Source organism: Prionailurus viverrinus, chromosome C1 (assembly GCF_022837055.1).
Source record: "Prionailurus viverrinus isolate Anna chromosome C1, UM_Priviv_1.0, whole genome shotgun sequence".
Classification (NCBI taxonomy): Eukaryota; Metazoa; Chordata; class Mammalia; order Carnivora; family Felidae; genus Prionailurus; species Prionailurus viverrinus.
In genome coordinates, this window is record NC_062568.1 from 189757454 (window position 1) to 189816755 (window position 59302).

Here is a 59302-nt window from a genome sequence, read left to right on the forward strand (position 1 = left end):
CGCGCTGGGGTGCCGGGTCCCTCTCAGTCCCCCCACCTCAACCCTCTGCCCCGACCCCAGGCAGGGGAAGTGCTCTTCTGGGGCTGCAGAGCCGCCCTCCTCCCCTGCACCCCCCCCGCCCCCCCCCCCCCCCCCCCCCGCAGCTGGGACCCTTGGAAGGAATGAGTGGAGAGAAAGAAGGTTCGGGAAGATCTCAGGGCCCGCGGGTTTGGGAGACGCCGATCGGCCACCCCCCACCTCCGCCCCCGGCCGCGCGGCCCGCTCCCTCCTCCCGCGGGCGGGAGCTGGGGCCAAGTGGGCGCGCCCGGCCCGGGGCGGGCGGGATCCGGTGTCGGCGGCAGCTGCCAGTACGGCGGGCGCGGGCGCGGAGCGAGCGGCCGGCGGGGCCGGCTATTAATAACGCGGCCGCCCAGCCCGGGGTCGCGCAGCCATGGCCAGCCCGGAGCCCCGGCTCGAGGGGGACGGCGCCGCCCAGGCCGCGAGGTAGGACCGCGCAGGGCCCGAGTCGCCGCGCTGGGGGGAGGGGGCGCTGGACGAACCCCCCGCGATCACCTTTCGCCTGGCTGGGGGTGGTGGGCCAGCCGGGGTGCGGCGCGGGCACTGGGCGGAGCCACCGGCCAAGGGAGATGGGGGAGGCCCGGGGTCCCGGCACCTCCGTTTGTCTGTGGCTTTTTATAGCGCACCCCCCCCTCGCCTCCGGGGCTGGGTGACGATTAACCCTTTCAGACTGGTGGGCATCCACCGGCATATGACACTGGGCCAGAGTGGCCAAGGACGCTACTAGCTTTCTTTCATTCCTCACCCCAAATGCGACTGGAGATGGAGGCCTCCAGTTGCTGAATTCGCTGTGTGGAAGGGACTTGGTGCAAGGTTGGGCAGCTGCCAGCTTGGAGTTAAGAGCCTGTTCGGGCAGCTTGCTCTCTCCGGTCTGAGGCCTGGAATGGGGGGTGGGGAGGGTCTTAGGAGGGCCTTGGTCTTTGCCCCCCCCCCCCCCCCCCCCAGAGAGAAGGCCCGCCCCCAACCATCCACTCTGTCAGCTTACCACTGGTGATGGGGAAAGGGCTGTGGCTCAGGGATTTGGGGCCAGTAGGGAGTATTTCTGCCCCAGGTCAGACCATAGCCCCGAAGAGGTGAAGGTGCAAACACACACACCCCACACCCCTCACTGTCACACACAGCACAAAGCTGAGTACAGTTTTGCACATACAGTCACCTGTGCTGCCATATGCATATACAGATACACACGAGTCAGACACACACCAACGCATGCCTGCAGCATGTCACAGACACTCCTTGCCACAGCCTCGATGTGCAGAGTGGGAGCTGCTGGAGTCCTCTAGGGCCAGTGTCAGAGTGGCAGAGGGAGGCTGCTTGGAGTCCAAGGAAGCCTGAGGTCAGGGGCCCCATCTGAGCCGGCTCCCTTGCCCCTCGACCTCCCATACCCTATTTTCCTCAGCCCCTTAAAGAGAGGCAGCTGTGTGAGGGCAGCACCGAGCAGAGGCCTGGCACTGTGGGGGGCAACAGGCAACAACAGTGTGTGATAAGGGCGCTGCCTGGGAGTCAGGTGGCCGGGGTTCTACTTCCAGCTCTGCCACTTGACTTTGGGCAAAGTTTCCTCCTTGGATCTGAGTCAGTTTCTTGCCTTCCTTCTACAGAGCCAGAGCCCCACCCTGGGATACACAGAGAATGAGAACTGTACTTGTCCTTAGGAAATGGACTCTCAGGGGACACGGACACGCTCACTGGTGTAATAGCACTAAGTGCAAAGATGAGCTACACACAAAGTACCTTGAGAACGCAATAATGGGTTTGTCTGCGAAATGCTTCACAGGGGAGATGAGTGGGGCTTGAAAGACGAATAGAAATTTACGAGTAGATAAATAAGTATATATATATTTTAACTTTTTATAATTAAAAATTTTTAATGTTTATTTTTGAGAGAGAGAGAGACAGAGTGTGAGCCGGGAAGGGGCAGAGAGAGAGGGAGACCCAGAATCCGAAGCAGGCTGCAGGCTCCTAGCGGTCAGCACAGAGCCCAATGCGGGGCTCAAACCCACAAACTGAGATCATGACCTGAGCTGAAGTCAGATGCTTAACCAACTGAGCCACCCAGGCACCTCCCCCCCTTTTTTAAGTTTATTTTATTTTTACAGAGAGAAAGAGAGTAGGGAAGGGGCAGAGAAAGAGGGAGACACAGAATCTGAAACAGGCTCCAGGCTCTGAGCTGGCAGCACAGAGCCCGACGCGGGGCTCGAACTCAGGAACCGTGAGGTCATGACCTGAGCCAAAGTCGGATGCCTAACCAACTGGGGCTTCACCAACCCAGGCACCTCTAAATAAGTATATTTTGAATGCTATGTGCCAAGCTCTGTTGGACCTGCTGTAGCTTTGTACCTGTTTTAGAACTCATGCCTGGGGCGCCTGGGTGGCTCAGACGGTTGAGCGTCCGACTTCGGCTCAGGTCACGATCTCGCGGTCCGTGAGTTCGAGCCCCGCGTCAGGCTCTGGGCTGATGGCTCGGAGCCTGGAGCCCGCTTCCGATTCTGTGTCTCCCTCTCTCTCTGCCCCTCCCCCATTCATGCTCTGTCTCTCTCTGTCTTAAAAATAAATGTTAAAAAAAAAAAAAAAAGAACTCATGCCTGTTCTGGGAACAGAGTGATAAAAGGAGCACCGTCCAGCTTTGGAGCCAGATGCCATCTTCTCCAGCCTCTACCACTTACAAGTTGTGGAACCTTGAGTGAGTTCTTTACTCAGTGCTTTGGTTTCCTCATCTACAAAACGGGGGTAACAGATGAGCATCATATACATGAGTATTCATGTAAAATACTTGGAATACTGCCTTGAACACAGTTACATCATTCCAGGGTGGAGAACTCAGCAGGAGCCTGTGAGGGCCGGCTGCTGGGAAAGCAGGGGCTGTGTTGAGGATCAAGGTGGGTCTGGCCGGCTGAGCAGGTGCATCCTTTCTGGTGCTACGAGCTCTACCTTTCCAGGTGGTGCAGGATTGTTCTCTCATCAGATGGTGTACAAGGAGCCGTATTTTCTGAGCTGCATTCTTTAGACATAGTGGGCTAGGAGTAGGAGGTGTAAAAGTGTTAACACATGCTCTGGGTGGGCGGGGGCGGGTAGTGTGAGATGAGCCTGGAAAGGTATGTTGGGGCCACATCTTTAAGGGCTTTGAGTCTATGCTAAGCAGCTGGCTATTTGTGCATGAAGTGATACGACACGGTTATGTTCTAGTGAGCTGTGGCACTGTAGGCAATAGGCTGGCATGAGAAGGAAGAATGCCCGTTATAAGGCTGGCACATGAGTGCAGGTATGCGATGACTTGGAGTAGGGCCCTGGCAAGGGGATGAGGAGGAGGTGGAGACTGGAGACTTTCTGAGATAGGTCAGTTCTCAGTGAGTTGGCTATGTGGGGGAGGAAACGAGCTGTTTAAAGATTTGCCTCAAAAATAGAACTACCCTACGATGCAGCAATTGCACTGTTAGGTATTTACCCAAAGGGGACAAAATGTAGATTCAAAGGGGTACATGTTTATTGTACAAAGATTCAAAGGGGTACATGCACCCCAATGTTTATAGCAGCATTATCAACAATAGCCAAACGATGGAGAGAGCCCAGATGTCCATCAACTGATGAATGGGTGAAGATGTGGTATATATATGCAATGGAATATTACTCAGCCTTCAAAAAGAATGAAATCTTGCCACTTGCAATGACATGGATGGAGCTAGAATGTATTATGCTAAATGAAATAAGTCCATCAGAGAAAGACAAATACCATATGATTTCACTCGTGTGGAATTAAAAAAATTTTTTTTCAACGTTTATTTATTTTTTGGGACAGAGAGAGACAGAGCATGAACGGGGGAGGGGCAGAGAGAGAGGGAGACACAGAATCGGAAACAGGCTCCAGGCTCTGAGCCATCAGCCCAGAGCCCGACGCGGGGCTCGAACTCACGGACCGCAAGATCGTGACCTGGCTGAAGTCGGACGCTTAACTGACTGCGCCACCCAGGCGCCCCTCACTCGTGTGGAATTTAAGAAACAAAACAGATGAACATATGGGAGTCAGAAAATGAAAAGAGAGGGAACAAATCATAAGAGACTCTTAATGATAGAGGACAAACTATGGGCTGATGGAGGGAGGGGGGATGGGCCAGATGGGTGATGGGTATTAAGGAGGGCGCTTGTGATGAGCACTGGCTGTTGTAGGTAAGTGATGAATCACTGAGTTCTACTCCAGAAACCAATAGTGCACTGTATGTTAACTAAAATTTAAATTAAAAAAAAGAAGGGGGGGGTAGATTATTTGCCTCATCAACCTGCTGTATGGGGATGTGCTTCTCTGAGCTGGAGAATACAGGTATAGTAAGCCCAGGGAGAAGGATAATTTGGGGGCAGTTGAGTTTGAGGTGCTAGGTGACACTAGGTGAGAGAGATCAGTCTTTGTGGTAAAGTGATGGGAACAGACAGGGTGATGGTTGAGGCTGCCTTCAGGCTTTTAGATTTCGGTGCAGGTGCTTGGGTTGCATGAAGCCAGTGATGTCTGGGGCCTGGTGAAGCCACACTTGTGGTTTCCAGAGGGCCACCACTGAGACACAGAATGGGGAGCCAGGGACTCCTGGGGTGCTAGAGAGGAAGACAGAGTGAGTACACAACGATTTAGAATAAAAGTAATCTGTAGTGGGAACTTGGAGCTGAGATCTAGAGCTTAAAACCTGGACACAAGTAGGCCTTTTCAAGACAGATGACTTCATTGATACATGGGGCTTTTCATTTATGCTCTATGTCTAAAATAAGTTTCCCGTAATCTACACTCACATTTAACGTCTTATAACTGGTGCTCATGGAGTATGAGTTTCCTTGAGCAAATTACTTAATCTCTTTTCACCTCAGTTTCCTGATCTGTAAAATGGGGATAATAAGTATGACTTACCTCATAAAAATGTTATGAGGATTAAATGAATTGGTATACGTAAATCATTCAGAACTGAGCCTGAATGATATTAGATTCAGATATTAGGACCTTTTTAAGTGTAATTTATTGTTATTATTTCCGTGGTATTTTATATTTTCAAAGAATTAATTGCCCAGAGATCCAAGGTAGGTAAGATGAATTGAAACAGGAAGGACCAAAGCCATTTGAAGGCCAGAGAAGCAGGAGAATATTCCTTAACAGAAGCTGGTTAAATTAGCAGGCAACTGGCAGCCGGGTTAAGGAACTTCTCTGTCAGAATCACAGAATCTGAATTCAAGAGCCTTTGACAGGCCAGAGGATGGGCCAATTCTAACAAGATGAATGTTTTTACAGGAACAAGAGATGTGGTTTAAAAGCACTCAGTCTGAGGGGTGCCTGAGTAGCTCAGTCGGTCAAGCATCTGACGTCAGCTCAGGTCATGATCTCGCAGTGAGTTCGAGCCCCACGTCGGGCTCTGTGCTGCCAGCTCAGAGCCTGGAGCCTGCTTTGGACTCTGTGTCTCACTCTTTCTCTGTTCCTCCCCTGTTCGTGCTCTGTCTCTCTCAAAAATAAGTAAACATTAAAAAAGTTAGGAAAATAAAAGTACTCAGTGAGAGACAGTCTTAAAGGCTTTTAGTCAAACTCAGCATTTGCCAGTATGATTGAGCTGCCCTCTATCGGCAATATTGGCCTTATCAACAGAAACGTAGTGTCCAGAGCTCAGAACATACCTGGATACTGTTTCCAATACCCACCCCCAAGAGACAGTGACAGTTTGGAGCCGAGTCAGAAAGAAGTGACCCAAACGAGGAGGGCACTGGACACTTTGGCATGCATGGAATAATCGAAAGATGTTAGTTTTCTTTAGGTGTTTAAAGAACTTGGTATGGGAAAGTAGTTAGATTTGTCTGATTCCAGAAAGAGGAACCAAGTCCAGGTAAAAAATTGCAGAGAAGGTTTTACTTCAACACTAGAATTTTCTTATGACAGTGGAACGATGTGAGCTTCCTGGCCTTAAAGGTATGTAAGCAGAGGCTAGACGCTGACGTCATGGGGATGTTGTCAGGGGATCTGAGCCATGGGTGTATAGGGGTAGGCTGACGGAGGGGGAAGGAGCAGACAAGTGCCCTCTGAGATGTGAGAGGCTGAAAAAAGCCCAATGGCTCCCGTCAGGAACCATCCCGGGATTGTGGCTGCCCTCTGACTTTAAGTCATTTCTCTTGCAGAGAAACAAGAACGGAAGCCAGTTCTTCTCTCGAAGAGAACTCTGAATCCCCGCGTGAGGTGGGGACTTTGAACCCAGAAGTTACTCTGTCTTTGGAGGGGACCTTGAACTTAGAGGACATTCTCTACCTGGGGGACACAGGTGACCTCAATGAGACACTCTACGTGGAAGAGACGGAGAAGCCTGAGGAGGCACTGTATATCGAGGAGACCAGGCAACCAGGGGAGGCCCTGGAGATGGACGAGCCTATGAAGCCAGAGGAGATACTATATGTGGACGAGCCCACGCAGCCAGAAAAGACCACAAGCCCAGAGCAGACCAGTTCCGGGGGAGAGACGGTCACGAGCGAGGAGAAACCCAGCCCTGAGGAGAGCCTCCAAGCCGGGCCTGGTCCCAGCACAGACAGCCTGAGCATAGAGGACCTGGAATTGCTAGAGGAGCGTTTCCAGCAATGTGTCCAAGCTGTGGCCCAGCTGGAAGAGGAGAGGGATCAGCTCATCCACGAGCTGGTGTTGCTCCGGGAACCAGCCCTGCAGGAGGTGCAGCAGGTCCATCAGGACATCCTGGCCGCCTACAAACTGCACGCCCAAGCAGAGCTGGAGAGGGACGGGCTGAGGGAGGAGATCCGGCTGGTCAAGCAGAAGCTGTTCAAGGTGACGAAGGAATGCGTGGCCTGCCAATACCAGCTCGAGTGCCGCCGGCAGGACGTGGCCCAGTTTGCCGATCTCCGGGAAGCGCTGACCACACGGGCAGCCCAGCTCTCGGAGGAACTGGCCCAGCTCCGGGACGCCTATCAGAAGCAGAAGGAGCAGTTACGGCAACAACTAGAAGCACCTCCCAGCCAGAGGGACGGGCACTTTCTCCAGGAGAGCCGGCGGCTCTCTGCCCAGTTTGAGAACCTCATGGCAGAGAGCCGCCAAGGCCTGGAGGAAGAGTATGAGCCTCAGCTGCTGCGGCTCCTGGAGAGGAAAGAAGCTGCGGCCAAAGCGCTGCAGAAAACCCAGGCCGAGATCCAGGGGATGAAGGAGGCTCTGAGACCCCTGCAAGCAGAGGCCCGGCAGCTCCAGCTGCAGAACAGGAACCTGGAGGACCAGATCTTGCTCGTGAGGCAGAAACGAGATGAGGAGGTGCAGCAGTACAGGGTAGGCCCCCTGGGCACGGACAGTTAGCCTGGGGCAGGAAAAGGTGACCGGAGTCACAGGTCTCGCGGCCACTTTGAAGGAGGCCCTCCTACATGCAGGAGGACCCGCTTACTCCTCGGGGCGGCCGCTCCTTTACTCCACTCTTCATCCCACCAGGTTAGGCCGGCACTCCGGGCTGAGAATGTAGGCGGCGCCCTGACACCGACCGTCACCCAGTCCTCTCGTTAAGCCTCCAAATCAAGTGTTCTCACTTTCATAGATGAGGAAACAGGCTCAGCGAGCTGGTGGTTTATGAATCCCGGCCTGGCCAATCGTGAATGTTTCCGTGCACTTTCCACGGCACAGTTTTCCAATTCTTGGTGAATCATGCTTGGGTGCGGGGAGCAAGAGGGGGATGAGGCGAGGTGGGATTTTCATTCTCTCCCTCCCTGCACATTCACCCTCAAGTCCCACCTAGCTGATCTCTGCCTTGGAGCTTCCCAGTTTTAAAACTGGGACGAGGGGCGCCTGGCTGGCTTGGTTCAGTAGAGCGTGTGACTCTTGATCTCGAGGTCATGAGTTTGAGCCCCATGTTGGGCATAGAGATTACTTAAAACAAAACAAAACAAAGCAAAAACTGGGATGAAATCTATGAAGCTCTATTCCTCATTTTCCTTCTTTGTGCATTATCACCATTTCACTTGTATTCCGGTTACTTCTGATTAAGTGTGAGCCAGTTCTAATCCCTTTATAGAACAGGGTGGGATATAAATACAAAGTAAAAACACAATTTTGTCTCTCTCCCACGGACTGTGAGCTTTCAGAAGGAAGGGAGCATTGCTTTACTGTTTTCTGCCACTCGGGCTCAGAGGACATCAGTTAAATGCTGACTGAAGGGCTGCTGGCCACTATGAGGGGACCACAATGCGGTGGTTCCTTCCAGAGCAGTATTTTCATCTTTTGAAATACATGTTCCTTTGCATAAGCTTAAAAAGTTCCAGAGATTCTGATACATCCTTCAAGGAACATATCCTCTGTTGAAAATGGCTGTATTCACTTCACTCAAAATTTTGTCAAGCTTTCTGTAGTTTGTATTATGAAAGCAATCCCCTCCCCCACTGCACATTTTTAATTGGTTCAGTCTAGTGAAAGAGGATCTTTTTATTTTTTTGGCATAAAATGTATCCTTAAGTTGTACTCAGACAGACATTACATTAATAATTGTAATCCAGGGGAAAGAGCAGCATGTGATTGAAGAGAGGTACAGGTAAGAGTGCTATAGGATAATGAAATTATTTTTAGTCATCCATTAAATCAGACAACACTCCATGGAAGAAGCGGTGTTATTTGAGCTAGGTATTAAAATATAGGCAAGATCTAGACCAGTGCTATCCCAAAGAAATATGCAAGACATAATATAATTTAAACCTTTCTAGTAGCCATACTAAAAAAATAAAAATAGGTGAGAGTAATTTTAATATGTATATTAACTCAACATCTGCAACCTGGCTGCATAGGACAGGTGAAAAATTGAAAGGTGAGTTGAACTGTAAAGGTAGGTTGGGGCAGATCATGTTGGGCTTTTTTTTTTTTTTTTTTTTTAATTAGAGAGAGTGAGTGTGTGAGCTGGGAAGGGGGGCAGAGAGAGAGAATCTTAAGCAAGCTCCACACTCAGTGTGGAGCCAGACGTGGGGCTCAATCCCACAACCCTGGGATCATGACCTGAGCCAAAATGAAGAGTTGGATACTGAATTGACTGAGCCACCCAGGCGCCCCAGGTCATGCCAGGACTCAGAAATCCAAACTAGGGAGTTTGGATTTCATTCAGTACTCAGTTGCATCAGTAAAGGTATTTAATCAAGCGAGTAACATAATTGCTTCTCTACTTTTAGAAAAAGTACAGGTGACAGTGTGTAAAATGGGCTGGAGACCTAGAAGCTAGGGGACTAATCAGGAAGCTACTATAGGTAAGAGGAACCAATGTGGGAATACAAAGAAGGGGAAGGATGCAAGAACAAATGCAGGATAATGTGGCCACTGAATGAAGGGGGCAGGGGTGAGAAGTCACAGGGTGTCAAGATTTCAGACAAGGCTAACTGGAACAGTGGTACCATCAACAGGAAATCCTCTGGAGGAGTTTTTGGACATAGTATTAGGGTTGTAGAATTGTCCCCGCCCCCCACCCGCCCGTGATTTTCATCACTGTGCTGGATTTCAGATTTGCTGATTGGTACAGCTTTCCAAAGATCATTCTATGAAAAATACTCTTGATGGATGTCTCCTATTGCTTTGTCATAAAGTAGCAATCAAGGTCCTAGTAAGCAAATTCTTTGTGAAATGGCTTCCCAGACTTGTTTGCCAAAGGTCACTTACGGCATCTGACTACTTTTCAAGGGTGCACTTCACTCTTGCAGTTGTACACTCTGCCTCTTTCATCACCATCATCTATTCACTCAACAAATATTTTCTACGCCTGCTTACCATGTGCCAGGCAGTGAACTATGTGCTGGCAGAAGAGATGAGATGAGAAATGGGGGAGAGAGGTAGTTCCTGACCTCAAATAGTTTATAGTCCAGGAAGGATACCAGATATAATGAACATATTGCGTAAAATCAAAGACACTTGATTTTAATTAATTTTTTTTTCTTTAGTTTATTTATTTTTGAGGCAGAGAGAGACAGAGCATGAACGGGGGAGGGTCAAAGAGAGAGGGAGACACAGAATCGGAAGCAGGCTCCAGGCTCTGAGCCATCAGCCCAGAGCCCGACGCGGGGCTCGAACTCACGGACCGTGAGATCGTGACCTGAGCTGAAGTCAGACGCTTAACCGACTGAGCCACCCAGGCGCCCCCAAAGACACTTGATTTTAAGATGCACCCTGATCTGAAATGTTAAAATGTGAAAGCCATAGAATCAGTGAAATCATTAATATTCTTCAAGTGATAAACACTATAACAGTAGTAGGAATAAGGCACTGTACCAATGAAGTACGTATAATTACCCCTGCCTGGGGACACGGAGGGGAAATTTCCTAAGAGTTAACAATAGCTACCATGTACTTTTAGTTTTTTACATGTATTAATACATTTAATCCTTACCTTTCTGTGAGATAGCTATAAATTACTGTCACTGTATGAAAAATGAGAAAACAGAAACCAGACAGACAAGTCAAATCATTTGTTCAGGAAGTGACAGGAGGATTCTGACCCTGTGCAATCTAGCCCAAGTTCACATTCAACTTCCACAAGGTGTTTGAACCAAGCCTTGGAGAATAAATTCGTTGGGTAGAAAAGGGAAAGAGGCATTCCAGGCAGAGGGAATGACTTACACAAAAGCATGAAAACATAAAAAGACATGTTAAGGGAAGTGCGCTCAGTGTGGCTGGATCCTAAGAATGTGACTAGATGTGGCTGTAGAGGTAGATTGGGACCAGACTGAAGGATTTTCCATAGTCTTCAAGTCAGTGGTTTTCAAAAACAAGGTTTTCTCCAAAGCCACAGACCCTTTTCCCCAAACACAACTTGATATAGAATGCCAGCATGTAAAACAGGTAAAAGTGAGCTACTTTCTAACTGAGGCAAGGGCACTTCTATATGGCTTTCTCCTGGGGTTTCATGGATAACAGTTTGAGGAGCCACTGAAGAGCTCCACAGACAAGATGGCAACAACGCAGTTGTAAAGTATGAGGTAGATTCTAAGCCAGTGGCAAATCCTGGCTTACTTCCTGTCTGGGAAACTTCGGACCAAGGACTTCACCAGTGACTCTGCTCCTTCACTGTAAAATGGGATTAGTAATAATACACATCATAAGGCTGTTGGAAAGAATGAATTAATCTTTGTAAAGTACTTGCACATAGGCACGTACTTTTAAAAATGGTGGCATGTAGGATGGATTGAAGGAGCCTGGAAAGACCACTTAAGCCTTATGAGGGAGAGATCATGTGAGATATGTGAAGTAAAATATTTAGGTAGGATTTGGGGACTGGTGCAGTGGGTGGTGTGAGGAATTTGCTGAGAATGGTCTCCAAGTTTTTAGATGAAATTGGTAGGTCGTGAATGCGGGATTATAGAATGTTTACTATCTACGTGCTTCACATCCAGCATTACGTGCAGGGTGCTGGACAGGAACCTACAAGCTGGGAGTTACACAAGAAGAAAAAAGATAAATAGTAATGTAATATAGCAGATGCTGTTTAGGTGACAGAAATGGCAGGAGTAAAGACACAGAGATCTGTGAATTTGTCAGGCTAGAGCAGCAGGCTAGAACCAAGAAACATCATGCAAGCCACAGATGTCATTTACAATTTTCTAGTAGCCACATTAAAAAAAAAAAAAAAGTAAGAAACAGGTGAAACTAGTATTTTATTTAACTCTGCATATAAAAATATTTCAACATTGAGTCAATATCAAAATTTGAGGTATTTTACATTGTTTTATATGCCAAGTCTTAAAAATCTGTGTAGCTTATACTTAGGTACATGTGGATTCAGATTAGCTGCATTTCCAGTACTTATTAGCTACATGTGACTAGTCGTGGCCTCCCTGCTACACAGTGCAGGCTAGAGGAAAATGTCCATCTGAAAGCGCAGTGGAGGTTCTAATTAGAGGTAGGGGTCAGACTAAAGGGGGTCTGAATGCCAGACTGAAGAGGTGGAGAGTCTTTGAAAGACGAACACGATAAAGCAGTTTTAGAAAGTTAATCTTGTGGTGCTACATGATTAAGACCGGAGACTGTCTTTAACGCCAGTCAGGGTAGCAATATTTGTTTCATTTTGTAACGTTGCTCCTCCTGGTCAGTTTATCATTGATGGTACAGACTGTCTTCCCAAGCGTGTACTTTTAGGTCTCACCAAAATACAGCTTTGCTAGATGTCGAAGGGAGGCTTGGGGAATTGGGGCGCAGAGGTTTGCAGGCGCTTCCCTCCAGAAGACAGGCTTAGATGGCAGGCCGCATCTCTGTGTGGCACCAAAGTATGGCTAAGGCACTAAAAAAAGGCCTTTTGACAAGGTTGACCAAAGTCGAAATTCAGCCAGAGTATCAAACGCTGCAGAATGATGTGCCATAGGTATATGAAGGATGACTTAGAGAACAAATTATTTAGATCCTTCTAATAACAGCATGTACCTAAACTGGATTCCTGGCTCATTATTCTTCAAAATCTGAGGTGAAGTCATTACCCCTTTAAAACAGGCCTTCCAGCTGCAACCTTCCCTTCCCATCTCCCTCATGCTTCCTAAGGATCCATGCCAGCTACCAACTATGCCAGAGACGGATTTGCTGATATCTTCCTTACCTCACTCCTCAGGCAGAGGAGTTAATCCTGGGCAGAGACAGTTTACAGAATATATCCTGTTTGGTTTGGGCAGAATGGGAAACAGACGATCATCTTAAGGCTCCTGAAGGCCTCTGGGGCATATAGCTTCTTCATCTTCTAACTTAGCACTTTGGAACAAATTCAGTCTTTTTGTGTAACAAGTAAACAGCATAAGGTTATAAATTAACAACTAGGATAGCCAACATCCTAATAAAGCACCTATTTGCATATGATGTTACAGAAGTACTGGGCAAAGCTATTTTGGACTTCAAGGAAGTTCAAATACAAAACTTGTGTTTAGTCTTTCCTGTAAACAACTGGACTTCCAATAGTTTTAACTCTCTTAGAACTACATTTAATAGCCAAGAATAAGTGGGGCGCCTAGGTGGCTCAGTCAGTGTCCAACTCTTGATGTTGGCTTAGGCCATGATCTCATAGGTCGTGGGTTCAAGCCCCATGTCAGGCTGTGCTGATGGTGTGAGGCCTGCTTGGGATTGTCTCACCTTCCCTCTGCCCCTCCCCTGCTTGTGCTGTATCTCTCTCAAAATTTTGGCTCAGGCCATTACCTTATGGTTTGCTGGTTTGAGCCCTGCATCAGGCTCCGTGCTGGCAGTACAGAGCCCGTTTGGGATTCTCTCTCCCCTTCTTAGTCTGCTCCTCCCACACACTCTCTCTCAAAATAAACAAACAAAAAAATAGTTAAGAATAACTGCATACAAAGACTTGATTTTTTTCCAAAGTAGGCTCCACACCCAACGTGGGGCTTGAACTCACAACCCCAAGATCAAGAGTCGCATGCTATACCGACTGAGTCAGCCAGACACCCCCAAGACTTGGTTTCTTTTAAATTGCTTTAAGTTGCAGGATGATGTAAAAACTGATTATCCTGATAGAAATAAACTTGCACAAAGCCAGAGGTCCATAAAACTCTCAGCACACCGACTAGAGGACCAAAATTCTCCCCAACACTTCTTAAAACTGCAAAACAAACAAACAAACAAAAAACCATCTGAGCACCCACCCACCCACCCTTTGTAGGATTCTATTAAGCAGTAGTCTGCCAGTATAGACAAGACTCCTTTCTGGTCACCATTTTCATAAGCAGGATTACTTTGTCCTAACATTTCTTTGAACCAGTTTCTCAAACTATACTGGCGTGAAGATTAAACAACATCTAAGAAAGTGCTTTATAGGGGCGCCTGGGTGGCTCAGTCGGTTAGGCGTCCGACTTCGGCCCGGGTCACGATCTCTCGGTCCGTGAGTTCGAGCCCCGCGTCAGGCTCTGTGCTGACTGCTCAGACCCTGGAGCCTGTTTCAGATTCTGTGTCTCCCTCTCTCTCTGCCCCTCCCCCGCTCATGCTCTCTCTCTGTCTCAAAAATAAATAAACGTTAAAAAAAAAAAAATTAAAAAAAAAAAGAAAGTGCTTTATAAACTGTAACGGGCAATGCCAGTTTTTTTATTGTTCTGTTCATTAGAGATGTTCTTGACCCTCTCACCTGCAGGAACAGCTGGAGGAAATGGAAGAACGACAAAGGCGGTTAAGGAATGGGGTACAACTCCAGCAACAGAAGAACAAAGAGATAGAGCAGCTAAGGATCAGCCTCGCCGAAGAGCTCTCAACTTATAAGTCAGTTTTTGCTGCTATTCGGATCTTAACTGACACTGGCTGAGGGGATGGTGGGGAGGGAGATGTTGCTCAGGGGAAATTTCACTTAACATGGAAAAGCAAAAAAATGACTTGGGAAATGATTTCCAAACTGTGCTCATCCAGGACAAATGGAAAATGGCTTTCTTTTTTTTAAAGGGCTATGCTATCCAAGAGCCTGGGACAGGCTAACGCTCCCACTTCTCAGACAGGTGGAATCGAGACACAGTCTCAAGGTGATCCTTGAGGGTACAAGAGTGGTGTTTGCCTTGTTGCTGCTTTCCTAACTTAACAATACTAATGCCTGAAAAAAAAAAAGTGTGTCAAATGACAAGTCAGTTAGGAATAACACATATCTCTAGATTGCCCGATTTAAGCATTCAGCAGTCACTTGGAATGTTTCTGTTTCTAGCAGGACTCAAAATATGCCCTAATTATCACTGGGAATTCTGTAAGAGGATGACACATCTAGGGGCTCTGTGCATCACTTTCCTTGGCCTATTCTACCCCATCAGCTATTCATAAAGTTTCCTTAGAATAGCAGAGAAGACAGTTATACTACCTAATTCAGACGACAAAGGAGGCCAGAAGGCTAAATATGGAAGTTAAAACAAAAACAAAAAACTCAAGTAGGTATTGTTTTAGCCTGAGGGACAGAATTTATTTTTAAAGTTTATTTTGAGTGACAGACAGCAAGCAGGGGAGGGGCAGAGAGAGAGGGAGAGACAATCCCAAGCAGACTCTGCACTGGCAGCACAGTGCTGGACACGGGGCTCAAACTCACGAACTGTTAGATCACGACCTGAGCCAAATCAAGAGTCCTATGCTTAACCGACTGAGCCACCTAGGTGCCCCACGATTATTGCTTAATATGTGAAACAAGCAACACGCCTATCCATTGATTTCTTTATATACTAATATGTTCTTATATTCCTGATAAAATCCTAGATTCTCTTGGATAAAGACATTAAGGATAAAAAAGGTCTATGTTAAGTTGTATACTAGACAGATGCCCATAAATTTAATTTTTACTTTCTAGCTAGTCTTGTGTCTTAGATACAAACTCACAAATAACAGTTATAACCAATACTTTTTGTAACTTACTAGCATTTTCTTTTACCATGTTTTACCTAGGAGTAACTGATTACGCTTATTGTTTGGGAGATTAGAGAACCTTGTAATTGAGGAAAATGGTATGTTAAACACCTTTGTGTGGATCAGATTAAAAGTACAATAGGGAAGGAAAGGGCAACGACTCATCTTAAGAAACGAGAATTTCAGTCATTGTTAACACCCATGCAAGGTTAACCTGGGCAGAGAAAATTTCTAGCTAGTCCGTCCCATCACCACCACATAGGTTACCATTCATTCAGTTTCGCAGGTAAGAGGCACCCTAATAGGCATTTGGAGGGAAATGCATTCCTAATCATATGTAAATCACACTCTAGCAATCTCTCCCCAACTTAGCCCGCACTAAGTAAACTTCGGAAGTTGTGATGAACTTCATGCTGTATTATTTCAAGTTGCACAAAATATAAACTGATTTTTTCTTTTCTCAACTTTACAGGGGCTGTTTAGAAACATATGGCCAAATCTGCAATCCAGAAACAGCAACACAAAACTTCTTAGCAAAGGATCACTAAGTACCCTCTGGACATACTTTTTTTCCAAGAGAAGGGAGTGCCAGGGACTTGGCAAGCAATTCACCCTGGGAAAGTTACAAATACTGGCTGACCTGTTTAAAAAGATTCTAAGGCTGGCTGGAGGCAGAACACCATCAGTCAAGGCTTAGGTGGAATCTATTTCATAGGCTGCTGGTACCAAGCTAAATGCACTTAGCAACGGAAAAAGAAGCCTTCTGTTCTCCAGCAGCAACCCCCACGTGCAGAGTAAAGGATGGATGTATGGACACACTTTAGTGTTGTGAAGAATGTATCTTGCCTTGTGTTGACCCAAAACAAAAACCTTTTTTGGAGCACAGGTAGGGTCAAAAAGGCAGCCGATTTTCATTATATGGGTTTACAATTTGAATTCTTTTGTGCCATGAGTATTAGACTTTAAAATGAATCCTTTTACAAAGTTTAAGTCTGTGCAGACTCATACAGTTTACTCCTAATTCTGTGAAGATAATTTTCGCTATACTCTAAAAGAACTACTGACTTGGAAAAAAGGAACCAATCCAGATTTGAACCTAAAGGTTAAGAATATTCAGATTTTCCCAAAGACTGTGTCTCATGAAAATGATTCTGGGTCAGAGTGATCTACTCAGTTAAATTGAGTGCCTGGCAAAGAACCAGGCATTTTATCTGGTTATGGTACTTGGTGATAAAGGCTTTCAAGAGCCTATTATTTCTAACCTCTAAGTACAGACCCCAGTGAAAAATATACTGGGGAGATTCAACCTCTCTATGGGAAAAGGTTCAAACACCTTTTCCAAATTTAAAATTTGCCTTAAATGCTCTCTGCCACATTGCCTTTGACAGTCTTGAAAGTCCATGTAGTTCTCTAGAGAGACTTCAAAAAGATGTGATTTTATCAAAGACTAATCCTGTGCCTCTCGGGTTCAGCGTTTTATGTCTTGCACTTTCCCTGGGAAGGAGTGAACCTCTTTTCTCTAGCTCTGGGTCTATTATATTTAATTCTGCTCTTGATAGTCAAAGACCAGAGACAATTACTGTCCTCTGAACAACCCTTCGAGAAGCCAGACTGGTGTTTGATGAATGTTATGTGCTAAATAAAACCCATCAGCATGGGGTTACGTAGAAAAGCAATTTATTCCATTATAAGCACTTACACAGTTAGTCATGGAGAGTAACAGGCCTGCTGGTGAAACAGGTCACCCAAAATAGAGATGGTACCAAACTAGTGGTCAAGGACTAACTCCTTTAAAAAAAAAAAAAAAAAAAAAAAAAGCAACTCTTATCCAGGATTAATTTAATTTTAAAAACAAATACAAGCTATCAATTCACTCTTCTCAACTCAACTGGACAGTCTACCTGTGGTATAACTGTCAGGTAAAAACATACATCTTTACAACTTGGTGGTCCCAAGTTTTTTAAAAAAACCATTTCACAGAAAGGAAAGAAATATGAAAACAGCTCAAGAAATACACTAACAAGCAAAAATATATGGGGAAAGAGGAACACATAGGTTTGACTTAACTGAAGAAACAGGGGAGACTGGTCTACATAGGAAAATGTGCATCCTGGAAAGTCAGGTGTGAAGATTTCAGAAGAGGAATTTATAGGACTTGAATCTCCCCCATTTCCTGAATAAAAATGACATCGTGTGGTATTTATACTCCATGGCTCAGACACCTACCTCACTTGGCTCTATTCCTTCCTCACTTTAGCCTTAACTTAAAGGAGTCTGAAAAACTTGGGGATACAGCCTAAGAAGAAAAATAACCACACACAATATTCCCCTTTCTAAAGTGGCTACTTTAGACCTTTGTTACTAGAAAATTCCTGAAGAAAATTTAAATAGAAGTCTGTGGTTTTACTGAATCAAGTCCCCCAGTTAATATTTAGAAAACACCCTCTGTTTGGGCTAGTAACATTGTTGATGGTACCTATCTATCATAGAGGGATAGCCAAACAAAGTCTGTGTCTCAAAACCAGTGTTAAATCAATCTCAGGGTTGAGAGGAAAAACAGGGGAGTCTAAAATCACAAGAAGTGCAGACATATCTAGGACCCTTGTCCTTCTGGATCCACGCTTCCTTCAGGGTCTTCATCATTATAAATGTTCTCTGCCTGCCCAAAAACAAGAAACAGAGAAAGGGCATTTAGTAAACATGGAAGATATTTCTTGAAGTTAAAGTTTCAAAAACAGATCAGGCCAGAGAGAGACTGAACCAGAGTCTCTGTAGCAACTATTCAGCTCTGCAGTTGCTGCATGAAAGCAACCATTGACCATCTGAAAATGAATGGGTATGGCTATGTTCCAATAAAAACAGGCAGCTGGCCCACAGGCCAAGTAGATTAGGACATTCCCACAAAACTGAAGTATGGTTACTGTTTGTCTTCACACTCAACCTTCAGGAGTCCTTTTATTGGACGTTAGTCACAAGAGTCAAAAAGTAAAAACAGGGGTGCCTGGGTGGCTCAGTTGGTTGAGCGTCAGACTTCGGCTCAGGTCATGATCTCAGTTTGTGGGTTCAAGCCCCGCATCAGGCTCTGTGCTGACAGCTCAGAGCCTGGAGCCTGCTTCAGATTCTGTGTCTCCCTCTCTCTGTCCCTCCCCTGCTCACGCTGTTTTTCTCTCTCTCAAAAAAAATATAAAACATTAAAATTTATAAAATTAAAAAAAGTAAAAACACCACAAATGCCCATCAAATGATGAATAAATAAAAAATGGTATGTGGCAATAAAAAAAAGGTAGTCACATATTATATTATTTGGTTTATAGTAAGTGTCCAGAACAGGCAAATCCGTAAAGTGGACTGGGCAATTGGAGAAAAATAGGGAGTGATGGCTAATGGGTATGCAGTTTTTCTGAGGAGTAAATTACTGTGGTGACGGTTGCATAATTCTGTGATTACAGTAAAAAATAAATAAGCGTTCATTAAGAGACTCCCCCCCCCCCCCCCCCGCAACCATGGGTTTCAAATCTCAATTTATGAATATTTTTAAAAGAAAATTGCTCTAGGGGCGCCTGTGTGGCTCAGTTAGTTGGGCGTCCAACTTCGGTTCAGGTCATGATCTTGCAGGTCGTGGGTTTGAGCCCCACATCGGGTGCTCTGCTGTCAGCATGGAGCCTGCTTCAGATCCTGTCTCCCTCTTTCTCTCTGCCCCTCCCCTGCTTGCACATGTGCTCGCTCTCTCTCAAAAAAAAAAAAGAAATGTAAAAAGAAAAAAGAAAACTGCTCTAGCATAAAATAAACTCTACTTCTATTATTTGATGAAAAACTTGCAGCCAAAGGCATAATCTTAAATACAGAAAATACTTTTATTTGGGGAAAGTTAACTGTTCTTACTTAGCATCTACTGTGCACAAATCACTAGGCTAGGTGCTGCAGAGGATGGGACAGTCTTATCTTTAAAAAGCCTGTGATCTGACTGCAACAGGAACGTATACGATTTTGTAATGTTTTCTGACAACGAATGTGTAACTGTCTTTTTCACCCAAAGGTGTCTAACAATTCAATTCAATCCTGACACTAACTACACCTAGAAGTAGTGTCAGACTCCATAGGTTTAAGGGCCTGGTCCCACAAGACGATAATCCTCACTTCAGAGGCCAGTGTCAAGCCGAGTGCCCAGACTAACCAGGTACTTCTGTCCAACTTGCCTATAAAACTTGGGGGTTTCCGCAGGCTGCCCTCCCACCCCCTGCCATCTTAGACTTGATAATTTGCTGGAATGACTCATAAAATCATGAAAACTTTTATTTAGTATCAGCAGTTTACAACTTAAAACTCAGGAATAGTCAAATGGCAGTGATGACCAGGGCACGGTGAAAAGGGAGCACAGAGCGTCCATGCCTTCCCTAGGCAGCATCGATCTATTTAACAACTTGGAAGCTCATTGCATCGAGAAGTTTTATAGAGGCTTTTCAAGAGTCTTTACAGAGCGCAATCCCCTCTGCTTGTGGGTGGGAGGGACTGAAAAGTTTTCCAATCAACTGTTCAGTCTTTTGGGAGCCCAGACCTATCCTGAGGCTATCCAGTGGCCCTAAGTTACCTCCTTAGCCTAAACTCAGGCGTGGCCAAAAGGGGCTCTTTATAAATAGGAATAGAGACTTCTACCACTCTGACAATCCCAAAGGTTTTAGGACCTCTGTGCTAGGAACGTGGACAAAGACCAAATATTTATTTTATAATTCTCCTTTTCTTTTACCACAATTCTAAAAAAAACAAGTAAAGAAAATACCTGGCCTGCCTGAAGATGATGTAGTTCAATCTACTACAACAATCCCATGGGAACAACTAAAATATTTTTAATTTAAAGGCTATCCAAGGCAGACTATTTCACTTTTCCGTCTTTAATTTTTATATTAATTTTATGTGGGTACAATACAAGGAAAAAGGTGAGCCAGATTTTCTGTTTACACATATAACACATAATTATTACTAAAAGGAATAAAGAAGAAATAAAAATACTCCCTAAATATACCAACCACATTTTGACAAATAGCCTTCTAAATAGTTACACATAATTTTTAAAAAATGTTTATCTTTGAGAATGCACGCATGCAGGCGCACCCAGGCACCCCTAATTAAACACTAGCTACAATAATTTTAACATGAGGGATTACAGCATGCTATTGTTCTACAACCTGCCCTTTTCCTACTTAAAATGTCATGGGTATCTTATAAAAACAAAGCACATTTCTTTTTGATACATAATATTCCAAAGTACAGATACACCATATAATATGTTAATCTCAGGAGCACCTGGGTGGCTCAAACATTGGACTTCCGCTCAAGTCATGATCTCATTCATGGTTTGTGAGTTCAAGCCCTGTGTCCAGCTCTATGCGAACAGCTGACAGCCTGGAGCCTGCTTTGAATTCTGTGTCTCCCTCTCCCTCTGCCCCTCCCCCACTCACGCTATTTTAAAACTAAAATAAACATTAAAAAAAATCTGTGGTAAACACATAAAATTTACCATCTTGGGGCGCCTGGATGGCTAAGGCAGTTAAATATCTGATTCTTAATTCTGACTCAGGTCATGATCCCACAGTTTGTGGGACTGAGCGTCAGGATCAGGGCTGACACCACAGAGCCCGCTTGGGATTCTCATTCTCCCCCTCTCAGCCCCTCCCCCACTTGCACACATGCTCTCTCTCCAAAAAAACTTACGAAAAATATCTTAAATTTACCATCTTAACCACTTTTTAAAAGCATTTCATTTTTGTGACAGTGTGAGTGGGGAAGGGGCAGGGGACACAGCAGATCCAAAGTGGGCTCTGCACTGATAGCAGTGAGCCTGATGCGGGACTTGAACTCACCTAACCAGGAGATCATGACCTGAGCTAAAGTCAGACACTTGACCGACTGAGTCACCCAGACAGCCCCCATCTGAATCATTATTAAGTGTACAGTTCAGAGGCATTAAGCCCATTCACCTTATGTCCAACTATCAACCACCATCCATCTCCAGAAGGCAAGTGTTTCTAACTCTGCAATATATTAGACATCATAGTTATCTTTTATTAAATTCCAAGCTCTCTGGAAATTCAAAGAATTCACCTCAATCACCTCCAACCGGGGTATAAAGGGCAGGGATGTTTTCAGCATCTACTAAAATTTCATGGAGAAATGATAGTATTTGATGCTGGGCCACTGTGGTAGGCATGTGCTGGGCATGTTCATAAGCCACTTCAAAGGAATGCCATTCTCAAAGATTCAACTGCCAGCAAAGAGGGGAAAGCAGAAGGCAAGCCAACAGCAAGGAGGTTATTATAGTCTAGAAAGTAGTAGTAAGAATCTGACAAAAACTAGGGTGTGTAGTAGAAACGGGAAAGTAGGTATGTAAGTGTGTATTCTGTAAGAGGAGTATAGATATGACCCTGCAGACAGACAATGTTAAACCTGGTAAGTGAACTAGACTTAGAAGTCTAGTGATAATAGAAAACTCTTGAGTTTTCAAGTTGGAAGAGCTGGAGAAGACACTAGAGCCATATAGGAAACAGGAAAATCAGGAGGAAAGGGGAGTAAAGTAAAGGGGGAGAGAAGTTTGGTTTGAGTCTGAAACACCACTGGGACAAGAAGATAAAGGTAACAAGCAGACACTTGAAAATGATAATGTGCAGCTAAGTGCTAAAGTCATACTCAGGAATAAACTGACCAGAGAGGCCAGTGGTATTCATTAAAGTCTATAAATATGAAGTGACACTACATCTCATTTACCTAACCTCCCCCAAATAAATGATTAACACTTACCATTTGCCAAACCTGCATGATATTATCTTCTGATACAGAACAAATCACCCAAGGTTCATTGGGATTCCAGGAGAAATCAGATATCTTGGCAGTGTGACCACCATGAATAAACTGCAAGAGGGAGAAAAACAAAGATATGAGGAACAGATAGAGGACAATAAATACAGACTATTTCAATACTACTCAGTGTGTGTAACATACCAACAATTCTGGTGGCCCATCTTCTGCATCTTCTGGGGATTGTTCCTCTCCAATTTTACTAGCACAAGGAAATTTTTATAAGTTAAAACATTTATCCTGAGTAACTAATTTGGGAAAGTATAAATAAAGTTAACTCCACAAAAAGTAACTAACACAAGATTTACCTTAAATCCCAGACGTTCAGTCTGCGATCAGTACCACTGGAAGCCAAAATAGTCTCATTGTGAGGCGACCACTGAACCTATAGTAAGAATGAAGGAAACAGAAAAGCATTTAGAAAATTCAGGGAGGGGGCACCTAGGTGGCTCAGTCAGTAAGCGTTCGACTTCAGCTCAGGTTGTGATCTCACGGTTCATGAGTTTGAGCCCCACGTTGGGCTCTGTGCTGACAGCTCAGAGCCTGGAGCCTACTTCCGATTCTGTGTCTCCTTCTCTCTGTTCCTCCCCTACTCACGTTCTGTCTCTCTCTCAAAACACAAATAAACATTAAAAAAAAATTTTTAAATTGAGGAGAAAATACCTAAATTATATTTAACAATTAAAACATTTTGTAAATAAAAGAAGAAATCAACGTATTTTAGATGTTATAAAACTTGACAGCTAGATAATATTGTTTCTTATATGGAAATAATCTATCACTAAACCTAGGAAGTCAGCTTTTGTTCTTTTTCACCTTCATGTATGTATTTTAAAGATTTTTAAACTTTAAAGTAGGCTCCACACCCAAAGTGGGGCTTGAACACACGACCCCAAGATCAAGACTTGCATGCTCCACCAACTGAGCCAGCCAGGTGCTCATCTTACATTTTTGAGGATCTGATCTTATCTATTCTTACTAATTCTGGCTTCTGGCTGAATGTAATCCAATTCTGACCTTAGAACCAAAATGCAAAACACATACACACGATATCTATTTTCTCAAATACTTACTATAAATTCAGCACTATAAAACTGATAAAAATTGACTCCTTACAATAATGACTTTATTAAAGTTAGCTACTACACACACAACAAAATCACATATTGTTACACTGTTTGATAAGAAAGTCCTAGGTTCACGGTACAGATAAGAGTGCATTAGTGACCAATACTTAGGGAGGAATTTAGATATACTCCTGGCAAGAATACCATTACAGGCAAGGACAAAAAGACAGAGTAAAGACAAAATGTTCACTGGAGAGGCTGAGAGTAGAAAATAAGGTTAAGTGAGACTAAGTGCATGGGAAAACGGCTCACCTAGAGACTAGTTCAGAGGCCACTTTCACACAACCAAAATTAAATTTGACCACTTTTAGGTTCTTAACACTTGACCATCTTTTATTATGGTGACTCTAAATGGGCCTTTCCTTGCTATAGAATTGTAAGCTCTTTGACGGCAAAGACTAGAACATATTCTTCACAGTTTTCCAGCAATAAGCTTTGAACATAGTGCAACATTTCTTGACTGAGTCAGTTTTTCCAGATTAAGAAAGGAGCTTAAACTCATGAGGCAGGAAACATGGGAGCTAGCACTTTAGGCTTCAACTACAAAATCAACAGACATGGCAAGTTCTGGAAATAAGGTAAGAGACAAGGGTCAGAGACAAGAATAAAATCAGACCCTAATTTTCCTTCTTTTTTTGTGGTTTAATTTTTTGTTTATTTATTTTGAGAGAGAGAGAGAGAAAGAGGGAGGGAGGGAAGGGCAGACAGGGAAGGAGATGGAGAATCCCAAACAGGCGTGAAGCCTGACGCAGGGCTTGAACTCACTAACTGGGAGATCATGATCTGAGCCAAAGTCGGACACCTAAACAACTGAGCCACCCAGGCGTCCCCAGGCACTAATTTTCTTAATACCTCAAGAATATAAGTGGCCAATGACCAGTTTGAGGAAGTATAGAAATAACAATCCCAATTCCTACAGAGATTAGCATAAACATGTAGAAGGTTTTTATTATTTATAGTAATGGGATAAGCCACAAGTGTGCCTACTCACACATCCAGGTTTTCCTTAAAGAAAAAAAAAAGCACATTAGTTTCTCTTACTTGGAATATTTCATCCTTATGTGATTCAAAGGAATGCAACTTAAGTTTCAGATTTCTCAGATCCCACAAAGCAACGGTCTACATACAAAAAGGAAAGCAAGAACAATCAATTTTTTTTTAATGAGAAGAAATTCCGTAACTAAAAGATCTCTGTGCATTCAAAGGAAGCCAGAGAAATTCACCCTATGTTTTTTCTTAAAATAAAACAAACTGACCTTGTCAGCTGATCCTGTGGCAAGAATGAACTCACTGTAAGGATTGAAAGATAGGCAGTTCACTTCAGCAGTGTGAGCATCAACTGAGTGGCTTGGTTTGGAAGTATTGTTTGAACGAGTATCCCAGCTTTGATAAAAAAGAAAAAACAGGAAAAAAGCTTAAAATAGGTAACAATATAAAACTTAGATAACAAAGAAAAAATTAAAACACGATTCTACTCACATCATAAGTTTCTGATCATCAGCAACTGACCCAAACAGAGACTCATGGAGCAGATGCCAGGAAACGTCTTCTACTACTGCTGTATGCCCTGTAAAGATGGTCTTCGCATCCACAACTTTTCCTTCCTTTGGAACAGCACTGATGTCCCAGAGGCAGATGGTCTTAAATGTAAAATTAACTATTATATAAATGGAAGATTCTCACTTTCCCACACACCCCAGAAAAGAAACCAACTGATAACTAGCCCAGATTTGCTTCAAAATGGGAAGGATACGCACATGGTCATCTGAAGCACTAAGTAAGTGCCCACTGAGGTTTGGGTTCCAAGAAAGCCCATAGCCTTCCTTCTGATGTCCACGGAGACGCAGGTCGGGGTTGCACTCTCCAGAAGGGTCTGCAAAGTAACCGACATATCAAGACTATCCAGAGCCCACTTCCTCCTTGGGTCTACTAAACATAATGGAATTTTGATCAAGAGTTCGAAGGCTCTTCGTATCTACAGCGATACAGACCCATTATGATCAAAGAATGCTTAAAATTAAAATGAGCATCACTCTATTCTGTGTAAAAAAGCACTTTTTCCCCCACCTGGGTAAGAAGAATGAAGAATACCCACACATACCAGTATAAATCACCAGTATAAATTATACAAAGAATAACAAGCAATTAAATTCCAATTGAGTGGAGCAATGTATTCCCACAGCGACTCATTATCTGTATTTGAACTAAAGAGGGCAGGTACCTGGTTTGGAAGGATGTTTGGTATAGTCAAAAACAAGAACATCGCTGGATGGAGTCTTTGTTGCAATGATGCAAGGGTTCTGGGGCATATAGCGTGCCCTGTTTACTTCTCCTTCATGGTTGATCTTGATCTCTATTTCAATTTTTCCACTAACTGAGCCAAAACCTCCAAATTCTGTAAATAAGAAATTGCAAATGAGGACAAAGCAAGAGATATCCTATGTCACTCAAATGATGACACAGGCCAAGTTTGCTTTTCATCAGCAAACTGATGTAAGAGAAGTAATCTAGACATTTGTCAGCAGTATAAAGTGTTTTCACACCTTTTATTGATTCTTATTGCAATACTACACAGTAGGGAACAGTTAATATCCTCAAAATTTTTACAAAGAAAAACAGAAATCTGGAGTACCTACATTAATGTGTTCCTAGTGACATGACTTTGGCAGAACCTAATGTGAATCCCCATTTTTTGATTCCCAGTCTAGTATTCTTTCAGCCATAACTACACCAACTCTGGAGAGTTGTATAATTAATAAATATATATGCCATCTAAAAGTAGGAACACTATACCAATTCCACTTCAAAAGTAGGTTCTTGGGGTGCTTTGGTGGCTCAGTTTGTTAAGCAGTCAACTTCAAGTCACGTCATGATCTCACTCACTGCTGTCAGCGCAGAGCCTGCTTCAGATTGTCTCCCCCTCTCTGTCCCTCCCCTGCTGGAGTTCTCCCTCTCCCTCTCTCAAAAATAGTAAAATAAATCAAAAAGCAGATTCTCAAGCAATGAAAAAAATTTTTTAACCTTTATTTATTATTTTTGAGAGGCAAAAAGAGACAGTGTGCGAGCAGGGGAGGGGCAGAGAGAGACAGGGAGACAGAATCCGAAGGAGGCTCCAGGCTCTCAGCACACAGCCCGACGTGGGGATCAAACCCACGAACTGTGCGATCATGACCTGTGCTGAAGTTAGACGCTTAACCGAATGAACCACCCAAGCACCTGTCAATAATCAATTTTTAAATCTCACGTAAAATACCGAAAGTGCTGAATAAACAGAACCTAAGTTACTATTTTAATGAATATTAGAGTACACGGTATGCCAGGTACTAAAGAGTTCTTCCTATACCATTTATTTTAAGACCTAGTTTGGAATGTCCTTTCTGAAATACCATCACACCATTATCTTTTCCCTATACCATTTCTTTTAGTCCAGTGACAAAACACAGAGCCCAAGAGGTAGTTTCGTTTTCCTAACCCCCACTTACATATGCCAACCATGATCCTTAGCTGAAATAAACCAGGCAAAGAATAGATAAAAACATTTCTTATTCACATTTGACTACTGTATGCACTTAGTTCTCCCAAGTGTCACCATAAAATGTGTAACAATATAATTTGTGATTATGTAAATCTTGGCAAAGCAACATATAAACAAACAAAGGTAGTTAACTATCAGTCAAAGAATTACAAAAGGCAGAATAAGATATCTAAGTAAGAGTTGGATGTTGGCCTAACTGCCACTTAGCTTAGTGATTTGGGGGAAGACCTTCAATTTCTCTTAGCCTCAAATACTTTATTCATAAAGCAAAGCTGTGAAATTAACTTGTAAATGAAAATGCCGTCAAGAGTACTGTTACTAAGTGTTACACTTTGAAGGACAAAAAAAAATTTTTTTTAAGTTTATTTGGGAGGGTGGCAGGGAGAGGGAGAATCCCCAAAAGGCTCTGTGCTGTCAGTGTTGAGCCCAACATGGGGCTTGATCTCATGAACAGTGATCACGGCCTGAGCTGAAACCAAGAGTTAGACAGTTAACCAACTGAACCACCCAGGTACCCCAGGACAAAAATCTTTTTAAAAAGCAAGGATATAGATGGGTAATATGGCTGGCAGATTAGATAACTTTCAACTTCCAAGTTAACTTTTAGGCGTTGAAATGCAAATGTTTCATACAGGCTAAAAATCTAAAAATAAAAGCTCAAAATAGACACTAAAAGAGAAAAAAAACCACGTTAAATGAATTTTCCCCCAGAACTCTAGACCATGAGCATCTATGATGTAAAAAAAGAAGGCATGATAGGATGTGATTGCAAGGAACTTTCAGTCCAAACACAGAGATAAAATGTAACTACAGATGACTATGACAAAAAAGCAGGACTACCAGAAAACAGATACCAATAACAAGGGAAGAACAACAGCTGGCACAGAGTCTGCAGAACAAGGGTATTAACTACAGAATGTGGGGTATTTTGGTGTGGGATACATACTAAACAGAGGAACTCTCTAACTGTGGATAAAGTACAGTAATAAGTCAGCTTAGAGGATTCACAGTTGACTTTTTGTGAAGATGATGATTTATCAATTTAAAAAATAATTAGGGGTTCTCAAGTTAAAGCTGGTATATGAAAGGCCAAATCTGAAATAGGAAAGATTGAGGTATCAATGTACAATAATTAAATGGCTATCAAAGTCCAGTTATATTTCTATTTTGTTTGCTTCTCTCCATATAAAATGGTATTAAAAAAACTTGAGCTATAATGTAGTATAAGTGCCTAGTTTGACAAATTTTTACAAATGTATACACTAGGAAAACCACCACCCAGATCAAAATACAGAAATTTCCAGCCTCCCAGAAGGTACTATCGTGTCCCTCCCAGCCAGTATTTTCCCCAACGAACTAGGTAACCGGCATTGACTTCTACCTCTAAGCCACTCTTTCAGCCCATAAAAACCTTTTCACTATAAAGAGTAAACTCTAGTATCCGTTAACTATCTCATCATGATTTAATAACAGTTTATTATGTATAATTCAGACAAAAGACTAAAGATATCTTAAAAAAAAAATTCCCCAAATAAGTTGCTAGAAATAAACTTGATATTGGACGATCTTGGTAACAGAGTCATTTAAATGTAAATTTTAGAGGCACCTGGGTGGCTCAGTCAGTTGTGACTTTGGCTTAGGCCATGATCTTACAGTTAGTAGGTTCAAGCCCCAAGCCCTAAATCCCACAATGGGCTTTGCGCTGACAGAGTGGTGTCTGCTTCAGATTTTGTCTCCTTCTCTTTGCCCTTCCTCTGCTTGCTTGTGTGCACTTGCTCTCTCTCAAAAATAAGTATTAATAAAAATTTTTTACATCTAATCTATTTTATAAGGGCTTAAAACGTGACTATAGCCAGGCTGAGCCTAATATAAACACAAATTATTTTAACGTCAAAACAAGACTAAGTCAGTTTTTAGTTTTCACTTTGGAAGTTCAATGATCTTTTGAAGCTATCTGACATCAATTACCTAAAACAAAATGGGGTCAAGTGGATGGTAACTCATTACAATAGTTCAATCTGAGAGTCCAGGACATTTCATCTGAGAGTGAGAGAGACTAGTAACTATCTACTTCACCACCACCTAAGAGACACTATGATATTATGTACTTCCATCATTGTTAAGACCATATGGAGAGAAGCCTATCCAGTGATCTGAAGATTGGGGGGGGGGGGGGGGGAGGGAAGGGAAGTAAAGAGAAGAGGGAGAAATGGGAGATAAGCTATGTAACCTTAGGGCAAGTTACGAAACATCTATGAGTATCAGTTTCCTTGTGAGGATTAAATAGGATGATTTATATAGTGGTACAAATATAATTACTGGTATTTTAAGTTGTTTCTCCGTAATTAAACATTAATTAAGGGGGATGAAGCAAAAATTGGCTTGACGCTGTTCAAAAAACTCAATTACCAGAAAAAGACTTGAGTATATATGTTAAAAAATGCCACTTCTAAAACCAGTGAAGAAAATAATTTGCCAGCAAATGGTTTTTAAAAAATTGCTGGGGTGCCTGGGTGGCTCAGTTGGCTAAGTTTCCAACTCTTGATTTTGGCTCAGGTCTTGATCTCACAGTGGGATTGAGCCCCTTGTGGGGCTTCGAGCTGACAGTGCAGGGTCTACTTGGGATTCTCTTTCTCCCTCTCTCTCTGTCCCTCCCCTGCTCAGGCATGGGCTCTCAAAATAAACAAACATTAAAAAAAAAATAAAACAACAGCTAAACAGTTTAAAATCTTGGAATGACGAAGGCATTCAAAGAATGACACAATATCTGAAGGACATCAGAGAAAAGTTGGACAGGTAAATCCAATGTTGCCGAGGGCATGGAGAAACATACAAATACGATTGCTATTGGTGGGATTGAATGTTTTTTGGAGGGCAGTTTTGCTCTGATCGGCCTTCCACTTAGAAAATTTATCCTATAATGGGGCGCCTGGGTGGCTTAGTTGGTTAAGCATCTGACTTCGGCTCAGGTCATGATCTCACTGTGAGTTAGAGCCCCACGTCGGGCTCTGTGCTGACAGCTCAGAGCCTGGAGCCTGCTTTGGATTCTGTGTCTCCCTCTCTCTCTGCTTCTGCCCCACTCATGCTGTCTCTCTCAAGAATGAATAAACATCAAAAAAAAAAAAAAATTAAAAAAAAAAAAAAACAAAACTTATTCTATAGTAAAACTATAAAGGACATATGGTACAAGTACTGTTTTTGAAGTCCGAAAATTGGAAACCACCTAAATGTCAAATAAGGGATAGTTAATTATGACACAGTATATAACCATCAAAAGGAAATTATGTCTAAACAAAACAAAACAAAACAAAACAAAAAGCTTTTTGAGTCTTACACAAAAAGATGTTCAAGATACATCAGGCCAGAAAAGCCTATTCTATGCTGTATCCCTAGTACCAAGGAAAAACCCTGGCATTCAGTATTTGCTTTGATTTTTAAAATAATTTATTACATTACCCATCAGAATACTGCTTTGTCACTAAACCAAAAATCCTATTTCAAAACAACTTATCTTCATTTTTTAAAAAGATTTTAATTAAATTTTTTAATGTTTAGAGAGAGAGAGAGAGAGAACACATGCAAGTGAGGGAGGGGCAGAGAGAGAGGGAGATACAGAATTCAAAGCAGCCTCCAGGCTCTGAGCTGTCAGCACAGAGCCTGATGCAGGGCTTGAACTCCCGAACCGTGAGATCATGACCTGAGCTCCAGTCACACGCTTAACCGACTGAGCCACCCAGGCGCCCCACAATTTATCTTCATTTAATAAAAAGGAAATTAATGCTCAGAGAGGCTAAATGATTTATCCAAAACCACACAGCTAGTGAGAGGCATAACAGGATCTCAAGCCAAAATCTTCGGATTCTTAGATTCAGTGCCCCCCTCCCCCCCCCCCCCGCCAACACTAATGCTTATCAAGAAAATAACTTCCCAATAATCATATCACATATACTTGGGTCAGTGACACAAAATCATGTTTGCAGATCATTACCTTAAGAACTTACTACTTTGCATTCTGTATCACCCTAAGGCAAATATGGAGTAATCAAAAGATTAACTGCACAGAACGATCCTGGCAAATAACTGGAGGGAGCTCAAAAGAACTTAGATAAAAAATGGATTCTGCTAGTCAGGAGAAATCTAAGGAAAGAAACATTAAACATCCATTTTTTTTTAAAAGATCGCAAATCTCAATGAGAGTGTATCTTTTACCTCTTGGTACTAACTTGCGTTCAAGGGTAACAACAAAGGTAACTCACCCATTTCCACCTCTACTAAAAGGGGAAAAGTATTCAGTTAAACCCTTAGGTCATCTCCTAAAAATAGGATACAATTAAATGGCTCATTTAATTTTTATATACATATCAAGTGCCATGGTTGTCATTTCTACCACTTCAATCTGAGAAAGCATAATTTAAGCCAGTGTTTCTTAGTTTTTTTTCCCCAAGAAACAAGATGTTTTATAAAACATCTTTTCTGACACTCTTGATGAAATTTTAATACCATAGATACCCTGTATATTTATGTACACCATGCACATCTGTGCTTTACACATTTAAAGAATTAAGATGGTTTTCACACATCCCACTCTCTGAGAACAAATTTTCATCCCCTTGGGGGCAATTATCTCCCAAGCTGAGAATGCATGCACAAAAACAGAAATGGTAGACTTTTGGGGCACCTGGCTGGCTCAGTCAATAGAGCATGCAACTCTTAATCTTGGGGTTTTGAGTGTGAGCCCCACGTTGGGTGTAGAGATTACTTAAATTAAAAAACAATAAAAAGGGGCACCGGGGTGGCTCAGTTGGTTAAGTGTCCGACTCTTGATTTTGGCTCAGGTCATGATCTCATGGTTCATGAGTTCGAGCCCTGCGTTGGGCTCTGTGCTGGCAGCATGGAGCCTGCTTGGCATGTACTCCATACCACCTCCCCCCCAAATAAATAAACATAAGGAAAACGACAACAACAACAAAAACCTCCTTAGTAGAGAGAGGTTTATAGAAAAGGCACAGAACCATGTTATGTGTTAAGTAGCTCTTCTGAGACTTAATATCTGTACTGCAAACCCAGGCTTTCCAAAGCTCAAAATCTTATTACTAACTTGACAGGCTAATTTATCAAACTTAACATTCGTTTCATGATACTTCAAAAATATAAAAAATATAACCCACACATTATTCCTTCTTTTGTTTTTAAGATTCCTACCTCCTTTCTCACTATCGTAGTGGGAAGCATCAAACTGAGCATCATCGTTAGGGAGCTGCACACTGGCTATCACAAGGTGGTTTTGTTCATCCGACGTGTGTGTTCCCAGGACAAGTCGATGAATGCTGAAGTCTTTCCCTTCTGGTCTGTTAACAGCAACATATGGTCACTATTCAAATTAGCAACACTGATAGAGACAATGAAGTAGTGATATACATATACACGCAAAAAGGCACAATTATAACCAGGTTTTGAGAGGACAAAGTCATTATGAGCCATATTTCTAACTTTAAAAAAAATTTTTTAACGTTTATTTACTTTTGAGAGATAGCATGAGCAAAGGAGGGGCAGAGAGAGAGGAAGACACAGAATCCAAAGCAGACTCCAGGCTCCAAGCTGTCAGCACAGAGCCTGACACGGGGCTTGAACTCACGAATTGTGAGATCATGACCTGAGCTGAAGTCGGACACTTAACCGACTGAGCCACCCAGGCACCCCTACACATTTCTGACTTTTAACGTATCTTCCATAGAGAAGACGACATAGCACTTAATAGGACTACATAGCACTTCATTTTCTTGACAAAAAATTTATAATTACTTTGGGTAAAACATCTAACAGAATAAAATGTGAATTAATTTCTCACCCTCCACAATGGGTTGGAGGTAAACAAAGTAATCGCTGGGTACACTAACACTTCAGGTTACTTCATTACTTTCATTAAAAGGTATAGGAAAGAAAATAATTATTAGATAAACTAATTGTTCAAATATTTACTAAGTGCCTAATCAGTGACACATTGTGCCAAAAACTACGAAGTACAAAAAATGATTAAGACATGATTCATGCCCTTAAACCAGGAGCAATTAATCACATATACAAATAATTAAAACACAAGTCAATAAATACATGAAACGTACATAAGAATATGAGAATTTAAAAATAAATAAATAGGGGCGCCTGGGTGGCTCAGTTGGTTAAGCAACTGACTTCGGCTCAGGTCGTGATCTCGCAGTTTGTTGAGTTCGAGCCCTGCGTCGGGCTCTGTGCTGACAGCTCAGAGCCTGGAGCCTGCTTCAGATTCTGTGTCTCCCTCTCTCTGCCCCTCCCCTACTCTCGCTCTGTGACTGTCTCCCAATAATAAATAAACGCTAAAAAAAATTTAAATAAATAAATAAGATTGCTTCTGGAATTAAAAAAGTATTCATGAAAGAGGTGATACTTAAGCAGATATCAAAATGAGAGATAAAACCTAGAAGAGACAAGGGTTTTGAAAGACAGTATTCCAAAGAAAGGGAACTGAGCAAAGGGCAGGTCTACAAAATGCCAGATATCATGTTAAACACTTACAAACCATGCAACAAAAGATGAAGATGAACTTGAGGTTTAGGAAAATTAGGCAACTTTCCTAAGATCACACAACTACTAGAGGGGCACCTGGCTGGCTCAGTTGGTAGAGCATATGGCTTTAGATCTTGGGGGTCCTGAGTTTAAACCTCACGTTGGGTGTAGAGATTACTTTAAAAATAAACAAAAGAACTCACACTTACTAGGACCAACATCCCAACTGACTTTGGACATGGCAAAATGGAAAGAGAAGGCTAGAAAGCAGATTCTAGGGTACTGAGTGCCACCTTAAGGAATTCAAGACTCTATACTATAGAGGGAACAAAGGACCATGGAAAATTTCTAAGGACACAGCACCATTTGAATTATCACAGGAGGATTAATCTGACAGTGTAAAGTAGAGGTTCTTCAAGTGTGGTATCAGGACCACCAGCATCAGCATCTAGGAACTTCATCCAGAAAGGCAAATTAAATTCTCAGATCCACTCCAGACCTACTAAATCAGAAACCTGGAATGCAGGGCACCACAATCTATTTTACAATCCCTCCAGCTGATTACAATGCATGTTAAAGTTTGAGAACCTTTGGTCTAGATAAGAGATATTATACAAATGTAATTCATTGAGGCTTATAAACGAACCATCAAGTGGAGAAAGAGAAAAACCTAGGAAATGTCAAACCAAAGTCAAGTATGATAAAGAGAAATAGGAACAATAGGAGAAAACCGATTGGGACCTCTATGGAAAGAATGAATATACTCAGTTTGGAAAATGTCATGTTGGGGAACCCAGTAAGATAGTTCAGAGAAGACACCAGTAGGCTGCTGAAAATTCAGGAAGAACTCAGAAATTGGGTCTAGAGAGAACCAACAGAAATTCCTCTGCACAGAGGCAATAGGCATCTATATGCTACATAGAAAAAGTAGAGGAAAGAAAAGAGAATTGTCAACACAAAACTGGGAATGTCTACATTTAGACGGCTAAACAAAGAACCACAGGAAGTGGGGGAAAAAGATACTACAGAACTATAGTATTTTCTTTAAAAAAGGATATGAATAAACACCATCCCCACAAGAAAAAAAAGAAAACAAGAAAATGACCAACAGACACAAAATATTAAACACTAAGCCAATAGGTATGCTTACTTCTAAGTAATCCTCGTCTTAAAAAAATTAGCTTTGGGGCTCCTGGGTGGCTCAGTCGGTTAAGTTTACGACTTCAGCTCAGGTCATCATCTCATGGTTTGTGAGTTTGAGCCCTTGCATTGGGCTCTGCACTGACCGGGCACAACTCTCTATCCCCCCTCCCCCACTCAAAATAAATAAACTTTAGCCTAATTCATTGCTTTCTAAATTGAGCTACTAACTACATTATATAGGAAGGTTTTTAAACCTTCCAGAATGATTTAGTAGGTATGCAGTGGCCAGTATTTGGGATCCACTGTTCCAATATGATGCATGCAGCTCATGATTGTGGAATCACCATTCAACTATTTTTCATCAATTACTCTGCCACCAGCTCCTAAATGGTTTGAACTACCATTGAGAACTCCTGACAGAAATGGCTCCACTTAACCTGAACTCAAGTAATTCTGATGATCAGTTAAACATGGGAATTCCTGGTCATGACAAAGCTTCTGACTCTAAATTTCTAGGTATTTTTTTAGAAGTTTGTTAAACATCATTAGGACAGATCTCCTCATTTTTAATGCCACTGTGAAGGTAGCAGCCTTGTTCTTAAGTCATTAGTAAAATTTGTATCAAATTTTATTACTTGTTGAGCTGAAACATGGCCTAATTAACCATATTCTGTAAATATCTTGAATTCTAAAGACATGAATTTTGAAGAAATGGAGTTAATACACAATGTAATTTTTAAATGTTATTCTGAAAAGTCAAACAGTTTTATAATAGAAAATCCATTATTCCAACAGGCACACTGGTTTTTATAAAACCTTGTATTATTTAAATTCACCTTCATCTTTGCATTGTTATTTCCTCCTGGGAGCCTTTCAGGATACCCTAAATTGAGGTGATTTTTTCCTTCCTCTGATAATTTTATCTGTGCCACTCTCATGATATTTTTCACTGTAATATAGTAGCCCCCCTCCTTCAGTTTGGTCAACTACAGTCCCATCCGGAAGCAGATGATCTTCCTTCTGACTTAACATCAGGTCAGTAGTAGCCTAATACTTCATCACAAGGCCCATGTCATTCACCTCACTTTATTTCATCACATGTGCATTTTATCTTCTCAACATCACAAGAAGGGTGAGTACAGTGAGAAATTTTGACAGCAAGAGACCAGCTTTTATTATGGTACATTATTCACTCAGCTTTTGTTATGGTATATTATAATCATCCTGCTTTATCATTAGTCTCTTATTGTGCCTACATTGTTTAAACTTTGTCAGTTATGCATGTATAGGAAAAAACATAACACATAGAGTTCAGAACTATCCATGGCTCCAGGCATCCACTGGGGATCTTGGGCCATATTCCCTACAAATAAGGTTTGGGGGAGGGGAAATCTACCATACCATATACACAAGGAGTCGAGGTAGGGAAGGTGACTTATCTCAATTTGCACACCCTGATATGTGGCACCTACCAGACCCTCAATAAATGTAAGCTAAATGAAATATTATTTTATCCTCTTAGAGGTAAGTTTCTCACGTGTAAGACACACAAGTGATTAATCTTTCACTATGCATAATTCCCTTATATAAAAACCATCCCATCCTCAGGTGTTAGTTCTAAATATCCTAAGTATCTCTGTAAAACTGCTCTTAGCACGTGTATCTATAATTATTAGTCTACACCAGCCTCTTCAACTAACTAGACATGTGCTCCTTGAAGGCAGGTACCATGTCATACACATCTTTGTACTAACCAGCTACTACCTATACATTCAAACGTTTTCCTGAAAGTACTAGAATGACCCATCATGGCATTTTTTGAAAGCTGACACGTTTTATATTATTTGGCCAACTATAGTTCTAACAGGCTATTCATTTCATATCAGGAAAAAAAAACAAAATTTCCCTTATCAGCTAAGTTGCAAAATTATTTTTACATTTTTATTTATTTATTTATTTTTTGGCCTAGAAAAAAACGTCACCAATAGGCTTTGATCACGTGCCCTCTCCAAGAGACTGGCGGAAAATAGGGAAAATCAATGTGAGAAATCTCCACTGAGGACACAACAAAATAACGTTCAAAAGATTCACGTCACCTGGTTACATCTGGAAGCCACTGTGCAGTTAGGCTAGGCCACTCCAGAGCATGGGTCATCACCAAATCGTAAAGAAAAGGGGTGTTCTTTTTCCATATTTTGTACTCTTCGTTGATCACACGTTCTTCTACTGCGTCATCAAAGGCTGCTAGAAAGTTAAAAACAAATTAAGTTAGCAAACACAAATGGAAACGGAGGAAACACTTCCAAAGCTACCGGCACAGCTCGATTCTGAAATGGAGATTTGCCTCAATCTCCCCCAGGCGGAGGTACCGACCCCCCTCCCTACCGTCGCGGGCCCGCAACCAGTCTCGGGCCAGTCACTCCGTTAGGCGTTGGGGCGACGGCGTCGAGCTCGGGAGCACGCTCCGGTACGCGCTAGGTCCACGGAGCCGGCGAGGAGGCCCGAGCACCGGCCTCTGGGATAGGGAACGGCGTAGGCACTCCCGGGAGAAGCGGGCCGACCGACAGGGAGCGCGGGGAGGGACCAAACAGCCTCCGCCGCCCCCCCCCTCCCCGCCACTCCGGCAGCTCCACGCCGCGGCGACAGGCCTCCGCGCCGCTGGAACAGGCGCGCCGTTAACCCGGCCCGCGGGGCGATTTCTCCTCACGCCTTCGATGGTGGAGACAACACTCAAGAGTCGGGCTTGCCTTCACTGCTAGGCCCTGTCGAGGCTGCGGCGCCAGCCCGGCACCCCCGCCCTCCTGGGGCAGCCCCAGCACCCTCACCTTCCTTGTCGGCCATGGCGGGCAGGCAAGCCGGGGGGATCCCGGGGTCGAGCGTTGCGGGAGGGGCGGGGAGGCTACGGGCGCTCGCTCGGCGCGCGCGGCCTCTATTGTTTCCTGCTGCCCCTGCGTGAGGGCCGACTCGCGCACCTTCGCGCCAACACTGGCCAATCCGAGCGCAGCGAACCGTGGGGTAGGCGGGGAAGCCGCGTTCGCAGCCTATCCAGACGCGCAAAATCGCTTTCTGCGGGGCCCAGGAGCGCGCCCCTCCCCTGCCCCCACTCGGCCGGGAGCCGACTTCCTTCGATTGCGCGCGCGCGAGCTGGTGGGAGGGCGCCCGCCGGGTCACGTGAGATGTTTAGTCCGCACTCTACAGGGGGCAGCCATTTTCTTAAAGGCTGTTCAGCTCGCGGCAATTTCAGAGCACTGACGTGAAAAATCTGGGATGCTTTCGGGTCTAGTTATCAACTCTGGGAATGAGGCAGAAAGAAAACACGTCTACCACTCAGGCATAGGAGTGTCCAGCTCAAGTGTCTTACTACTTCCAGGTCCCCCAATTTACTTGTTTCCTGGGTTCTTAGAAGTGATGAAGCAAACGCAGAGAATAGGGCCTAAGCCTATTAGAGACGTTTTTCCACCGGCGGGTCCTAGGCCAGGAGTCTTAGGGTATAAGTACATCTGGGTGAATGGAGTCCTGGTCCTTTAAGGGTGTGTGCCAAGGGGCGGAGTCTGGAGCGGAAGTTGTAAATCAGGGCTGAAGTCCGGCTAATGAAGGGCGGAAGTGGAGTGTCCAGAGTTGTAATTATGGCGCAGGAAGAGGAAGATATTCGAGATTACAATTTGACTGAAGAGCAGAAGGCAATCAAGGCCAAGTATCCTCCAGTCATTCGGAAATACGAGTGTGAGTAGGTGGCTCAGTTTTCTCATGCCCTCTTTCCTTGCCCAGGTCTTCTGGCCTCTCCGGCTTTACCCCATTAGGTGCTTCAGGCGTGATCCCATTTCGCCCTGTATTGTAGGTACGAGTCCGGGGGATGCTGGAGGAAAAACCCACCTGGTCTGAGAGTCGGGAACTGGGCTGCTGCGTCTACAGTCTTTTGAACTCTTTTTTAAAAAAAAATTTTTTTTTCAACGTTTATTTATTTTTGGGACAGAGAGAGACAGAGCACGAACGGGGGAGGGGCAGAGAGAGAGGGAGACACAGAATCGGAAACAGGCTCCAGGCTCTGAGCCATCAGCCCAGAGCCTGACGCGGGGCTCGAACTCACGGACCGCGAGATCGTGACCTGGCTTAAGTCGGACGCTTAACCGACTGCGCCACCCAGGCGCCCCTGAACTCTTTCTACATATACCTAGTCACATTTATCTTGTGGGAATTTTATCAGTGTATTCTAAAGATAACCATATTTCTAAGCATTTGCGGGGTTGTCTCCCCTACGTATCTCCCAACAGTGGGATGGTTAGAGCAGTGAATATACTTGTGCATCCTTTGTTTTGCATGTGTGCAAGTGTATCTGTAAATTTCCGATGTTACGTTGCTTTGTCAAAGGATATGTGCATTTTTAAGATTTTTATTTATTTATTTTGGAGGGAGGCAGAGAATCCCAGGCAGGCTCTGCCCTGTCAACCTCATGTTGGGGCGCAGTCCCATGAACCGCGAGATCATGACCTGCGCCAAAATCAGGAGTCCCACGCTCAATAGACTGAGCCACCCAGGCACCCCAAGATATGTGCATTTTTAACTTTAACAGTTTTTGCTAAATTGATCTCCAGTGATGTTGTAACAGTTTATACTCTCACTGTCATTATGTGAGCGTGCTTTAGTCCTCACACTTCCGCTCATTTACTGCATTACCATACTTTGTCTTTTCCAATTTAAATATTTTGTGATATTAGTTGCATTTTAATTTTTTTTAACATTTATTTTTTGAGAGACAGAATATGAGCGGTACAGGGGCAGAGAGACAGGCAAACACAGAATCCGAAGCAGGCTCCAGGCTCTGAGCTGTCAGCACAGAGCCAGACATGGGGCTCAAATTCAGGAACACAAGATCATGACCTGAGCCGAAGTCAAGATCATGACCTGAGCTGAAGTCAGATGCTTAACCGACTGAACCACCCAGGCGCCCTGGCATTTTTCTTATTATAAGTGAAGTTGAACATACTTAAGTATGTTTGGAGCTATTTGTATGTCCATTTCTGGGATGTGTATATTCACATTTTGAACCCATTTTTCTATTGGATTGTTGGTCTTATTTTACTCTGCAGAAATTTATTTTTATGTAGTGAAATTTATTAACCCTTTTTATGACTTCTGGGTAGTCATACTTAGGAAGGCTTTGTCCACTCTAAGATTGTAAAACAATTCTGTGTTTTCTTGTACATTTGGACATGAAAACTTTTTTTTTTTTTTTTAATTTAAGTAAGCTCTGTGCTCAGTGTGGAGCTTGAACTCACCACCCTGAGTTTAAGAGTGGCGTGCTCTACCAACTGAGGCAGCCAGGCGCCCTTGGAAATGCAAACTTACATTCAAGTATAATATACAGAAGAATGCACATACCATAAGTGAATGTTCACATACTGAATACACCTGTATACCTAATAACCATGTGGATAAATAATATTACAGCATCCTGTCTTATGCCCCTTTCCAATCACCACCGCCCTCCCCACTGCTCCCATTATCCTGACTTTTTTTAAAGATTTTATTTTTAAGAAATCTCTACACCCAACATAGGACTCGAATTCACAACCCTGAGATCAAGAGTTGCCCATGCCACCAATTGAGCCAGCCAGGTGCCCCCCATTAACCTAACTTTTAACGTCATAGATTAGCTTTGCCTGTTTTTTTTTTTTTTTTTTTTTTTTATGTTTATTTATTTTGAGAGAGAGATAGAGAATCCCAAGTAGGCTCTACACTGGGGCTCAAACTCACAGTGAGATCATGCTGAGGCAAAATCAAGAGTCAGACGCTTAACCGACTAAGCTGCCGAGGTGCCCCTATTCTATCTTTTAATATGTTGTAGGACACTCTCCCCTCACTATTGGCCCCTTTCCTGCCATTCTTGTTGTTTTTTTTTTTCCTGTATGTAGATAAACATCAGCTATGTGTAAATATATACAAAACTAGTATGATGACTTCCATCTGCACATCACCCAGCTTCAGCAATGATCAGTTAATGGTTTACCTTTTTTTATCTGTACCCTTATACCTCTATAAGGGAGGAAAAAAATCTTTCTCCTATACCCATCATAGGTACATTGGCTGGGGCCCTACAAATCAGTTAGAAAAAACAAACTTATAAACACATGTGTTGCACATTCACCTGGAAGTATTTTTTTTTTTTAAGTTTATTTATTTTGAGGGGTGCCTGTGTGGTTCAGTCGGTTGAGCGTCTGACTCGTGGTTTCGGCTCAGGTCATGGTCTCACGGTTCATGGGTTTGACCCTGTATCAGGCTCTGTGCTGGCAGTGCAGAGCCTGCTTCGGATTCTCTCTCTCTGCCCCCTTTGCTCTCTGTCTCTCTCAAAATAAATAAACTTAAAAAACATTTCTAGGGGCGCCTGGGTGGCGCAGTCGGTGAAGCGGCCGACTTCAGCCAGGTCACGATCTCGCGGTCCGGGAGTTCGAGCCCCGCGTCGGGCTCTGGGCTGATGGCTCAGAGCCTGGAGCCTGTTTCCGATTCTGTGTCTCCCTCTCTCTCTGCCCCTCCCCCGTTCATGCTCTGTCTCTCTCTGTCCCAAAAATAAATAAAAAACGTTGAAAAAAAATTAAAAAAAAAAAAAAACATTTCTAAAATTATTTTGAGAGAGTGTGTGAGTGAGTGGAGGAAGGACAGGGAGAGAGAAAGAATCCCAAGCAGGCTCTGCACGGTCAGCCCAGCCCAAAGTAGGGCTCAATCTCCCAAACAGCTGAAGTCAAGAGTCGGTTGCTTAACCGACTGAATCACCCAGGTGCCTCTCACATAGGAGTATTCAGTGATGAGTAACTCAAAGGGCTGGTTAGAACTTGAGCTTATATAGCATCTTAACAGGAGCAGTAATTTTGTAGAGAAATGACAAGACAAAGGAAAAGCATTTTGTACTTCTGGGGCGGCCAATTGTGGGATGATAAATATATAGAAAACTAATGGAAGGTGAGGGCTAGTTAGGAAACTTTATTATGTAGATTCCTCTGGTGCTGACTGGGTGGATAAGGGTCTAGAGTTTTCTTTAATGATTGATTTCTGTCCTTGCTGATAGGCAAAGGGGAGCACCTTTATACATTTATGTTTTAGACATATAGTGGGAGGGCAGAGAGTTTTTCTTGTATCTTCTCTCATTTGTCTTCAACTCAAAATAATCTTTATACCTGAGTGGCATATTTCTGGCTACCTTTCACCTCCTTTTCATTTATTTTAAAGTAAACTGCAGATAGGGGCACCTGGCTGGCTCAGTAAGTAGAGCATGTGACTCTTGGTCTTGGTGTTGTGAGTTCTAGCCCCACAATGGGTATAGAGATTACTTAAATAAATAAAAACTTTTAAAAATAAAATAAACCAGGGGCGCCTGGGTGGCGCAGTCGGTTAAGCGTCCGACTTCAGCCAGGTCACGATCTCGCGGTCCGTGAGTTCGAGCCCCGCGTCGGGCTCTGGGCTGATGGCTCAGAGCCTGGAGCCTGTTTCCGATTCTGTGTCTCCCTCTCTCTCTGCCCCTCCCCCGTTCATGCTCTGTCTCTCTCTGTCCCAAAAATAAATAAACGTTGAAAAAAAAAAAATTTAAAAAAAAAAATAAAAAATAAAATAAACCACAGATAAAAAATACTATTGGTATTTTCTCAATCATATTAATTATAAATTTAGGGAGAATTAAAACTTTAATATTTATATTAGGATTTTTTTGAGGAATGGTGTATGCCTTTCCATTTTTCAAATCTTGTGTATCCTGAGAAGGTTATTTTTAGGTATTTCATCTTTTTTGTTTCTTTTCCTTTTTAAAAAAATATTTATTGGGGTGCCTGGGTGGCGCAGTCGGTTAAGCGTCCGACTTCAGCCAGGTCACGATCTCGCGGTCCGTGAGTTCGAGCCCCGCATCAGGCTCTGGGCTGACGGCTCAGAGCCTGGAGCCTGCTTCCGATTCTGTGTCTCCCTCTCTCTCTGCCCCTCCCCCGTTCATGCTCTGTCTCTCTCAATAAACGTTGAAAAAAAAAAAAAATTTAAAAAAAAATATTTATTTATTATGAGAGAGAGAGTGAGTGAGTGTGGGTGGGGCAGAAAAAGGAGAGAGAGAATCCCAAGGAGGCTCCATGCTGTCAGTGCAGAGCCTGACATGGGGCTCTATCTCACAAACCAGGAGATCATGACCGGAGCCAAAGTCAAGAGTTGGATGCTTAACTGAATGAGCCACCCAGGCGCCCATCTGTTGTTATTTATTTATTTATTTTTTTACAGTAATGTCTTTGGCATTGTGGGACTCAAACTCATGACCCTGAGATCAGGAGTCACGTGCTCTACTCACTGAGTCAGCCAGGCCCCCACACCTTTTTTGTTTCTGATGTAAATGATCTTTTCTGCCCTGATACCATCTCTTGTCTATCTTGTTATTGACTATAATTGTGAAAGCTGCTGAGTTGTATAATTAATTTTTTACCCTGCTTCCTTATAGTATTCCCTTATAGTTAGTATAATTTTCAGTTGATACCCAAGAGTATCCAAATTTTTTTCATCGTACACTTTGAATTTTGTGTGTTCAACTGTATTATAATAATATATGCATTATAAAACTCTGTTTTCTTTCTTCTAATACCACTTCTGACGTCAAGTGTGTGGTTTCTCCACATCAAGCAGTTTTCCAGTTCTCTGACACCAACTTGGGTATCAGTCAATTCAATTCTGTTCTGATCCTAACTCCCTGGAATTAACACAGACCCCACAGTTTAAGGGCTGAATTGCACAAGACTGCTTCCACTTCATACGGCAGTCCCAAATGGGGTACCCAAGCTACCCACACTTCTGCCTAACCAGTTGCAAATTCTGGTGTTCCCATGCATTCTCCTCCCACTCCTCCTTGGGCTCAAGTTCAGTAATTTGCTAGAACAATTCACAGAACTCAGGTAACCATGCTTTACTTAGGTTTACCAGTTTATTATAGGGGATCCAACTGAGGAACAACCAGACGGATGCCATGCATAGAGCAAGGTATGGGGAGAGGGTCTGGAGCTTCCATGCCCCCTCTGGGCTTGTCGTCCTCCTAGCACATGGATGAGCTCACCAATGGGATGTTCTCCAAATCTCTTTAAGAGTCTATAACTCAGTCTCCTGCTCCACCCTCCACAGGCCAGGCACTCACACCTGGTGGTGAGGGGGTGGGGCTGGAAGTTCCTGCTCTTTAATCATGATCTTCCTGGTGACTGCCCCATTCTAAGGCTATCTAGGGACCTTACCCTGAGTCACCACCATAGCATAGATTCAGGTGTGGACAGAAGGTAATAATTAATGAATAACAAAACACTCATCACTCAGGAGAATCCAAGGGTTTTAGGAGCTTTGCCAGAAACCAGGGACAAAGACCAAATATATATCTTTATTACACCACAGAAACATTCAGTAAATATAGCAATTAAGAATGAGAGAAAAGGGGCTCCTAGGTGGCTCAGTTGGTTAAGCATCCGACTCTTGATTTTGGTTCAGATCATGATCTCCCCATTTGTGGGATGGAGCACTGTGTTGGGCTCTGTGCTGGGAGCCTGCTTAGGATTCTCTTTCTCTCTCTCTCTGCCCCTCCCCCTGCACACATCCTCTCTCTCTCTCTCTCTCTCTCTCTCTCAAAATAAGCATTAAAAAGAATGAGAGAAGAAAAGTAGTTTAACTTTTTAATTTGTTGTACAGAAAAAACTTTTTGCTCAAAAATCCTGTTAATATTTTTATAATATGTTTCATGATTGTATCTATGGAGAGGATCATATATGAATTAATCTATTTCCTAATAACTGAATCCATGCATTCCAGGAATAAATCCCACTTGGTCATACTGGATTCTACTTGGCAACATTTTGTACAGTCTTTGAATTGATGTCATGTGAGATTAGTCTGTATTTTCTCCCAGCTTCATTTCTTTCCATAGACCACCCCCAAATCTCTCCCCAAGCTTTTCCTGTAGCCCTGTTTTTTCCTTTAAGACTGTGTAGACAACCGTGTAGTTGTCATCTTATTGATTCATTTCAGCAATATGATTGAACACCTGTTGTGTATCATGCATTGAACAAAAATTGGAAATAAGAGAATGAGCAAACACGTACAGAGCACCCTTAGTCTTTTGGCACTTACAATGTTAAGTCTTGTTTCCTTTGGGAATTCAGTCCAAGTTAAGTTTATTTCCTAGTCTCTCCTATGTTTCAGTTCTCAAAGTGTGACCCTTGGACCCCTGGGGTTCCCCAGACCCTTTCAGAGGACCTGTGATGTCAAAAAACTTTTGCAATAATACTGAGATACTTGCTCTTTCGCTGTGTTGGTATTTGTGCTGATGGTGCAAAAGCATTGGTAGGTACACCTGCTGTCCCCTTAGCACAAATTGAGGCAACACCAAACTGTACTGGTAATCACTTTATTCCTTAACCACTATGTACCTAAGGTTAAAAGAAAAAATCATTTTCACTTAGAGATGTCCTTGATGAATCAGTAAGGACTGTCAGTTTAATTAAATCTTGACCAGTGAGTACATGCCTTTTTAATGTTCTGTGAAACAGAATGGGAAATGTGCATACAGTGTTTCTGTTGCTTGTCAAGGTATTGATGATTACCTTGAGGAAAAGAACTTGTGTAATTGAATTGTGAGCTGGTTTTTTGTTTTGGTTTTGTTTTTCATGGAAGACCCCCCCCCCCCCACCTTTGTTTTCCTCCAAAGAAGGACTGAAAGATGTAGTGTTGTTATTCAGATAGGGGTATTTGGCAGATTATTTATTTATTTATTTATTTATTTATTTAAAAAATTTTTTTTAACGTTTATTTATCTTTGAGACAGAGAGAGACAGAGCATGAACGGGGGAGGGTCAGAGAAAGGGAGACACAGAGTCAGAAGCAGGCTCCAGGCTCTGAGCTGTCAGCACAGAGCCCGAGGCGGGGCTCGAACTCAGGGACCGTGAGATCATGACCTGAGCCGAAGTCGGACGCTTAACCGACTGAGCCACCCAGGTACCCCGCAGATAATTTCTTTAAAACACTTCAAGGAAAAGAACACAATATTTGTTGGCAATGATAAAATTCAAGTATTTGAGTGAAATTTGAATTTTGGAAAACTTGTGTCTGTCATCATGAGCTTGACAGTTTCCTAGTACTAAAAGATCTTTCTGATGAGATTGGTGGTGATATTAACAAATATACGTGGGGCGCCTGGGTGGCGCAGTCGGTTAAGCGTCCGACTTCAGCCAGGTCACGATCTCGTGGTCCGTGAGTTCGAGCCCCGCGTCAGGCTCTGGGCTGATGGCTCAGAGCCTGGAGCCTGCTTCCGATTCTGTGTCTCCCTCTCTCTCTGCCCCTCCGCCGTTCATGCTCTGTCTCTGTCCCAAAAATTAATAAAAACGTTGAAAAAAAAGTTAAAAAAGTAAAAAAAAACAAATATGTGTATATATGTAATTTCACTTCATGTAATTAAATGTGTCGACATTACCTGTATAAATCAATGAACTAATATTTTTTCAAAAGACCAGTGCTTTGGTGTTATACCATCAGGCACAGATAAGATCCGTTCTAGGCACAAGATAGAGTTATGGATTTTAATGTTACAGAGTATGAAAATTCATTATAACAGCTTCAAATTCCACATTGCATGTTTCTAGTTTCGGTATAGCATCATGGAAGATTATATATAGTTTTGTGAAAAGCTATTAAGATACTCCTCCCTTTTTCTCCTACATATATGTGAGATTGATTTTATGTACGTGTTTCAACTAAATCAATACATTGCAACACATTGAAAGACATTCAAAATACTTACCTAAACGATGCCACTCTTCTCACTAAAGTTTTGGGGAAATATGGTTATTTTTTATAAAGGTATGCAATTTATGTTTAGTGAAATGGCTTTGTTTTTTATTGATTATTACTATTTTCTAAAGATTTTATTTTTAAGTAATCTCTATACCCAATGTTGGGCTAGAACTCAATCCTGAGATGAAGGGTCACATGTTCTACTGACTGAGCCAGCCATGTGCCCCAATTTTGTTGTTGTTTTTAAATGAATTAATAAGTATTTAAACGTTTTTTCGTTAAAATTTCTAGTATGGTTAACATGGACAGATACAACACATATAAATCAAACCTTTTTGGGATCTTCAATAATATTTGAGTAAAGGGTTCCTAAGACCAAAAATTAGAGAACTACTGGCCTATAGTAATCTGTCATTGTTCTTTCAAATTGTTTTTTAAAATGGAGATATAATTTACATATGGTAGAAGTGCTCAGATCTTAAGTGTAGAGTCTGATAAGTTTTGATAAACATATATATCCATTTATGATTGGAGTGTATTATACATTGGATTGTAGAACATTTCCATCATCCTAGAAAGTTCCCTTTTGCTTTTTTTCCTATAAGCCTCCCCCCCCCCCCCCCACCATGTCCTTACTTTGAGGCAGTTTGGATTTCTATTACCAGAGCATAATTTTGCCTAAAGTTTCACACAGTATAGATTCTTTTATGCCTGGCTTCTTCACTTAGTATCAAAGATAAACACAGCCAGACATTAAAGTGGTGAATGACTTTTTTTCAGTAATTATAGTAAAAGAAAGAACTGAACTCCATTCCAAATTTTGCAGAGGTGATGGGGCCTTTTAAAGGGAGAATTGAGAAGAGGGGAGAGCAGGGGCCTCCTAGATTCAGAGAAGTGAAAAATTACAAACAGTCTGCGTAAATTCGATTAGGCCTGCAGGATTTGGTAGCAGGCAGTTAAGGAAGTTAGGATTCGATCCTCCCACTGAGACCAGGAGTCCTTTATGCTGATTACATTTCAAAGGAGTGGCTCTGGAGTCCTTGAGAAGGACCCTGCTGAGTTGTAAGAGATAAATATTCACAGTTGTAAGTCCTTTATAGTAAATGCCTTAAGAAAGGGAGGTTAAGGGCCTATTGTTAGGTTTTGGTTGGAATGAACAATAAATTCTCCTGTCTGTGTAGCTCTTTCCCCCCCAGCAGGTAATCTAATGCTTTGGGGCCTGGGTGATCCTTGGAACTAGGCTTATGCTGCTAGAAGTCCAGCTGTGCTAAAGTTTGATCACTCTTGTCACAGAGGAGTTTGGATAGAGGTGTTACATGCTGAGAGTTCTGCAGTTTTCACTTAATGTTTTTGAGATTCATGTTAATGCATGAGTCAGTAGATCACACCATTTAAAAAAATGTTCATTTATTAATTTTTGAGAGAGAGAGAGTGCAAGCGGAGGGGGGGAGGGAGGACAGAGAGAGAGGAAGGGAGAGAATCCTAAAAAGGCTTCTTGCCGTGAGCGCAGGGCCTGTCGCGGGGCTCAGACCCATGAACCATGAGATCATGGCCTGACCCAAAACCAAGAGTTGGATTCTTAAGGAACTGAGCCATCCAGGTGCCCCAGTAAGTCACACCATTTTATCGCTGAGTAGTATTGCATCGCATCTTTATCTGTTCTCTTATCGGTGAACTTTCGGTTTTTCATTTTGGGGAATCCACTGCTGTGAGCATTCTGGACACATGCTTTCATTACTCTAAGGTTAATACCTGTCATTTTCTTCTAACTTCTTTATCATCTCTGCTGGTCATCTCTGGTGCCTAAAACATATTAAGTCCACAGGAATATTTCTGAGTGACTCGGAGAAGAATTTGAGCCTTGAGTGTCACCAAAAAACTATGTGTTATGGTACAAAATCTACTACACTGGCACTCAGGACGTCTCAATTCTAGGCCCAACTTTGCCTCTAAACAACAGTAGTCTTTAACAAGTCCCATGATCTCTTCGGATTTCAGGTTTCTTCTTCTTTTTAAAAAAAATTTTAAAGTAATCTCTACACCCAGCATGGTCTCAAACTCACAACCCAAGGTCAAGAAGTCATGTGCTCTACAGATTGAGCCAGCCAGGTGCCCCAGTTTTCTTCTTGTCCATGAGGGAATTATATTAAATGAGCTGCAAGGCTTCCTTCTAGCCTGAATATTCAATGATCTAAGTAGGAAGAACTGACAGAAGTCATGATAACAGTGAAGAGTAGACTGAAATGTTGGGATAACAGATCCAGTGGGAGTTTGCTGTAGTAGCAGGTGTTGCTTTCAGGTGTTTATGTGGGGATAATCAGGAAGAAGCTCATAAACATCGTGTTGAGTTTACTTTTTTTTTTAATTTTTTAATGTTTGTTTACTTTTGAGAGAGAGAGAGAAAGCACGAATGTAGGGGCACAGAGAGGGAGACAGAGGATCTGAAGCGGGCTCTATGCTGACAGCAGAGAGTCCGACACGGGACTCCCAGCTCAGTGAACCGTGAGATCATGACCTGAGCTGAAGTCGGACACTTAACCGACTGAGCCACCCAGACGCCCCTACTTTTTTTTTTTCAATAATTTATTTATTTTTGAAAGAGAGAGCAAGAAGAGGAGGGGAAGAGAGAGAGGGAGACGGGATCTGAAGCGTGCCTGTGCTGACAGCAGTGAGCCTGAGGGGGGCTCGAACTCTTGAACCCCGTGAGATCATGACCTGAAACAGAGTTGAATGCTCAACTGAATGAGCCATCCAGGCACCACAGAAGGATAATATTCTTAATAATGAACTAGAGTTTCTTGTGACTTGCAAGTCAACTTCAATGACATATGTGTTTTCCCCTCTCTCCCTCAGATTTGGATCATACGGCAGATGTCCAGTGAGTATACCTGCAATTTATGTCTTTGAAATCATGTTCTTAAATAGGAAGTCTGATGTTTTAATCTCGATGTCCCTAATTTTATTTTATTATTTATCTATTTATTTTTTCTTTCTTTTTTTTTTTAATTTATTTTTGGGACAGAGAGAGACAGAGCATGAACGGGGGAGGGGCAGAGAGAGAGAGGGAGACACAGAATCGGAAACAGGCTCCAGGCTCTGAGCCATCAGCCCAGAGCCTGACGCGGGGCTCGAACCCACGGACCGCGAGATCGTGACCTGGCTGAAGTCGGACGCTTAACTGACTGCGCCACCCAGGCGCCCCTATCTATTTATTTTTTAAAGTTTATTTATTTTGTGAGGCAGGGAGAGAGAGTGTGCACACAGATGCACACACAACCCAGGGAGGGACAGACAGCGAGGGAGAGGGAGAATCACTCTGTCAGCACAGAGCCTGACGTGGGGCTCAGACCCACGAACTGTGAGATCATGACCTGAGCTGAGATCAAGAGTTGGACACTTAACCGACTGAACCACCTAGATGCCCCTTGATGTCCCTAATTTTAATTTTCTCTTCCTATTTTCGTTCCTTTACAACACGAAAATGATGGTTTAAAAGAACCCAGTTTCTGTGCCATTAAATTGATTGCTGCCTTTGGTTTTGTATTTACCATGCTAATTTTATTTTGACTTTGCTGTCAAGTTTTCTCTCTTGCTCTCTTGAATTTTATTACACAGGGCATAAATGTATTTCTTTAGGTTACATGCGTGGGGAGATACTCTGGAGGAAGCATTTGAGCAATGTGCAATGGCCATGTTTGGTTACATGACAGATACTGGGACTGTGGAGCCCCTCCAAACACTAGAAGTAGAAACCCAAGGTAACCAATTTGTTTTCAGGGAAGAAATTGTTATGCAAATGTGCAGTGTTGTACATGATTTCAGTATATTTTCACAATAAGAGCAACTAAATTAATTATGAGCTTGTTCTTCCTCTTTTCAGCTAGCCTAAGAAATTCATTACACTTTTAAATTCAAACAAGTTTTTTTTTTTTTTTTTCAACGTTTTTTAATTTATTTTTGGGACAGAGAGAGACAGAGCATGAACGGGGGAGGGGCAGAGAGAGAGGGAGACACAGAATCGGAAACAGGCTCCAGGCTCCGAGCCGTCAGCCCAGAGCCCGACGCGGGGCTCGAACTCCCGGACCGCGAGATCGTGACCTGGCTGAAGTCGGACGCTCAACCGACTGCGCCACCCAGGCGCCCCTCAAACAAGTTTTTAGAGAGGAGAATCATTAAACATCATACTGTCATGGTTCTTCTTGATCCTGTGTAGGAGATGACTTAGAGTCTCTTCTGTTTCACTTTTTGGATGAGTGGCTTTATAAGTTCAGTGCTGACGAATTCTTCATACCCCGGGTAAGCAACGGTTTTTCTTTTTTACTGAGCAAACGGGTTCTAGTTCAGATTTTAAGAGAACAAATGATTGAGAATAGAATGTGTGATGCAAAACCAAGCCATACAGATCCTAAGATGATACTGATTTGTAGAAAACAGGGACTCCTTGGTTAATGTGCCTTTGCCTATGTATATGCATCTTGTAATATTTAGATTTCTTACCATATACTTGTCACTAATCAGGATTGTGTGATAAGAATGCACCTGCTGTCTTCACCCACACTTTTTATGTCTCCCTAGTTTGAGCTATATTTATGTCCATCCATATGTTCTTTTGTCCCTTGTGAAATTTAGCAACTCTGCCATGTTGGCCTAAATTCAAAAATTGCTGTCAGTTTTCCTTAACATGAAAAAGGAAAATCCAAATGGAGATTGCCTGTTGCCATCAGCCTCTAGAAGGGAATCTATCTCAACATCACTGTTACCTAACACACAGCGCCTTGCTTCCTTGCTTCCATAATCACTCCATTCTCTCCCTTCCCAGCTATGCTACATACACCCTTCTAACTGGTCCCTTGTCCTGCAGAGTTCAAGAGCCTACAGTGTTAGTTAAAAATGGGCCAAGAATGATTGAAATCCTGTATCATTCTATTCTATTTTACAGAGAAAGTTCTTGACTCCTGTTTTTAGAGTGTACATTTTTCAAGAACATTTCACTATATAAGAAAAAAACCTTATTTCCTTGAAATATATTTAGTTTGTTCTACTTTAGTTAACATTTTCATTTTCTTTGCTTCAGGGAAGTTGTACGTTGTTATTTTCTAGGAAATGGGACAACCTAGACATATTTTTGTTAATTAAAGTATAACTGACATACAATATTATGTCAGTTTCAGGTGTACAACATAGTGTTTTGACAGTTATTAGACATGTTTTAGTAGATGGTCTATTATGAACATTTTTTTAAATTGAATTTTCTTTTCCTCTTTAGGAAGTGAAGGTACTTCATATCGATCAAAGAAATTTCAAATTACGGTCAATTGGGTATGTTTTGAAGATCTTTTTAAGTAACAAGCCATGAAAGATGTTAAAATTATATTCTTCACTGAACGTACTGGGCAGGAAGACAGAAATGTTAAGTCAGAGGTCCCATTGCAGCCCAGTGGGCCTCTGCAGATTAAGCTTTGTGAACCCTAGGAGCAAGGGCTTTGGTCCTCAGCTTTGGAAGACCAGAAATGTGTCAGAACAGAGTTAATTTTGGTTCTTAAACCTGATTCCCAATTTATTGATTTTTTTTTATGTTTATTTATTATTGAGAGAGAGAGAGTGCAAGCCCAGGAGGGACAGAGAGAGAGGGAGACACAGAATCTGAAGCAGACTCCAGGCTCTGAGCTGTCAGTACAGCAGAGCCCAGTGCAGGACTTGAACCCACGAACTGTGATCATGACCTGAGCCGAAGTCAGACGTTTAACCAACTGAGCCACCCAGGCACCCCTGTTTTGTTTTGTTTTGTTTTGTTTTGTTTTGTTTAAGATTTATTTTAGAGAGAGTGTGAGTAGGGTAGAGGGGCAGAGAGAGAGAATCATAAGCAGGCTCCATGCTCAAGTGTGAACCCCATGTAGGGCTCAGTCCCACAGCCGTGTGATCATGAACTGAGCTGAAATCAAGAGCCATATACTCAACCAGCTGAGCCACCCAGGCTCCTCTCTTTTAGGTTATTTCTATGTAAAGCCTATTTTTTCCACTTCATGTTGAATTTGATTCATTTCTTTTTTCTTTTTGTAAAGTGAGGTCTTTTATTCTCCTCCCTCCTTTTTTTTTTTTTTTTTTAATGGGTATGGAATCAGCCTTATCCAAGGGTATTTAGCTAATAAATGGTTGAACAGAAATTTAAAACTTTGTTCTTTTTACTACCAATACTGCTTCTCCAACTGTGATCGCTAGCCACATTCATCTTGAAGGGAGAGAAGATACTTATCCCGGGTTCTAGGAAAGTACCCTTCTAGGGCCTTCTATGCACAGACCATGGACACTTTCTCAAAAGTTATAAAATAAGAGCATATTACAGAATGTAGTATTTTGCCTCTGTGATACTCAGGCCTACTTTCTCCAGTGGGAGATAGTATTTAAATCATTGTATAGCCTTGAGTACAGTGAAAATTTTGAACATGCTGCTGTATTTATTTATTAAAAACTTTTTTTTAATGTTTATTTATTTTTGAGAAAGAGACAAAGCATGAGCAGGGGAGGGGCAGAGAGAGAGGGAGACACAGAAGCTGAAGCAGGCTCCAGGCTCTGAGCTGTCAGCACAGAGCCTGATGCGGGGCTTGAACTCCCTGACCGTGAGATCATGACCTGAGCCGAAGTTGGCTGCTCAACTGACTGAGCCACCCAGGTGCCCCTATTAAAAACATTTTTTAATGCTTATTTTTGAGAGAGAGCACAGGTGCATGAGTGGGGGAGGGGCAGAGAGAGGGAGACACAGGGGCAGAGAGGGAGATGCAGAACTACAAACAGTCTCTAGGCTTCATGCTCCGTGCTGTCAGCACAGAGCCAAATGCGCGGCTCTAACTCACGAACCACGAGATCATGACCGAGTCGAAGTTGGACGCTTAACTGACTGAGCCACCCAGGTGCCCCTCAAACTGAAATTTAAAGCCCCTTATCCCTCCCATCTCTTTTGGCCTCCTCATATCTTAACCACATTTATAAGATTTATTTTAAAATATGTAAAGGGAGAACAGGTATAAAATCCTGGAAGTCTAAATCATGTTTTAATTTTCCTTCTCAAGGTGGGGAGAAGAATTTTCATTGTCCAAGCACCCTCAGGTATGTTTAAATCCAGCCATTAAAAACATTTTTTACTTTCTTACCATAAAGTTAGTATATGCCAGTAAACTTTAGTGAGTTCTAACAAATTGGTGTGAAGTAAGTGGTAAGTTTTCCTCAGGCTTCCGTGACCATGTTATGTTTAAGCGCTGATTCCACACATCTGATTTGGTGGATTAGGAGTCAGCACTTGGGCTCCAGGGTCAGGTTTGTTATAGATTTTTATGGGGTTTAAAAGTCCCTTTGCCTTTTCAAGCTTCTGTATCTCTTCCTGTGATGAAGGTTTTAGACTGAATGTTCTCTAAAGTACCTTCTACTTTCTGTGCTTCTCCGGATTCTGTATTTGCCAACCTGTATGACTCCACTCTATACCAGTCAAATCTGTATATAGGAATAGGGGGAGGCAAATTTTTTCTGTAAAGGGCTAGATAATGTTTAAAGCTTTGTGGAGCAGGAGTGATAGAAGAACAATATTAGGTCCTTTATTGTATCACTATAGCCACCATAGATAATACATAAACAAATGAATGTGGTTGTATCCCAATAAAACTTCATGGACGTTGAAATTTCAATTTCATATCGTTTTCAAATGTCATGAGGTATTCTTTTGTGTTTTTTTCCCCCCCAACCATTTAGACATGTAAAAACCATCCTTAGGTGGTAGGACTATACAAAACCAGGTGGCAGCCTGGGTTTGCCCTGTGATTTGCAAGTTGCTGACCCTTGTGTTTAGGCCAAAGAGACCTAAATTAGTTGAGAGTGACTGGGAAGTCCTGGTTGCTTCTAGTAGCTGCAGTATCATTTCTTCAAGCACAACATAATGAAATGAAGCCTGATGAGGGAACTTCGGGAGAGAAGCTTAAAAAGAGAGAAACCGCTAGAAGGGAGCATGTCAATTACAATACAAACGACACGTGGAATTTTCTTTTGAACATCTTATGTGTGAGGTATATATTAGACATCTAAATGGAAATGTCTCATAATAGGCATTTGCCTATAGGATGTCTTGTTCAGGAGATAGCTATCTCTGCAAACATAAATCTGGGAGCCACCACTGAGCAGAGGATATCTATAGCCATAGGATTAGATGAGATTATGTCGAGGGAGTATAGATAAGAGAGAGTATAGAGGGGACTGAGCCCTGGGGTACTAAGTTTGGAAGAGACAAAGCCAAAAAGTAAAAGACAAGGAGAACCTCATGAAAGGGAGCAAAAGAAGAGGGGGTGCCCTAAAGCCAGATATCTAATGATCTTGAGACCGCTCAGAGGTTGCGTAAGATGAGGATTGAGAATTATCCATGGGTTTACTAATCAGTGGAAAGATACATGGGTCAAAGAGAGAATGAAAGATAGGAAAGTGGAGGCAGTGTATTGAGACAGTTCTTTTGAAGAGTTTGAAAAGGGGAACAAATAGAACAGTACTCGCCAGAGGGGAATGCGGTTGGAAAGGGAGGAGTGTGTGTGTGTGTGTGTGTGTGTGTGTGTGTCTTAGCTACAAGGTTTTGTAGCACCAGCGTAGGCTATGTGGAAGTGATCTAGGAACTTGGGGCAAATTGATCATGCTGGAGAGCAAGAGAATAATTTCATAACAAAGACCTTAAGTTTTGGTAAAGGGGGGTATGGGGTTGTGTGTTCAGGTACAGGAGCTGATCTTCTGATAGGAGCAGGGACGGGCTGTTCATTGTAATAGGAGGAAAGGCTAATGTGAGTACGGATGGAGAAGATAAGTCACTTCTTGCTGATTGCTCCTGTTTTCTCTAGGAGGCCTGGTGTGAGGGTGAGAATGAGGGAGGAATCCTAGAGGTGAAGATGGAAAGTAATTGTTTCAGAGACTGAGCAAGGGAATTTAGTGGCAAATGTAGGATGACTAGTCAGTGCTGAGTGCCCTTTTGAGAATGTGGATGTGATTTAAAGTGACACCACTTAGTATGGTGTGTGCTGCCGTAGGCAGAAAGTTGAATTTGATTTAGGTTGTGGTTTCACTGGGTGATTATGGCGGAGGGAAAAAAGCAAAGGTGGGTGCCATTCAGATCCATCTGGGAAACGTTCAGATTTCTTTTGTGCCATAGAGCTAGCAAACGCCAGTTGCCTATTGCTGGCTATGTTTTGTGCTGCAAAGAATTATTGTAGATTCTTTTCTAGAATGGGAAGGAACCAAGAGAACATCTAATCCTGTGGTTTTAAACCAGGGCAGGCGAGGGGGGATTGCCATGTATCAGAAACATGTAGAGAGAGAACCCAGGAAGTAAAGTGAGTTGGCAGCTGAGGAGGAGAGGAGTCTGTGTTCCTAGGCCCCAGGTTAGACTATAAGGAGGAGGTCCCGAGAAGGAGCTCTGAGCCAGACCGTAGGAAAGCTTTGGGCTCCTTGACTCAGTCCACTTGGTAAATGAAAAAGGGGATGCTGGAGAGGTCAGCCAGCCTCCTTATCCAGGTGGAAACAAAGCCAGGATTAGAGCTTCATCTCTTACCTCCCAGTCAGCGCTCTTTCCCTGTGCACATGTGGCTTCTCATTTTTACCGGATGACTGTACAGTGCTGTACAAATAACTGCTTGTATCACGTGAGTTTTTAGTTTTTCAGAATAATAGTAAAATTTGGCCTTTCTGCCTATTGTTGTAGAGTTACTGATCCTGAGTTTGATTTTCATTTTTTCCTATTTGTTTTTTCTCTAACCCCAACTTTAGGGCACTGAAGTCAAGGCAATAACGTACTCAGCAATGCAGGTCTATAATGAAGAGAAGCCAGAAGTTTTTGTGATCATTGACATTTAAGATACCAAAAAAACAAGAAAAACCCCCTCCTATGAAGAACTGTTTTTTCTCTTCTTTTTAAGAAGATACCATGATACCATGATATAAATTCTACAGTATCTGTTGATATATGGAGATTTGCAGAACTTTTTTTTTTTTTTTAATGTTTGTTTATTTTCGAACTAGAGAGAGTGTGAGTGGAGAAGGGGCAGAGAGAGACAGACAGAAGATCCGAAGTTGGGCTCTGCACTGACAGTACAGAGCCCAACGTAGGGCTCAAATTCATGAACCGCAAGATCATGACCTGAGCCAAAGTCAGACACTTAACCAACTCAGCCACCCGGGCGCCCACAGAACAGAACTTTTTAACTTAAAGTGTGACTTTCAGAAATGGAACATCAAGGTGCAGGTTTGGTCCGTGTTACGCAAATACTCAAACTTTAAAGAATTCTTCAGGTGGCAAGTATGGCTTTTCATCTCTTAGTCCCCTGCTGTAGTAGCACCCTTCTAGTGAAACGTCCTGCCTGGTCCCCAGAGGGACCAACGGTGTCAGCAGCAGCCCAGGATACTCTGAACCTTCCATAGTCTTATCAAATTCAGTTTGAAAAAAAAAAAATAATAATTTGAGAAATCCTACAACCAGGACTTTGCTTTTTTCTGAATTGGTTAACACATATATTTCCTATATATACATTAAGAGAGGTTTTGTTTTAGATTTCCTGTGGGACAGAGCCATCCTGTATGCCACTCGGTTTTCTTAGAAGAAATAATTATAGTTGGAACAGTTGGAAGACTTCTGTAGAAAGAGTCCTGACTTTCTCTCTTTCTCACTATTTTAAAGCACTAATGTCTGGACACTTTTCCTATTTTCTCGTAAGAACAAGTCAGTGCCCTTACAAATGAGCCCCTTCCAGGAGTGCCTGGGTGGCTCGGTCAGTTAAGTGTCAGACTTCAGCTCAGATCATGATTCTCACTGCAGTTCATGGGTTCGAACGTTGTATCAGGCTCTGTGCTGACAGCTTGGAGCCTGGAGCCTGCTTCAGATTGTGTCTCCCTCTGTCTCTGCTCCACCCCTAGTCTCACTCTGTTTCTTTCTCTCTCTCAAAAAATAAACATTAAAAAAATTTTTAAATAAAAAAATGGGCCCTTCTAATGTGATTTTATATTAAAGCCCGTATATTTATACAGTTGGAGAAGAAAAGTGTTTTACATTTCTTTGTGTTTTTCTAAGTTCTTCATTGTGGAAAAAAACCACGTTAAAAATGATCTAAACTTCTCAAAGTAGGTAATGTAATGAAACTGCTTCTGTTTGATTTGCAACATTATTCTGTTCTCTATTCATTGATTGAGGTATTTGTTGCCACCACAAGAATTTGCAAAGTTGCTATTTATTCGCACATACAGGAGAAAAGATTGCCACTGGGTGGTGCCAGATACCATTACGGCATGCTAAACTAGACCTAAAACGAAATGGTGAGCTTCCGAAGTGTTCTCAGCACTGTTTCTTTTGCTAGCTCTCTAGAAAATAGAGCTAATGGAGACTAGGCCAAGAGCCTACCATTTGAATAGTAGTTCTTGCAGTGAATACATAGCAGGATCACTGGGGTAGTGTTTCTTCCCCTTCTTTATTTTGAGGTACATTTTGTTCATTTGAATTGTGGCCCTCTAAGCAAAAACTGTCTAGAAGAACCTCTCTGCCTTTTGTCAGGATGAACTTCCAGGCTAACCTAGGTCCCTTTTTTTCATAGACCCCTTTGTATATCATGTGCTATTTGGGACATTGATTGTGAAAATGAGCAGCAGGATATTGTGAGTCCAGTGGAAGAGCTGAATCCAGAATAAGAGCTCTTGGGATGTATTAAGCCAAGTAGGGTATAGTCTTGACTGGGAAAAAAACGGGTAACTGCACCTCTTACCACCAGTGCTGTGTAATGGGGTTCAGTAAAAGCAAGTCAGTTTTAATTACACAATACGAATTCTATTTCCTTTTATTTGTAATAAATTTATAATTTATTAACTATTTTATGTGAATTTTAAAATGCAGTTTGTGGGGCGCCTGGGTGGCTCAGTCGGGTAAGCGTCCGACTTCGGCTCAGGTCATGATCTCGCGGTCCGTGAGTTCGAGCCCCACGTCGGGCTCTGTGCTGACAGCTCAGAGCCTGGAGCCTGTTTCAGATTCTTTGTCTCCCTCTCTCTCTCTCTCTCTGGCCCTCCCCTGTTCATGCTCTGTCTCTCTCTGTCTCAAAAATAAAATAAACGTTAAAAAATAAAAATAAAAAAAATAAAATAAAATGCAGTTTGTGTTAGGGGTGCCTGGGGGGCTCAGTCGGTTGAACGTCTGACATCGGCTCAGGTTATGATCTCACAGTCTGTGAGTTTGAGCCCCATGTTGGACTCTGTGCTGACAGCTCAGGGCCTGGAGCCTGCTTCGGATTCTGTCTACCTCTCTCTCTGCTCCTTCCCTGCTCACACTCTGTCTCTCTCTCAAAAATAAATATTAAAAAAACTTTTTCTTTTAAATGCAGTTTGTGTTCATTTTTAAAAATGCCAAAATGAAGATACTCAGTGGAAGGAAAATGAGTATGTTACCTTTTGTGTGTGAAGTTGGCATTCTTGACCCAGCAGCAGCACACAATTTATTTGTTCATTTTTGTTTTTTTATTGAGATGGTCGTACAGTCTCCCCCCCCCACCCCCGACTCTTAGTTTCAGCCATGTCTTGGTCTTGGGAGCATATTTTTCTCCTACCGTATAACATTCCCACCCATTGTCAGTTTTGTGTCTTATTCTCCTATCTGGGCTGTCTTGCCCCTTTCCAAAAACATGAACAGCACATCCAGTGCCCAAGGAGTCACAGAAGTAATGAGAGTGAACTGTGGGTGTTTGGCTGAAGATTTATGCAGTAGCTAACGGGGGCAGCTGCCTCACAGCTCTTGCCCTTATTGCTACTGTGAATACAGGCCTAGTGCTGCACTTTTCGTGACACTCCACAATTGGGATTTTTATGTGAAAGTCCCAAGTTTGGGGAAAGAAGGAAAAAAAAAACCCACTACAGATCATCACAATGGGAAAACAAATTGCGGGCTGAATCTCGTCCACAGGTTGCTGG

The 59302-nt window shown here is 42.6% G+C and overlaps 3 protein-coding genes across 5 annotated transcripts; 2 read left to right on the forward strand and 1 right to left on the reverse strand.

The window, feature by feature from the left end:
- Nucleotides 1-317: 317 nt before the first annotated feature.
- Nucleotides 318-17216, forward strand: SYNC (syncoilin, intermediate filament protein). 2 transcript variants are annotated; one of them, XM_047869454.1, is made up of 5 exons: nucleotides 318-483; nucleotides 6190-7330; nucleotides 14127-14251; nucleotides 14429-14505; nucleotides 15837-17216. In XM_047869454.1, exons 1-5 carry the CDS (start codon nucleotides 431-433, stop codon nucleotides 15845-15847), a joined length of 1407 nt encoding a protein of 468 aa, XP_047725410.1. In that variant the 5' UTR covers nucleotides 318-430; the 3' UTR covers nucleotides 15848-17216. The 2 variants fall into 2 exon arrangements, with proteins under 2 accessions (XP_047725410.1, XP_047725411.1); XM_047869455.1 differs by lacking the exon at nucleotides 14429-14505.
- Nucleotides 17025-37544, reverse strand: RBBP4 (RB binding protein 4, chromatin remodeling factor). The gene is made up of 12 exons (XM_047869456.1): nucleotides 37387-37544; nucleotides 36658-36805; nucleotides 32078-32223; nucleotides 25562-25735; nucleotides 25098-25213; nucleotides 24820-24980; nucleotides 24597-24723; nucleotides 24382-24459; nucleotides 22522-22598; nucleotides 22358-22415; nucleotides 22157-22267; nucleotides 17025-18023 (listed from the first exon to the last, which is right to left on the reverse strand). Exons 1-12 carry the CDS (start codon nucleotides 37400-37402, stop codon nucleotides 17958-17960), a joined length of 1278 nt encoding a protein of 425 aa, XP_047725412.1. The 5' UTR covers nucleotides 37403-37544; the 3' UTR covers nucleotides 17025-17957.
- A 227-nt stretch (nucleotides 37545-37771) lies between these two features.
- On the forward strand, nucleotides 37772-58214 carry ZBTB8OS (zinc finger and BTB domain containing 8 opposite strand). Of its 2 annotated transcripts, none has more exons than XM_047869457.1 (7): nucleotides 37772-38284; nucleotides 49196-49220; nucleotides 49979-50100; nucleotides 50556-50638; nucleotides 51609-51661; nucleotides 53410-53446; nucleotides 56129-58214. In XM_047869457.1, exons 1-7 carry the CDS (start codon nucleotides 38152-38154, stop codon nucleotides 56213-56215), a joined length of 540 nt encoding a protein of 179 aa, XP_047725413.1. In that variant the 5' UTR covers nucleotides 37772-38151; the 3' UTR covers nucleotides 56216-58214. The 2 variants fall into 2 exon arrangements, with proteins under 2 accessions (XP_047725413.1, XP_047725415.1); XM_047869459.1 differs by having other exon boundaries at nucleotides 38155-38288.
- Nucleotides 58215-59302: the final 1088 nt, after the last annotated feature.

Excerpts from the sequence above, each read along its gene's own strand:
- SYNC (XM_047869454.1), top strand. The coding sequence starts at position 431 with ATGGCCAGCCCGGAGCCCCGGCTCGAGGGGGACGGCGCCGCCCAGGCC. Across the intron at positions 484-6,189 it reads GGCGCCGCCCAGGCCGCGAG|AGAAACAAGAACGGAAGCCA; the intron begins GTAGGACCGCGC and ends TTTCTCTTGCAG. Across the intron at positions 7,331-14,126 it reads AGGAGGTGCAGCAGTACAGG|GAACAGCTGGAGGAAATGGA; the intron begins GTAGGCCCCCTG and ends TCTCACCTGCAG.
- RBBP4 (XM_047869456.1), bottom strand. Across the intron at positions 25,736-32,077 it reads CTACGATAGTGAGAAAGGAG|AATTTGGAGGTTTTGGCTCA; the intron begins GTAGGAATCTTA and ends TCTTATTTACAG. Across the intron at positions 24,460-24,596 it reads CCACAGGATCAGCTGACAAG|ACCGTTGCTTTGTGGGATCT; the intron begins GTCAGTTTGTTT and ends TTTTGTATGTAG.
- ZBTB8OS (XM_047869457.1), top strand. The coding sequence starts at position 38,152 with ATGAAGGGCGGAAGTGGAGTGTCCAGAGTTGTAATTATGGCGCAGGAA. Across the intron at positions 38,285-49,195 it reads AGTCATTCGGAAATACGAGT|ATTTGGATCATACGGCAGAT; the intron begins GTGAGTAGGTGG and ends TCTCTCCCTCAG. Across the intron at positions 50,101-50,555 it reads ACTAGAAGTAGAAACCCAAG|GAGATGACTTAGAGTCTCTT; the intron begins GTAACCAATTTG and ends GATCCTGTGTAG.